The sequence below is a fragment of the Rutidosis leptorrhynchoides genome, chromosome 4 (genome assembly GCF_046630445.1).
Source record: "Rutidosis leptorrhynchoides isolate AG116_Rl617_1_P2 chromosome 4, CSIRO_AGI_Rlap_v1, whole genome shotgun sequence".
NCBI lineage: Eukaryota > Viridiplantae > Streptophyta > Magnoliopsida > Asterales > Asteraceae > Rutidosis > Rutidosis leptorrhynchoides.
Genome location: NC_092336.1, coordinates 155562383 through 155634471, shown reverse-complemented (window position 1 = coordinate 155634471; position 72089 = coordinate 155562383).

Genomic DNA, 72089 nt, shown 5'->3' with positions numbered 1-72089 from the left:
ATATATATATATATATATATATATATATATATATATATATATATATATATATATATATATATATATATATATATATATATATATATATATATATATATATATATATATATATATATATATATATATATATATATATATATATATATAAACTTTTTCGACTACGATTGCGTGTATTAATATATATACACAAATGATATAGGTTCGTGAATCCAAGGCCAACCCTGCATTATTCAGTTTGTCAATGTCGTCATATGTATTTTTACTACAAAATACAGTATGGTGAGTTTCATTTGCTCCCTTTTTAAATACTTTTGCAATATATATTTTTGGGCTGAGAATATATGCACTGCTTTTTTTAAAATGTTTGACGAAATAGACACAAGTACTTAAAACTACATTGTATGGTTGGATTATTATGCCGAATATCACCCCTTCAAGTCTGGTAACCTAAGAATTAGGGAAATGGCCCCTAATTGACGCGAATCCTAAAGATAGATCTATGGGCCTAACAAACCCCATTCTGGAATTTGGAATGCTTTAGTACTTCGATTTAAATGGTGATTGCGATTGCCATTATTTATGGCATACTTGCGAGTATGCGGGGATATTCTATATGCATTATGTTAATGTCGGTTACCAGGTGTTCATCATACAAATGGATTTTTATACACTTGCGAGTGTAATGTTATTTATGAAAAATGAAATCTTGTGGTCTATTAAAATGATGGAAATGAATGTTTATAATAAACTAATGAACTCCCCAACCTTTTGGTTGACACTTGAAAGCATGTTTATTCTCAGGTATGAAAGAAATCTTCCGCTGTGCATTTTCTCCTTTTAGAGATATTACTTGGAGTCATTCGTGGCGTATTTCAAAAGACGTTGCATTCAAGTCATTGAGTTCATCAAGAATATTATTAAGTCATTTATAATTGAATATATTATGAAATGGTATGTATGCCGTCAACTTTCGATGTAATGAAAGTTTGTCTTTTAAAAACGAATGCAATGTTTGTAAAATGTATCATATAGAGGTCTAGTACCTCGCGATGTAACCAAATGTAATGTATTCGTCCTGATAGATTAGGACGGGTCATCTCATGTGGTATCAGAGCGGTGGTCTTAGCGAACCAGGTCTTGCATTAGTGTGTCTAACTGATAGTTGCTTAGATGCATTAGTGAGTCTGGACTTCGACCGTGTCTGCATGTCAAAATTTTTGCTTATCATTTCGTATCGAAAATTATTTGCTTATTATCCTTAAAGTCTAGACACGTCTTACTGCATTTAATGCATCGATAGTGTATAGACAAAATTCATATCTTAGCGTATCTGTTACTGTAGACTTTTCCTGACAGCTTCCGTAGATTCCTCCGTAACTTATGGGATTTTTGTATTATATATGCATATGTAAATTATGTATTGCATGGTATTAATCTACATCCTATAATCTATTTCTTATCGAAAATCCTTCATCTGATCGTACGAGATGAATCCCTCAACCAGTTCGAATTCCTCGGATTCTGACAGCTATTCCGATATAGAGTTTCACCTAAGCTCCGAAAGCAGTGTTACCAGAATGAATCAACCAATCATCCATCCACAATTCATCTGATGGGTTCGTAGTCGACTTAATCGATGGAGATGAGAGGAAGGCGATCCTTTCCACTCACCAACCTGCACTCTTGGCAAAGAACCTGAAGCACTTACCGGCGAACCCATCCAAAACACCATTTTCACACTCATTTCCAGAGTATCTCGCCACGATTATATTCTATCTAAAATTCTAAACCTTATTCATCCGCTCGTTCCGACCGACAATCATCCCAGAGTAATAATAGAAGTCAACGAACATCGCGATCGAGTAATAAATTTAGAGAATATGGTGCAAAACTTAGCAGCTTCAACAACACCATCAACAACACCGGTACCACCAACAACCCAAGTTTCAACATCACACGTCTCAACATCACAATCCATACCTCGAACTTAATTATAGTTCTACGAATCGTTCTACATCATTTATCTTCGTTCTACATGATGATTATATAATTTCTAATGTTTTAGAGATTATATATTATAGTTTTAACGATAAATCAAATGAGATTAATATCATATTAACTCATTTATATATGTATATATGTTTTCATAAAGATTGTAATTGAAAATTCTTTTGTACAAATTGTTAATGGTGAAAATATTTTAACGGGTAGGTAATACTCAAGGAATATTTAGATTTCACATTAATAAGTTACACTGTACATTCTTCGAATCTGATTCAACAATCATTTATTATCCTACTTACATCCACAGATATACGAATCCGTTCATCACAGAGTAATCATTTTATTCAATTTCATATTTGAATTTTGACTTATCAGAATACAACAAGTGGCATAATGAAGAAAACATTGGACAAAATAAAAATTGTTAGAAACAAACAAATTAACTACGAGAAAAATTTTGTTAAGAATCCACGTTAACTGTTCCTAGCTAACTGTTCCTAGCTAACTGATTACATTTTATATATCGTAAATTTAATTCTCGAAATTTTATTTATCGTCATTTAATTTCTGTTATTTATTTTACGCACTTTAAATATCGGGACACGTATACAAGGTTTTGACATATCATATCGACGCATCTATATATATTATTTGAAATAACCATAGACACTCTATATGCAGTAATGATCGAGTTCTCTATACAGGGTTGAGGTTGATTCTAAAATAATATATATACCTTGAGTTGTGATCGAGTCTGAGACATGTATATAACGGGTCACGATACATATTAATTAATTCGAATATAATATATTAAACTATATATGAATTATTGAACTGCTAACTGTGGACTATCAACTGAGGACTACCAACATTGGACAATTAAAATGAATTAAAATATTGATTATAACATATGAAACTAAGCATTTTTTCAAGTTTGCCACTTGATTTCATCTTAAACCTTATTTATATCTTGACGATTACAATCTGCGTTCAAACCTGTCATAATTCTTGAAAACACCTCAATCGAGATGATGAACCAACCTTACTTCATCTACAAGAACAAAGATTTAAGCAATAATCATGCACCTGTAAAACTCTCGAAACCTGAGTAAATGTATAACACGTATCTGTGTTAGCTCCTCTAACGTTGTTATTACCGAAAATAAATTTACAATCCCTATTCAAATTAGCCAATTTTGTCACAGCTCCAACAAATCAACTTCAGGTTTCATTCGGATTAGCCTTATTATAACTTTGATATATATGTTTGCCTTTCGTCATCATTACTGAAGAACCGATTATATCCCACCACGTTAACAATAAACTTACCAACAACCTTGTTGACCTATGACTTTCCGAAAAATCAATATATTCATTCCTTAAAACCCTATCATACAATCACCCACATATTATAACGAAAAATTGACATGCCAATTACTGAGAATTAGCAATCAGTATTTTGAATCTCGCAGTGTTTCTACATCAACAGTTATATGTATACATATAACATATATCTCTTAGAATTTTGATCTTCCACTCCGAAATTCTGAAAAGCACCCAGTTTATGAAATGTCCCGTTCTTATTAATTAAAAACGTTCCATATTAATTGATTTCGTTGCGAGGTTTTGACCTCTATATGAGACGTTTTTCAAAGACTGCATTCATTTTAAAACAAACCACAACCTTTATTTCATCAATAAAGGTTTAAAAAGCTTTACGTAGATTATCAAATAATGATAATCTAAAATATCCTGTTTACACACGACCATTACATAATGGTTTACAATACAAATATGTTACAACAAAATAAGTTTCTTGAATGCAGTTTTTACACAATATCATACAAGCATGGACTCCAAATCTCGTCCTTATTTAAGTATGCGACAGCGGAAGCTCTTAATAATCACCTGAGAATAAACATGCTTAAAACGTCAACAAAAATGTTGGTGAGTTATAGGTTTAACCTATATATATCAAATCATAATAATAGACCACAAGATTTCATATTTCAATACACATCCCATACATAGAGATAAAAGTCATTCATATGGTGAACACCTGGTAACCGACATTAACAAGATGCATATATAAGAATATCCCCATCATTCCGGGACACCCTTCGGATATGATATAAATTTTGAAGTACTAAAGCATCCGATACTTTGGATGGGGTTTGTTAGGCCCAATAGATCTATCTTTAGGATTCGCGTCAATTAGGGTGTCTGTTCCCTAATTCTTAGATTACCAGACTTAATAAAAAGGGGCATATTCAATTTCGATAATTCAACCATAGAATGTAGTTTCACGTACTTGTGTCTATTTTGTAAATCATTTATAAAACCTGCATGTATTCTCATCCCAAAAATATTAGATTTTAAAAGTGGGACTATAACTCACTTTCACAGATTTTTACTTCGTCGGGAAGTAAGACTTGGCCACTGGTTGATTCACGAACCTATAACAATATATACATATATATCAAAGTATGTTCAAAATATATTTACAACACTTTTAATATATTTTGATGTTTTAAGTTTATTAAGTCAGCTGTCCTCGTTAGTAACCTACAACTAGTTGTCTACAGTTAGATGTACAGAAATAAATCGATAAATATTATCTTGAATCAATCCACGACCCAGTGTATACGTATCTCAGTATTGATCACAACTCAAACTATATATATTTTGGAATCAACCTCAACCCTGTATAGCTAACTCCAACATTCACATATAGAGTGTCTATGGTTGTTCCGAAATATATATAGATGTGTCGACATGATAGGTCGAAACATTGTATACGTGTCTATGGTATCTCAAGATTATATAATATACAATACAAGTTGATTAAGTTATGGTTGGAATAGATTTGTTACCAATTTTCACGTAGCTAAAATGAGAAAAATTATCCAATCTTGTTTTACCCATAACTTCTTCATTTTAAATCCGTTTTGAGTGAATCAAATTGCTATGGTTTCATATTGAACTCTATTTTATGAATCTAAACAGAAAAAGTATAGGTTTATAGTCGGAAAAATAAGTTACAAGTCATTTTTGTAAAGGTAGTCATTTCAGTCGAAAGAACGACGTCTAGATGACCATTTTAGAAAACATACTTCCACTTTGAGTTTAACCATAATTTTTGGATATAGTTTCATGTTCATAATAAAAATCATTTTCTCAGAATAACAACTTTTAAATCAAAGTTTATCATAGTTTTTAATTAACTAACCCAAAACAGCCCGCGGTGTTACTACGACGGCGTAAATCCGGTTTTACGGTGTTTTTCGTGTTTCCAGGTTTTAAATCATTAAGTTAGCATATCATATAGATATAGAACATGTGTTTAGTCGATTTTAAAAGTCAAGTTAGAAGGATTAACTTTTGTTTGCGAACAAGTTTAGAATTAACTAAACTATGTTCTAGTGATTACAAGTTTAAACCTTCGAATAAGATAGCTTTATATGTATGAATCGAATGATGTTATGAACATCATTACTACCTTAAGTTCCTTGGATAAACTTACTGGAAAAGAGAAAAATGGATCTAGCTTCAACAGATCCTTGGATGGCTCGAAGTTCTTGAAGCAGAATCATGACACGAAAACAAGTTCAAGTAAGATCATCACTTGAAATAAGATTGTTATAGTTATAGAAATTGAACCAAAGTTTGAATATGATTATTACCTTGTATTAGAATGATAACCTACTGTAAGAAACAAAGATTTCTTGAGGTTGGATGATCACCTTACAAGATTGAAAGTAAGCTAGCAAACTTGAAAGTATTCTTGATTTTATGTAACTAGAACTTGTAGAATTTATGAAGAACACTTAGAACTTGAAGATAGAACTTGAGAGAGATCAATTAGATAAATAAAATTGAAGAATGAAAGTGTTTTTAGGTGTTTTTGGTCGTTGGTGTATGGATTAGATATAAAGGATATGTAATTTTGTTTTCATGTAAATAAGTCATGAATGATTACTCATATTTTTGTAATTTTATGAGATATTTCATGCTAGTTGCCAAATGATGGTTCCCACATGTGTTAGATGACTCACATGGGCTGCTAAGAGCTGATCATTGGAGTGTATATACCAATAGTACATACATCTAAAAGCCGTGTATTGTACGAGTACGAATACGGGTGCATACGAGTAGAATTGTTGATGAAACTGAACGAGGATGTAATTGTAAGCATTTTTGTTAAGTAGAAGTATTTTGATAAGTGTATTGAAGTCTTTCAAAAGTGTATAAATACATATTAAAACACTACATGTATATACATTTTAACTGAGTCGTTAAGTCATCGTTAGTCGTTACATGTAAGTGTTGTTTTGAAACCTTTAGGTTAACGATCTTGTTAAATGTTGTTAACCCAATGTTTATAATATCAAATGAGATTTTAAATTATTATATTATCATGATATTATCATGTATGAATATCTCTTAATATGATATATATATACATTAAATGTCTTTACAATGATAATCATTACATATATGTCTCGTTTAAAAATCATTATGTTAGTAGTCTTGTTTTTACATATGTAGTTCATTGTTAATATACTTAATGATATGTTTACTTATCATAGTATCATGTTAACTATATATATATATCCATATATATGTCATCATATAGTTTTTACAAGTTTTAACGTTCGTGAATCACCGGTCAACTTGGGTGGTCAATTATCTATATGAAACATATTTCAATTAATCAAGTCTTAACAAGTTTGATTGCTTAACATGTTGGAAACATTTAATCATGAAAATATCAATCTCAATTAATATATATAAACATGGAAAAGTTCGGGTCACTACAGTACCTACCCGTTAAATAATTTCGTCCCGAAATTTTAAGCTGTTGAAGGTGTTGACGAATCTTCTGGAAATAGATGCGGGTATTTCTTCTTCATCTGATCTTCACGCTCCCAGGTGAACTCGGTTCCTCTACGAGCATTCCATCGAACCTTAACAATTGGTATCTTGTTTTGCTTAAGTCTTTTAACCTCACGATCCATTATTTCGACGGGTTCTTCGATGAATTGAGGTTTTTCGTTGATTTGGATTTCATCTAACGAAATAGTGAGATCTTCTTTAGCAAAACATTTCTTCAAATTCGAGACGTGGAAAGTGTTATGTACAGCCGCGAGTTGTTGAGGTAACTCAAGTCGGTAAGCTACTGGTCCGACACAATCAATAATCTTGAATGGTCCAATAAACCTTGGATTTAATTTCCCTCGTTTACCAAATTGAACAACACCTTTCCAAGGTGCAACTTTAAGCATGACCATCTCTCCAATTTCAAATTCTATATCTTTTCTTTTAATGTCAGCGTAGCTCTTTTGTCGACTTTGGACGGTTTTCAACCGTTGTTGAATTTGGATGATCTTCTCGGTAGTTTGTTGTATAATCTCCGGACCCGTAATCTGTCTATCCCCCACTTCACTCCAACAAATCAGAGACCTGCACTTTCTACCATAAAGTGCTTCAAACGGTGCCATCTCAATGCTTGAATGGTAGCTGTTGTTGTAAGAAAATTATGCTAACGGTAGATGTCGATCCCAACTGTTTCCGAAATCAATAACACATGCTCGAAGCATGTCTTCAAGCGTTTGTATTGTCCTTTCGCTCTGCCCATCAGTTTGTGGATGATAGGCAGTACTCATGTCTAGACGAGTTCCTAATGCTTGCTGTAATATCTGCCAGAATCTTGAAATAAATCTTCCATCCCTATCAGAGATAATAGAGATTGGTATTCCATGTCTGGAGACGACTTCCTTCAAATACAGTCGTGCTAACTTCTCCATCTTGTCATCTTCTCTTATTGGCAGGAAGTGTGCTGATTTGGTGAGACGATCAACTATTACCCAAATAGTATCAAAACCACTTGTAGTCCTTGGCAATTTAGTGATGAAATCCATGGTAATGTTTTCCCATTTCCATTCCGGGATTTCGGGTTGTTGAAGTAGACCTGATGGTTTCTGATGCTCAGCTTTGACCTTAGAACACGTCAAACATTCTCCTACGTATTTAGCAACATCGGCTTTCATACCCGGCCACCAAAAATGTTTCTTGAGATCCTTGTACATCTTCCCCGTTCCAGGATGTATTGAGTATCTGATTTTATGAGCTTCTCTAAGTACCATTTCTCTCATATCTCCAAATTTTGGTACCCAAATCCTTTCAGCCCTATACCGGGTTCCGTCTTCCCGAATATTAAGATGCTTCTCCGATCCTTTGGGTATTTCATCCTTTAAATTTCCCTCTTTTAAAACTCCTTGTTGCGCCTCCTTTATTTGAGTAGTAAGGTTATTATGAATCATTATATTCATAGATTTTACTCGAATGGGTTCTCTGTCCTTCCTGCTCAAGGCATCGGCTACCACATTTGCCTTCCCCGGGTGGTAACGAATCTCAAAGTCGTAATCATTCAATAATTCAATCCACCTACGCTGCCTCATATTCAGTTGTTTCTGATTAAATATGTGTTGAAGACTTTTGTGGTCGGTATATATAATACTTTTGACCCCATATAAGTAGTGCCTCCAAGTCTTTAATGCAAAAACAACCGCGCCTAATTCCAAATCATGCGTCGTATAATTTTGTTCATGAATCTTCAATTGTCTAGACGCATAAGCAATCACCTTCGTTCGTTGCATTAATACACAACCGAGACCTTGCTTTGATGCGTCACAATAAATCACAAAATCATCATTCCCTTCAGGCAATGACAATATAGGTGCCGTAGTTAGCTTTTTCTTCAATAACTGAAACGCTTTCTCTTGTTCATCATTCCATTCAAATTTCTTCCCTTTATGCGTTAATGCAGTCAAGGGTTTTGCTATTCTGGAAAAGTCTTGGATGAACCTTCTGTAGTAACCAGCTAGTCCTAAAAACTGGCGTATGTGTTTCGGAGTTTTTGGGGTTTCCCACTTTTCAACAGTTTCTATCTTTGCCGGATCCACCTTAATACCTTCTTTGTTCACTATGTGACCGAGGAATTGAACTTCTTCCAACCAAAATGCACACTTTGAAAACTTAGCGTACAATTCTTCCTTCCTCAATACTTCTAACACCTTTCTCAAATGTTCACCGTGTTCTTGGTCATTCTTTGAGTAAATAAGTATGTCATCAATGAAAACAATGACAAACTTGTTAAGGTATGGTCCACACACTCGGTTCATAAGGTGTGACGCCCCGTACTAAATCATCATGTACGGACCATCAACAACAGGATCATTACAAGGTTAAGTACTATATGCGTTTTCAAAACAGAGTTTACATTTATAAATAAAAGTGACGTCATAACATACGTCAATTGTTTTACAAATCAAAAGTATGCTTCGCTAAGTAGAAGCATTAAATAAGTGTACGTGACCATAATGGTCGTTACATAACATAAGTTCATAAGTAAAAAGTTTGAATGCAACATAAGTAGTCATGCGATAACAACTCTAGGCAGCGGGTTCTACAGCACGACTAGTAAGATAGCGGAAGCGACTTCAAGCACCTGAGAAATACATGCTTAAAAACGTCAACACAAAGGTTGGTGAGCTATATTTTAAGTATAACAGTATGTAAGGTAGGCCACGAGATTTCAGTGCTACAAAGAGCGTTTCAAAACAGTAAGATAAAGTATATGTTAACCGTGGGCACTTGGTAACTAACTTAACGTTTAAAATACCCCCTGAAAGTACACTTGGCGAGTGCGTATGTTTACGAAGTATTAAACACTCGTTGACTGCTAGCGCGACTAGCCCGAGTGGGGATGTCAAACCCTATGGATCCATATCTAAGATTCGCGTTCACCGGTTCATAAACCAATGATTAAACGTTACCGAGCTAAAGGGAATGTTTCTGCCGTTATATAACCCACACATATATAAAGTTTAAGTACTCGTGCCTAGTATGTAAAACATAAAATCCGCATGTATTCTCAGTTCCCAAAATAAGTTAAAGTAAAAAGGGAATGCTATAACTCACAATGATATGTAGCGGTAAAGTAGTAGTCGGGAAAGGTGTGCAAGTAAATGGTCCGAAGTCCTCAACCTAAGTCAAATAGTACTAAATCAGTAAATCGTCTTAATAGGTTTAAAAGTATGTATTTAAGGTCTTAAGGGTCATCATCATTCATCATCAAACACAAGGCGTAAAGTAAGTTTCGTTTATGAAATTAGTTTTCAACAAAGTCTGACTTCAGTCAGTCACCACGGCCTCTACCCTTACTGAATTAAGGTGATACCAGTGGACATGGATCCGTCTATGAGTCCCTTAAGTGTGGTAAAATTTACAGAAGCAAACTCGTATTGGTTTGACCGTGGCGACGGTCTAAGTGCGAGTAGGTCAGAAATTTCTGCACAACGTTAAAGGACAAAGTAACGATCGGAGGGCCATAAATCCTAAACCGTAACTCGGATTAAGACGAGTCCTATATGAAAAGTTATCTACACAAACTGAGCTATCTGAAAATCAAGGTTACAGTAGCCCAGGTATACTGGTCTGTTACAGAAACCAGAAAAACAGAAACTGTACACAGAAAACAGAAAAGTAAATGGACATAGTGACGCTCGGAGGGCCGTAGACTCTAAACCGTAACTCGGATTAAGACGAGTCTTATATGAAAAGTTATCTACTCGAAAAGTTCTATCTAAAAATCAAGGTTAGAACAGCCCAGGTCTACTGGTCTGTTCCAGAAGCATCAGGTCAGTAGGTTTTGGACAGAACAGTGAGTTTAAAAGGGTTCCGGTGGTCTTGGTGCTTGATGTTCATCATGGTTCTCCTCCTTGTTGCATATAGCTTCAAGTGTACAACTCATTGATGTATCTACATCATCTTAACTTAGTCTTGACCATCATAACCCTAGTGCAAGTCTAAGACATGAAGCACAACTCACTTAAGAGTTGTATGAAGTTTGATGAACCAAAGTTGCATCAAAGTCTTAGATCTAACACATACATGGACTTTAAAGCTAATGACAAGTTACAAACTTGAAAGTAAACTAACTAATCAAGATCATAAGTAGTAGAACATAGTTCTTAGTTTGATCTTGAAGATCCAAGACTCAAAAGTCTAGATTCAAAGTTATATTTAAAGAAACTAGTTTGTGTGTTCTTGAACTTTCAAAGTTAACTTAATTTGTTCAAGAGATATGAGATCAAGACTAACTTGTAGTACTTGACCATATAAACTAACTACATGAAATTAAAGTGTATAAAATAAAGAAACAAGTTAATTAAACAAGTAATTAGTTCAAGGGTTGCTCATACTTTAAAGATTCAACCAAAGTTGATCTTTAAGTAAAGTAAACTTTAAGTTTACTTCCATGACTTACAAGTATGATTTCAACAACAATGAACTTATATCTTTTGAAACAATATATGTAGAATATAAACTAGTAAGTTTAGTTCTTGTGTGTTCTTGAAAGCACAAGATATTATGAAGAATTCAAACTAGTAAGTTTGATTCTTGAAAGCTAGTAATTAAGTAACAAGAAACTACAAAGTAAGTAACAACAACATGATTTAAATCAAAGACAAGTAACATTTAAATAAAAGAATGATGATGATGAAGATGTAGAATTCAGTTTTTAGAAGTAAAAAGAGAAGAGAATTAATTGTTTCAAGTCAATTACAAGATGAGAGAAAGAGAGAAAATGAAGCAAGTAAAGTGTGTGTTTGAATGGGAGGGAATACAAGTGAAGTAGTAAACAAGAAAATGAAACAAAACACTCCTAAAGGGAGCTTAGGGGCTGCAGTTTTTCAGCAGAAAATGGGGGGAAGGGAGAAGTTTTGTGGTCACTAGAATGTAAAGCTTCATAAAGGTGGTTAATGAATGGTCATGCATGGGGATAACAAGCTAACTAGATTCTTTCAAGTATTAAACTAAGTAGTCTCCATCTAATTGATACTTACAAGTGTAGGACATGGGCTAACTAAGTCCATTAATAATGTAGGGTGGGCTTGGAAGTCCAATAACATGAGTCCATTACACTAACAAAGCCCAAGTTCAAATAAATCACAAGTTAAACCAATTAAAGCCCAAGTAACTAACTAATAGCCTTAGTTAATTAAAATGATTAATAAAATTAATCATGAATGTAAATAATATCTAAAAATATTATTCGTGAAAGTTCCGGGTGTCACAAAGACGTTTCGGGCAATTAAAGTCAAGTTCGGGCAATCATGGCAACATGTAAATGTAATAACGTACATTCGTTTAATCACACGTATTAATAATAATAATTATTAATAAATAAATGTTGGAAATTCCAGGGTCGTTACATTACCCACCTGTTAAAGTGTCATAACCCGTCCTTAACCATAAGAACGTGTTAGATAACGTATGATTTCATTGCGAGGTATTGACCTCTATATGCGACATTTTTTTAAAAAGGAAAACTGCATATATTATACATTACAAACCAAACCATTATTTTTGTTACAAGCTTTAGACAATAAAAAGATGATTATCGTTTAGCGATAATCTTCGACTTACAAACTTTACAAATGATAATAACAACACGATTTCTAGCATATTTTACAACACACGTCATCGGATATGCAGTTTTATTTTTGACACAAATATGAGTACGCATGATCCTGCTTAGATTCAACATAATGCAGCGGAAGCTTTAATTATCACCTGAGAATAAACATGTTTAAAAACGTCAACATAAAGTTGGTGAGATATAGGTTTAGTGCGCAGCAATATATATATATAGACCACAAGATTTCGTATATAAACATTTCAATAAAAATATTCTAAGTGGTTGAGCACTTGGTAACCATACTTAACATTTTCACGTCGCATATTCCCTTTAATATGAAATCTTACTACACCGTACCAAGTGTAGTCACAAAACGAAGTACTGTGCAACCGTTGAATACTGGTCGTCCAGTCCGATTGGGGTTGTCAGGCCCGATAGATCTATCAACAGGATTCGCGTTTACAATACCGCTGTAAATATTAGTTACCAAGCTACAGGGAAGTATGCCAGTGGTACAACTCAACGTAGAACATATTTTTCAGTTACTTGTGTCCATATCGTAAAACATAAAATACATGTATTCTCATCCCGAAATATTTAGAGTTTAAAAGTGGGACTATATACTCACTCTTGTCTTGATGATATATATATTTTGACTCGATCTTCCGGTTGATATCACGAACCTATCCATATATAATATATCAATATGTTTTCATTTTAAAACAAACGTTATATATATATATACTTGTTATACTTTTAATATTTTGAATATTTCCTTAGTCCGTAGTTAGCATTCCGATGTTAGTAATTCAATTTTTAATGGTTCATTTTTAGATGTTTAATATACCCGCAATAAACAAAACCCCCAACGAAATAAATAAAACCCCATCGTATATGTATTGGTCGAGATTAATCTTGACCCATGGTACCGGTGTTGTCAAATGACGTGTTGCGTACAATCATGGGATCTTATGATTAATCTTCTCGTGTTGTTTACGGGTGATCCTGAACCATATAAAATTGAATTATAAGTACATATATATAAAATATCATGTTATCTTAGCAATATGTGATTTATATCATTTTTTTCCAATTGATCCCGTAGTTGAAATGATCTAGGATAACCAATTTTGTTTTGGTCATAGTTTCTTCGTTACAAATCCGTTTTCGTTGATTCAAATTGCCATCTTCTTGGATCGAGTTCTTCTTTAAGACTATGAACTGTAAATACCTTGGTTTGTATTCAAAATCATACGGCATAAGTGAAACATTAGTGAAACATATGAAGTTAAACATTTTTGTTACAACAAAATCATTTAATGACCATTTTTCTAAAAATACTTATACTTTGAAAAACCAAGTTTTACCTTGTTAAATTAGCATATACATAAGTTATATTACAGGTCTTGAAGTATTTTAAAAGTTAAGTTAGAAAGATCTATTTAGTTTGCAAACAAGTTTGAAAGCATTCAAACTATGTTCTTGTTGTTAAACTTTTGTACCACAAAATAAGATAGCTATATATATATGAATCGAATAAGGTTATGAACATAGATTCTACCTCAAGTTCCTTGGATAAGTTTGCTGTAAAAGAGTAGTAAGAAGCTAGAATCAAAAGGGTGATAGAAGTGGATGAAAGATTGGAAGTAAGTTGGTGTTCTTGGAGGGTTTTCTTGAAGTGTTTTTGTATGGTTTTCTTATGGTGTTTTAGTATGGTTTTTGAAGCTAGATCTTCAAGGTAAGTTGCTGAATTGTTATGGAGTTTAAGACTCTTGAATGTGTGTGTGTTTTTAGCTAGAGAATGGAAGTAAAAATGAACTAAAATGATGATACATATATACTCCTAAAAATGTGATCTTTAAGGATTACATGACAAAATTCTAGTTTGTATTTTTGTAATTAGTCTTGCAATGATTCAAAAGTAATTACCTAGCTCTAAGGGCATGAATAATGGCTGGTTAGGTGGTGATTTTGATGTGTATTTACTATTAGTAAATACGTATAGGAGCTAGGTATGATACGAGTACAAATACTCTAAATATACGTATAGAAATTTTGTGAAAAATGGAATGAGGATTCAAATATAGCTATCTTTTGTGAATACACTCATATGATTTTATGTATTTAAGTTCTTAAAAGTGATTAAATACATTACTTATACAATATATGTATAAACATTATAGTCTTAAGTATTTAAGTCAAATAACGTTACGTATTGTTATCGTTTTGAAAACTTAAGTTAGTAGTTTCAAAATACACATATAACTTGTTGTTATTAATACGAAATGAGATATTAAAACATTCATTAATCATGTTAAATATGTATATATATATATATACACAAACGTATAATTATCATATATTGTATAGTTCGTGATATCATCGGTCAAACTAGACGGTCAAACGTTGTGTAAAACTCTTTTCGGAAATATAAATCTCGACAATTTGGATTGCTTATCATGTTGGCAAGGTTTAATTTATGTAAATATTAATCTTATAAGTATAGTATGATCGAAAAAGTGCGGGTCGTTACATTACCTCCCCGTTAAATAAATTTCGTCCCGAAATTTTAAAATTGTACCTATTTTGCGTCATCGAGAAACAAGTGTGGATACTTTTGCTTCATCTGATCCTCTCGTTCCCAAGTAAACTCGGGACCTCTTCTAGCATTCCAACGAACCTTAACAATCGGTATATTGCTCTGTTTGAGCTTTTTAACTTCACGGTCCATGATTTCGATTGGTTCTTCGACGAATTGTAGTTTCTCGTCGACATGGATTTCTTCAAGAGGAATGGTAAGGTCTTCCTTTGCAAGACACTTCTTAAGGTTCGAGATGTGAAAGGTATTATGTACTCCGGCGAGTTGTTGCGGTAACTCGAGCCGATAAGCTACCGGTCCAATGCGTTCGATGATCTTGAACGGGCCTACGTACCTTGGGTTCAGTTTACCCCTTTTGCCGAAACGTATTACACCTTTCCAAGGTGACACCTTTAGCATAACCATGTCCCCGACCTGAAACTCTAATGGTTTCCTTCGAACATCGGCGTAGCTCTTTTGGCGACTACGGGCTGTTTTCAATCTCTCCTTGATTTGTACTATCTTCTCGGTCGTTTCATGTATGATCTCGGGACCAGTTAAATGTCGATCTCCTACTTCATTCCAACAGATAGGAGATCTACACTTCCTTCCGTACAATGCTTCGAATGGCGCAGCTCCAATGCTCGCATGATAACTATTATTATACGAGAATTCTGCTAACGGTAGATATTTATCCCATCCGTTTCCAAAATCGATCACACATGCCCTGAGCATGTCTTTGAGAGTCTGAATCGTTCTTTCACTCTGTCCATCGGTTTGTGGATGATATGCGGTACTCATATCCAACCGAGTTCCTAGTGCCTCCTGTAGTGATTGCCAAAATTTTGAAGTAAATCTACTATCACGATCGGATATAATGGAAATAGGTATTCCATGCCTTGAAACTATTTCCTTTATATATAATCGTAATAATTTCTCCATTCTATCTGTTTCCTTTATAGGCAAGAAATGTGCAGATTTGGTAAGACGATCAACAATTACCCAAATGGTGTCGTATCCCCAGGCAGTCTTTGGTAACTTCGTGATGAAATCCATGGTGATACCATCCCATTTCCATTCTGGAATTTCTGGTTGTTGAAGTAACCCTGACGGCTTTTGGTGTTCTGCTTTGACTTTGGAACAAGTTAAACATTCCCCAACATATGTTGCAACGTCTGTCTTCAAATTAGGCCACCAATAATGCGTCTTAAGATCTTGGTACATCTTTCCAACTCCAGGATGTATCGAATATCTTGTCTTATGTGCCTCGTTCAATATCAACTTCCTTAATCCACCCAACTTCGGTACCCAAATACGATTTGCAAAATATCGAATTCCATCTTCCCGCATAACGAGTTGCTTCTCATACTTCTTCATTATTTCATTTCCTATATTTTCTTTAGTAAGTGCTTCTCGTTGAACTTCTTTGATTTGTGAGTTGAGATTCATGCGAATTTTTATGTTCATCGCTCGTACTCGAATTGGTTCTCGTTCCTTTCTGCTTAGAGCGTCGGCCACCACGTTCGCTTTCCCGGGATGATAACGAATTTCACAATCATAGTCATTTATTAACTCAACCCACCTACGTTGCCTCATGTTCAGCTGTTTTTGATCGAAAATATGTTGAAGGCTTTTATGATCAGTAAACACAGTGAATTTAACCCCATACAAGTAGTGTCTCCACATCTTCAATGCAAACACGACTGCTCCTAATTCTAGATCATGCGTCGTATAATTTCGCTCGTGAATCTTCAATTGTCGGGATGCGAATGCAATAACTTTCTTCCGTTGCATAAGAACACAACCAAAACCTTGTCGCGAAGCGTCACAATATATTTCGAAATCATCGTTCCCTTCTGGTAACGATAATATAGGTGCCGTAGTTAACTTCTTCTTCAGTATTTGAAATGCGTTCTCCTGCTCCGAGGTCCATTCGTATTTCTTCCCTTTTTGCGTTAATGCTGTCAACGGCTTAGCTATTCGAGAAAAATCTTGAATAAACCTTCTATAATAACCGGCTAAACCCAAAAATTGGCGTATCTGCATTGGTGTCTTAGGAGTCTCCCATTTTTCAATGGCTTCAATTTTTGCTGGATCAACCTGAATTCCTTTGCTACTAACAACGTGGCCAAGAAATTGTACTTCTTTCAACCAGAAAGCACACTTAGAAAATTTAGCATAAAGTTGTTCTTTTCTCAACAACTCCAGTATCAACCTTAAATGCTCTTCATGCTCTTGCTCACTCTTGGAATAGATAAGAATATCATCAATGAAAACGATAACAAACTTATCTAAATACGGACTACAAACTCGATTCATGAGGTCCATGAATACAGCTGGCGCATTCGTCAATCCAAACGGCATAACCAAAAATTCGTAATGACCATAACGTGTCCGAAAAGCAGTTTTCGGAATGTCCTCTTCTTTGACGCGTAGTTGATGATAGCCCGATCTTAAGTCGATTTTCGAATAAACACATGATCCTTGCAATTGATCAAATAAGTCATCAATTCTCGGTAGTGGATACCGATTCTTGATAGTTAACTTATTTAATTCACGATAGTCTATACACATCCTAAAAGATCCATCTTTCTTCTTAACAAACAAAATTGGAGCTCCCCACGGTGAAGTACTCGGTCGTATGAATCCACGGTCCAGTAATTCTTTTAACTGACTTTGAAGTTCTTTTAACTCGGACGGTGCAAGTCTATATGGAGCACGAGCCACTGGTGCAGCTCCTGGTACTAAATCTATTTGAAATTCTACCGATCTAAATGGAGGTAATCCCGGCAATTCTTCCGGAAAAACTTCAGGAAAATCTCTTGCCACAGGCACGTCGTTGATATACTTTTCTTTCTTTTCGACTTTATTAACATGTGCTAAAATAGCGTAACATCCCTTTTCTAAACACTTCTTGGCTTTCAAACAGCTAATGAGTTTTAGCTTTGAATTACCCTTCTCTCCATAAATCATCACCGGTATTTTATCCTTACCAGGAATACGAATTGCCTTCTTGGCACAAACAACTTCCGCTCCTATTTTGGACATCCAGTCCATGCCGACTATTACATCAAAACCTCCTAATTCTACGGGTATTAAGTCGATTTTAAACGTTTCTCCGGCTAGATTTATTTCACAATCACGACAAATTTTATCGGCTTTAATTAGCTTACCATTAGCTAACTCAATCAAGTACTTAGCATCTAGAGGTAATGATGAACAATTCAATTTAGTGTAAAAATTTATACACACGTAACTTCTATCGGCGCCAGTATCAAATAAAATAGATGCTGATAAGTTATTAATGGTAAACGTACCCGTAACAAGCTCCGGGTCTTCTCGTGCCTCTCTAGCATTAATAACAAATGCTCTTCCACATGCAGGTCCGCCATTCTTCTCTTGATTCGGGCACTGACTCTTATAGTGACCTTGTTTTCCACACCCAAAACAAGTAACGTTAGCCAAAGCAGTTCTATTTGCGTTGGTGGCAGGAGTCTTGTTACCATTTGTAACGAGAGCCTTACAATCTTCAGCAAGATGACCCTGTCGATTGCATTTGGTGCACAACACACTACAGTAACCAAAGTGATGTTTGTGACAACGGTTGCATAAAGGACTTTGTCCTTTATAACCAAAGCTTAAACCACTACCCGCACCTTGCGTGTTTTCTTGTTTCTTAAAGGATTGTTGTTGGTTACCTCGATCATAATTTCCATTCCACTTTCTTTTGTTACCTGATACCTTCACATCAGTATTGGATACTTTCTTATCCATGATGACCTGATCCATTAGCTCGTTTGCCATGGTTATAGCTTCATGAATTGTCTTAGGTTTCGATGCTGTAACATTTGCCTTGACCTTTTTGGGCAAACCAGCTTTGTACATTTCAATCTTCCGTTCTTCGGTTGGAACCAATTCAGGACATAGCAAAACTAATTCCATGAATCGCTGGTTGTAGTTGGTGATTTCAGTACCAACCACCTTCAAACTTCGTAACTCATCTTCTAACTTAATAACCTCATTCCTTGGACAATACTCGGTGATTATCATTGTTTTGAATTCTTCCCATGGAGTATCATAAGCTACATCTCCTCCTACCGCCTTCACATAATTCTTCCACCATGTGAGTGCACTATCTTGTAAAGTGCACGATGCAAACTTGGTCATGTCTTTTTCATCACAACCACTGATTTTAAACACCGTCTCCATCTTTTCTATCCATCGGGTTAAACCGATCGGCCCTTCCGTTCCACTGAATGATGAAGGCTTGCAAGCTTGAAACGTCTTGTAGGAGCATCCTACACGAGGATTTGGATTAACTGCAGCAGCTCTTGCAGCCTCAACCCATAACATTCTGTCGTTCACTCGCTGGTTGATGAGTTCCTCGAGTTCTTGTTCCGTCATTCGATTCAATCGCGCCATTTCCTAATGAAAGAAAATAATTATTCACATGGATTATTATAGATGTAGTGTGTATTTATAGTACATTATAGCTTATTAATAATATGAACTAGGTATTATTATAAAAGCCTTTTCTTCTTATTAGCGTTTTATAATTATATCTTGGGTAGTACCTACCCGTTAATGTTCATACTTAATAGCTTAGTACAGAATCAATTACTACAATCTAAATAATACTTAACCATGGAAAATTATTGCATTTCATACTTCAATATTTTACATATGCTTATCTTACATCGAACATTAAGCAAACCACACTATTAATATTATACAAAACATTATTCGGTTCCATGGTTTGACACAGCAGCGCATCGTTTGATCTATTTTCTAGGACGTTTAGACACAAAGATTTGCTTAACGCTTATCCTAACTGTCTGCCTATATTTTGGCTGTGGGACTGAAGAACTGGATGCCGGGACAGAACGAATAGGAATAGCGGGGATAGGGGTGGTAGTATTGAGTGGAATTGGTGCCACATCATTCTCATTAAACTCGGGATTTGGATTTTCTAATTCATTAGCCTTTCGTTTCTTTCCTAGTTCGAACTCGTCTTTTGTAATTTCCTGTATTTCTTCCTCGGGTTCACTTTCCTCCTCGGGTTCACTTTCCTCCTCGGGTTCACTTTCCTCCTCGGGTTCACTTTCCGGGTTCTTTATAGTTGGTTCATCCGGAATTTGTGAGTCTTCCCCAAGGATATCATTTTCGTCATCGGACAGGTTAATGACTGGAACGCCATCTGAAGATTCTGATTCGGAGTCGTTGATTGTGATAACAATTTTTGAGCTCGACATCTATCACACAACAACTAACCCATTAGTACTTATATAATATTTACATATAAATTTTAACCAACAGTGATAAGCAATGGTTTTTTTTTTAAATCAGACCCGGTCAAAGTCCAGACTTACTAATGTATCCTAACGGCTTCTCGGTTAGACACACTAATGCAGACCTGGTTCGCTAAGACCAACGCTCTGATACCACATGTCATAACCCGTCCTTAACCATAAGAACGTGTTAGATAACGTATGATTTCATTGCGAGGTATTGACCTCTATATGCGACATTTTTTTAAAAAGGAAAACTGCATATATTATACATTACAAACCAAACCATTATTTTTGTTACAAGCTTTAGACAATAAAAAGATGATTATCGTTTAGCGATAATCTTCGACTTACAAACTTTACAAATGATAATAACAACACGATTTCTAGCATATTTTACAACACACGTCATCGGATATGCAGTTTTATTTTTGACACAAATATGAGTACGCATGATCCTGCTTAGATTCAACATAATGCAGCGGAAGCTTTAATTATCACCTGAGAATAAACATGTTTAAAAACGTCAACATAAAGTTGGTGAGATATAGGTTTAGTGCGCAGCAATATATATATATAGACCACAAGATTTCGTATATAAACATTTCAATAAAAATATTCTAAGTGGTTGAGCACTTGGTAACCATACTTAACATTTTCACGTCGCATATTCCCTTTAATATGAAATCTTACTACACCGTACCAAGTGTAGTCACAAAACGAAGTACTGTGCAACCGTTGAATACTGGTCGTCCAGTCCGATTGGGGTTGTCAGGCCCGATAGATCTATCAACAGGATTCGCGTTTACAATACCGCTGTAAATATTAGTTACCAAGCTACAGGGAAGTATGCCAGTGGTACAACTCAACGTAGAACATATTTTTCAGTTACTTGTGTCCATATCGTAAAACATAAAATACATGTATTCTCATCCCGAAATATTTAGAGTTTAAAAGTGGGACTATATACTCACTCTTGTCTTGATGATATATATATTTTGACTCGGTCTTCCGGTTGATATCACGAACCTATCCATATATAATATATCAATATGTTTTCATTTTAAAACAAACGTTATATATATATATACTTGTTATACTTTTAATATTTTGAATATTTCCTTAGTCCGTAGTTAGCATTCCGATGTTAGTAATTCAATTTTTAATGGTTCATTTTTAGATGTTTAATATACCCGCAATAAACAAAACCCCCAACGAAATAAATAAAACCCCATCGTATATGTATTGGTCGAGATTAATCTTGACCCATGGTACCGGTGTTGTCAAATGACGTGTTGCGTACAATCATGGGATCTTATGATTAATCTTCTCGTGTTGTTTACGGGTGATCCTGAACCATATAAAATTGAATTATAAGTACATATATATAAAATATCATGTTATCTTAGCAATATGTGATTTATATCATTTTTTTCCAATTGATCCCGTAGTTGAAATGATCTAGGATAACCAATTTTGTTTTGGTCATAGTTTCTTCGTTACAAATCCGTTTTCGTTGATTCAAATTGCCATCTTCTTGGATCGAGTTCTTCTTTAAGACTATGAACTGTAAATACCTTGGTTTGTATTCAAAATCATACGGCATAAGTGAAACATTAGTGAAACATATGAAGTTAAACATTTTTGTTACAACAAAATCATTTAATGACCATTTTTCTAAAAATACTTATACTTTGAAAAACCAAGTTTTACCTTGTTAAATTAGCATATACATAAGTTATATTACAGGTCTTGAAGTATTTTAAAAGTTAAGTTAGAAGGATCTATTTAGTTTGCAAACAAGTTTGAAAGCATTCAAACTATGTTCTTGTTGTTAAACTTTTGTACCACAAAATAAGATAGCTATATATATATGAATCGAATAAGGTTATGAACATAGATTCTACCTCAAGTTCCTTGGATAAGTTTGCTGTAAAAGAGTAGTAAGAAGCTAGAATCAAAAGGGTGATAGAAGTGGATGAAAGATTGGAAGTAAGTTGGTGTTCTTGGAGGGTTTTCTTGAAGTGTTTTTGTATGGTTTTCTTATGGTGTTTTAGTATGGTTTTTGAAGCTAGATCTTCAAGGTAAGTTGCTGAATTGTTATGGAGTTTAAGACTCTTGAATGTGTGTGTGTTTTTAGCTAGAGAATGGAAGTAAAAATGAACTAAAATGATGATACATATATACTCCTAAAAATGTGATCTTTAAGGATTACATGACAAAATTCTAGTTTGTATTTTTGTAATTAGTCTTACAATGATTCAAAAGTAATTACCTAGCTCTAAGGGCATGAATAATGGCTGGTTAGGTGGTGATTTTGATGTGTATTTACTATTAGTAAATACGTATAGGAGCTAGGTATGATACGAGTACAAATACTCTAAATATACGTATAGAAATTTTGTGAAAAATGGAATGAGGATTCAAATATAGCTATCTTTTGTGAATACACTCATATGATTTTATGTATTTAAGTTCTTAAAAGTGATTAAATACATTACTTATACAATATATGTATAAACATTATAGTCTTAAGTATTTAAGTCAAATAACGTTACGTATTGTTATCGTTTTGAAAACTTAAGTTAGTAGTTTCAAAATACACATATAACTTGTTGTTATTAATACGAAATGAGATATTAAAACATTCATTAATCATGTTAAATATGTATATATATATATATATACACAAACGTATAATTATCATATATTGTATAGTTCGTGATATCATCGGTCAAACTAGACGGTCAAACGTTGTGTAAAACTCTTTTCGGAAATATAAATCTCGACAATTTGGATTGCTTATCATGTTGGCAAGGTTTAATTTATGTAAATATTAATCTTATAAGTATAGTATGATCGAAAAAGTGCGGGTCGTTACATAAAGAAAATTTCGTCCCGAAATTTAAGCTGAGGTAGATGGAGGAGTCGGGAAAAGGTGAGGATACTTTCGCATCATTTGATCCTCTCGTTCCCAAGTAAACTCAGGTCCTCGTTTGGCATTCCATCGTACCCGTACAATCGGAATCTTGTTGCGTTTCAAAGTTTTGATCTCACGATCCATAATTTCAACAGGTTCCTCCACAAAGTGGAGTTTGTCGTCAATAGTAAGTTCTTCCAATGGTATGATAAGTTCGGGTGCAGCAAGACACTTCTTCAAGTTCGATACATGGAAGGTAGGATGAACTGAGCTCAATTGTGCTGGTAGATCCAAACGGTATGCAACTGGTCCAACACGTTCCAAGATCTCGAAAGGACCAATGTATCGTGGGTTCAACTTTCCACGTTTTCCAAAACGGATCACACCTTTCCAAGGTGCAACCTTCAACATTACACGATCACCAACATTAAATTCAAAGTCCTTACGTTTATGATCGGCATAACTCTTTTGGCGGTCACGGGCAGTCTTAAGTCTAGCTTGAATCTGAGCAATTTTCTCCGTCGTTTCGTGGACTACCTCGGGTCCGGTGATTTGCTTTTCGCCTACTTCGGCCCGACAAATAGGAGATCGACACTTACAGCCATACAATGCTTCAAAAGGTGCAGCATTAATGCTAGAGTGATAACTGTTGTTATACGAGAATTCGGCGAGTGGCAAATGTCTTTCCACTTTGCCCGCAATTCCAAAATCAATGACACATGCACGCAACATGTCCTCCAAGGTCTGAATCGTTCGTTCACTTTGCCCGTCAGTCTGAGGATGATAAGCAGTACTCATGTCAAGACGAGTTCCCATGGCTTCTTGCAAAGAACGCCAAAATCTGGAAGCAAAACGGGGATCGCGATCGGAGATGATTGATAAAGGTACACCATGACGAGATACAACCTCTTTGATGTACAGCTGAGCAAGTCTTTCCATTGTATCAGTTTCCTTCATCGCCAGGAAGTGTGCAGATTTGGTAAGGCGGTCAACAATAACCCAAATAGTATCGTATCCGCCCACCGTCTTCGGCAGCTTAGTAATGAAATCCATTGTGATCCTTTCCCACTTCCATTGTGGGATTTCCGGATGTTGAAGTAACCCAGAAGGCCTCTGATGTTCGGCCTTAACTTTCGAACAAGTCAAACACTTCCCAACATAAGTTGCAACGTCCTTCTTAAGATTCGGCCACCAATACTGTTCTTTAAGGTCGTGGTACATTTTACCCGCTCCAGGATGAATCGAATATCTCGACTTGTGTGCTTCATCAAGTATCAGGTTCCGTAGATCTCCATAAAGAGGTACCCAAATTCTTCCGGCATAACATCGGAGTCCAGACTCTCTAACCTCGAATCGAAAGACAAGTATGTTCAAATGTTCGTGAGATATGTTCTCCTCCTTGAGAGCCTCAACTTGGGCTACTCTGATCTGGCTGTTGAGGTTCGAATGAATGGTGATGCTCAGAGCCCTAACACGAAGAGGTGCCATCCTCTCCTTTCGGCTTAAAGCGTCAGCTACAACATTGGCCTTGCCAGGGTGATAACGGAGTTCACAATCGTAGTCGTTGAGCGTCTCGATCCATCGACGCTGTCTCATATTCAGTTGCTTCTGATCGAAGATGTGCTGGAGACTCTTGTGATCGGTGAAGATAGTGCTCTTAGTTCCATACAAATAATGTCTCCACAATTTGAGCGCAAAGACCACGGCTCCAAGTTCAAGATCATGTGTAGTGTAGTTCCGCTCGTGAATCTTCAATTGGCTGGAGGCATAGGCAATAACCTTTGATCGTTGTATCGGTACACAACCAAAACCACTCTTCGATGCATCACAATAAATAACAAAGTCGTCACTGCCTTCAGGAAGTGATAGGATAGGTGCGGAGGTTAACTTCTTCTTCAAAGTTTGAAATGCTGATTCATGTGCGGGTTCCCAAGTGAACTTCTTGCCCTTGTGAGTCAGCGCAGTCAAAGGATGCGCAATCAGAGAAAATCTTTCTATGAATCTTCGGTAATAACCGGCGAGACCTAGGAATTGGCGAATATGCGTTGGAGTAGTGGGGGTCTCCCACTTGCTGATGGCTTCAATCTTGGCGGGATCAACTTTGATACCCTGGTCGCTCACAACATGACCCAAAAACTGTACTTCCTTCAACCAAAATTCACACTTGGAGAATTTGGCGTAAAGTTGCTCTTGTCTTAAGAGTTCAAGCACTAATCGGAGGTGTTTCTCATGTTCTTCTTTGCTCTTAGAGTAGATGAGGATATCATCTATGAAGACGATAACAAACTTGTCCAAGTAAGGCTTGCAGACACGATTCATGAGGTCCATGAACACGGCAGGTGCATTTGTCAAACCGAATGGCATCACGAGGAACTCATAATGACCATAACGGGTTCTGAATGCAGTCTTCATCACGTCACTTTCCTTCACCCTCAACTGGTGATAACCGGATCGCAAATCGATCTTTGAGTAGACACTCGATCCTTGTAGTTGGTCAAAAAGATCGTCAATTCACGGAAGAGGATATCGATTCTTGATAGTCAATTTGTTGAGTTCACGGTAGTCGATACACATACGGAAGGATCCATCCTTCTTCTTCACAAACAACACAGGTGCGCCCCAAGGCGAGAAGCTTGGTAGAATAAATCCTCGGTCTAACAGCTCTTGTAGTTGACTCTGTAATTCTTGCATCTCGGAAGGTGCGAGTCTATAAGGTGCGCGAGCTACAGGTGCAGCTCCTGGCACTAAATCAATCTGAAATTCTACGGCTCTCGGCGGTGGTAATCCAGGCAATTCCTCTGGGAAGACATCGGAAAATTCGTTCACAATTCGAACGCCGTTCACGCTCTTTACCTCAGTTTCTACTGCTTTCACATGTGCTAGGACAGCAAAACGTCCCTTCTTCATAATCTTTTGCGCTTTCACGCAACTAATGAGGTTCAACTTCGAGGTACATCTCTCTCCATAGATAACCAGTGGTTTGCCATCTCCTTGTGGTATGCGAAGTGCTTTATCTCCACAAATAACATCGGCCTTTATCTTGCTCAACCAATCCATACCGACGATCACGTCAAAACTTCCCAGTTTGATAGGTATCAAATCAATTTCGAAATCTGCACCAGCTATGTTGCTAATAGCTCCACGACTAATATGGTCAAACTTTTCAAGTTTTCCATTGGCGACCTCGACAAGCATACTTTCTTTTAACGGGACTAATGACCAATTAATCTTATCGCAAAAATGTCTACATACATAACTTCTATCCGCACCAGTATCAAACAAGACAGAAGCTAAAAGATTGTTGATTTTGAATATACCTGTCACCAAGTCGGGGTTATCGCATGCATCCCTTGCATTAACATTAAAAGCTCTAGCACGCGGTGGTCCGCCATCCTTTCGTTTGTTAGGACACTCATTTCTGAAATGGCCCTTCTTTCCACATTCATAACACTTCTTGGGCCCATTGTTGTTGTGGTTTGGCTTCACATTCAAAGTGGTAACCTTGCAATCCTTGCCAACATGTCCAGATCGTTGGCACTTCTCACAGATAACATTGCAATACCCAGTGTGGTGCTTGTAGCACCTATTGCATTGTGGTAAGGTTCCTTTGTAGTTCGGATTGGTGCGGTTGTTGTTGTTGGGGTTGGTGTTGTTGTTGTGTATGTTGTTGTTTTGCCTGAACCCTTCATGTCGTTTTGCCGGGTTTTGATCATAGTTCCTACCCCTGTTGTTGTTGTGGTTGTTGTCCCATTTCCTCTTTTCACCACTAACAGTTTCAAACTTAGCCTTCTCCGGCTCGTCCAGGATGATTTGATTCAAGAGAGTATGCGCCATGCGCATTGCTTCGGGAACACTTGGTGGCTTGGATGAGGTAACATTACCCTTGATGGACTTAGGAAGTCCCGAGAAGTATTTCTCCAAACGCTTAAATTCGGGGGTGACCATGGTTGGACACATAAGAGCCAATTCCAAAAACCTACGGTTGTAGCTGTTAAGGTCGTTCCCTACGGTCTTCAATTGCATAAATTCGATTTCCATCTTTTGAATCTCGGTTCTCGGACAGTATTCCTCGATCATAGCACATTTAAATTCTTCCCAAGGCGTAGCATACGCCTCATCAATTCCTTTCGCTTGGGCCATGGTATTCCACCATGTGAGCGCGCCATCAGACAGCGTGCAAGATGCAAATTTCGTTTTGTTAGCCTCAGAACAATTGCTAACCCTGAATACCGATTCCAACTTTTCGAACCATCTGGTGAGACCGACGGGTCCCTCAGTGCCACTGAAGTAGTGTGGCTTGCAGTTTTGGAATTCCTTGTAAGTACACCCATCTCGGACGACAGGTGGATTGACAGGCGGTGGTGGTGGAACTTGGGGTTGTCTTTCAGCTAGTGCAGCAGCGACTCGCTCGTTAATCATTTCCTCAATTTGTGCCGCGGTGGGGATAGATCTCCCGTTGGCCATGATGTTCTATACAAACATTTTGACTCAAGTCAAAATCCATTATGCAAATAATAATAATATAGTATATAACAACCAACATGAAAACAGCACAACACATGTTGATTAAGTAATGCAAGCATATATAAGTACCACAAAACCATGATATGATACGTAAATAGAACACTTGCGCACAAAGTAACAACACAAATTCCATTCATTAATGATAATAAGTTCATACATTACAATAAGTTCGTACATTACATAAGTGAAATATGAAATTACAAAAAGAGATTACAATACAGAATCTAGTACAAAGTCCTACGGCGATGGTGGGTACAAGATGTCCAAAACATGAGCCAACTGCTCCTCGAGCTCAGTAACTCGAGTCTGGAGAATCTCAATCTCCCGCCTCATTTCCTCATTAGAGGAAGGTGATGGGGCAGGTGGTGCTGGCGGTGCAGGTGGAGCCGGTGGTGCTGAAGTGGATGGTCCGGCTCTGGGTGGAGACGGTAATATCTGTGGGTCGGCGGGGTACGGCACCAGCCGTTTACGAGCAGTGATCCTACGACGCCGACCATAAGCGTCAGTGACAGTACGACCAGGAATTATGCCAGCGAAGCGATACCGCTTCTTCGGCGGGGTAGAAGGTGCCTGAATCGGTCGGTCAGCGGGATCCTCCTCATCACTGGAGTCGTCAGATGAGGTGTCGTCTGAAGAAGCATCGGTGGAAGAACCGTCGTCTGAATCATGCGGTGGTGGCGCGGGTGGCTCAACGTATCCGAAAGCGGCCAACATCTGTCGGTGTCGGCCTGGCGTAATCACGGCTAAGCGGCCGTCGGCAGTGCGTCGGCAAGGCGTGCGCATGTGGTTACGAAAAGGCCCTTCCCCGAACTCTGCGGGGATCTCAACACCACCAATGCGGGGCTGTGACCTCGAGGGTCCGGGAGCAGAAACTGGGGCAGGTGCACTAGTACCATCTCCGGAAGTGGAAGCGCCGGGATCACTAGTGGGTGTCGGGGCCGGTGTATCGGCAGTAGCAGCAGCAGGTGTAGCAATAGGTAGGGCGACGGGGTCTGAGTCTGTACTGCCCGAAATGCCAGCAGGTGGAACATCCGACATCTGAACAAGGAAAAATAAATTTTCCATGTCAGTATGTCATAAAGCAAGCAAATAATAGGCCAACAGTTTAAATCATGTATAACAATAAGTAGCATGGCAATATCAGTAATCGTACGAAACTAGCATGCAATCGAAAGCAAGTAATAGCATGCAGTAGTGAAATCACGTAGTAGCATACGGCATATAGCAGTAACAGTAAGCAGCATCATGCAGTAAGTTCAGCGGAAACAAGTAAACTAGCAAGTTGTAGATTAGTCCTATTAGTGAATCCTACTCGGGTCGGTCTTAGACTCACTAATGCAACCTAATTCCCTACGACCAATGCTCTGATACCAAATGTGACGCCCCGTACTAAATCATCATGTACGGACCATCAACAACAGGATCATTACAAGGTTAAGTACTATATGCGTTTTCAAAACAGAGTTTACATTTATAAATAAAAGTGACGTCATAACATACGTCAATTGTTTTACAAATCAAAAGTATGCTTCGCTAAGTAGAAGCATTAAATAAGTGTACGTGACCATAATGGTCGTTACATAACATAAGTTCATAAGTAAAAAGTTTGAATGCAACATAAGTAGTCATGCGATAACAACTCTAGGCAGCGGGTTCTACAGCACGACTAGTAAGATAGCGGAAGCGACTTCAAGCACCTGAGAAATACATGCTTAAAAACGTCAACACAAAGGTTGGTGAGCTATATTTTAAGTATAACAGTATGTAAGGTAGGCCACGAGATTTCAGTGCTACAAAGAGCGTTTCAAAACAGTAAGATAAAGTATATGTTAACCGTGGGCACTTGGTAACTAACTTAACGTTTAAAATACCCCCTGAAAGTACACTTGGCGAGTGCGTATGTTTACGAAGTATTAAACACTCGTTGACTGCTAGCGCGACTAGCCCGAGTGGGGATGTCAAACCCTATGGATCCATATCTAAGATTCGCGTTCACCGGTTCATAAACCAATGATTAAACGTTACCGAGCTAAAGGGAATGTTTCTGCCGTTATATAACCCACACATATATAAAGTTTAAGTACTCGTGCCTAGTATGTAAAACATAAAATCCGCATGTATTCTCAGTTCCCAAAATAAGTTAAAGTAAAAAGGGAATGCTATAACTCACAATGATATGTAGCGGTAAAGTAGTAGTCGGGAAAGGTGTGCAAGTAAATGGTCCGAAGTCCTCAACCTAAGTCAAATAGTACTAAATCATTAAATCGTCTTAATAGGTTTAAAAGTATGTATTTAAGGTCTTAAGGGTCATCATCATTCATCATCAAACACAAGGCGTAAAGTAAGTTTCGTTTATGAAAGTAGTTTTCAACAAAGTCTGACTTCAGTCAGTCACCACGGCCTCTACCCTTACTGAATTAAGGTGAGACCAGTGGACATGGATCCGTCTATGAGTCCCTTAAGTGTGGTAAAATTTACAGAAGCAAACTCGTATCGGTTTGACCGTGGCGACGGTCTAAGTGCGAGTAGGTCAGAAATTTCTGCACAACGTTAAAGGACAAAGTAACGATCGGAGGGCCATAAATCCTAAACCGTAACTCGGATTAAGACGAGTCCTATATGAAAAGTTATCTACACAAACTGAGCTATCTGAAAATCAAGGTTACAGTAGCCCAGGTATACTGGTCTGTTACAGAAACCAGAAAAACAGAAACTGTACACAGAAAACAGAAAAGTAAATGGACATAGTGACGCTCGGAGGGCCGTAGACTCTAAACCGTAACTCGGATTAAGACGAGTCTTATATGAAAAGTTATCTACTCGAAAAGTTCTATCTAAAAATCAAGGTTAGAACAGCCCAGGTCTACTGGTCTGTTCCAGAAGCATCAGGTCAGTAGGTTTTGGACAGAACAGTGAGTTTAAAAGGGTTCCGGTGGTCTTGGTGCTTGATGTTCATCATGGTTCTCCTCCTTGTTGCATATAGCTTCAAGTGTACAACTCATTGATGTATCTACATCATCTTAACTTAGTCTTGACCATCATAACCCTAGTGCAAGTCTAAGACATGAAGCACAACTCACTTAAGAGTTGTATGAAGTTTGATGAACCAAAGTTGCATCAAAGTCTTAGATCTAACACATACATGGACTTTAAAGCTAATAACAAGTTACAAACTTGAAAGTAAACTAACTAATCAAGATCATAAGTAGTAGAACATAGTTCTTAGTTTGATCTTGAAGATCCAAGACTCAAAAGTCTAGATTCAAAGTTATATTTAAAGAAACTAGTTTGTGTGTTCTTGAACTTTCAAAGTTAACTTAATTTGTTCAAGAGATATGAGATCAAGACTAACTTGTAGTACTTGACCATATAAACTAACTACATGAAATTAAAGTGTATAAAATAAAGAAACAAGTTAATTAAACAAGTAATTAGTTCAAGGGTTGCTCATACTTTAAAGATTCAACCAAAGTTGATCTTTAAGTAAAGTAAACTTTAAGTTTACTTCCATGACTTACAAGTATGATTTCAACAACAATGAACTTATATCTTTTGAAACAATATATGTAGAATATAAACTAGTAAGTTTAGTTCTTGTGTGTTCTTGAAAGCACAAGATATTATGAAGAATTCAAACTAGTAAGTTTGATTCTTGAAAGCTAGTAATTAAGTAACAAGAAACTACAAAGTAAGTAACAACAACATGATTTAAATCAAAGACAAGTAACATTTAAATAAAAGAATGATGATGATGAAGATGTAGAATTCAGTTTTTAGAAGTAAAAAGAGAAGAGAATTAATTGTTTCAAGTCACTTACAAGATGAGAGAAAGAGAGAAAATGAAGCAAGTAAAGTGTGTGTTTGAATGGGAGGGAATACAAGTGAAGTAGTAAACAAGAAAATGAAACAAAACACTCCTAAAGGGAGCTTAGGGGCTGCAGTTTTTCAGCAGAAAATGGGGGGAAGGGAGAAGTTTTGTGGTCACTAGAATGTAAAGCTTCATAAAGGTGGTTAATGAATGGTCATGCATGGGGATAACAAGCTAACTAGATTCTTTCAAGTATTAAACTAAGTAGTCTCCATCTAATTGATACTTACAAGTGTAGGACATGGGCTAACTAAGTCCATTAATAATGTAGGGTGGGCTTGGAAGTCCAATAACATGAGTCCATTACACTAACAAAGCCCAAGTTCAAATAAATCACAAGTTAAACCAATTAAAGCCCAAGTAACTAACTAATAGCCTTAGTTAATTAAAATGATTAATAAAATTAATCATGAATGTAAATAATATCTAAAAATATTATTCGTGAAAGTTCCGGGTGTCACAAAGACGTTTCGGGCAATTAAAGTCAAGTTCGGGCAATCATGGCAACATGTAAATGTAATAACGTACATTCGTTTAATCACACGTATTAATAATAATAATTATTAATAAATAAATGTTGGAAATTCCAGGGTCGTTACATAAGGTCCATGAACACAGCTGGTGCATTAGTTAAACCAAACAGCATGACCATAAACTCGTAATGACCGTAACGTGTTCTGAAAGCAGTCTTTGGAATATCATCTTCTTTCACCCGCATTTGATGATACCCGAAACGTAAGTCAATCTTTGAATAAACAGACGAGCCTTGTAGTTGATCAAATAAGTCGTCGATTCTCGGTAGTGGGTAGCGGTTCTTGATGGTAAGTTTGTTCAACTCTCGGTAGTCGATACACAACCTAATGTACCATCTTTCTTCTTGATAAACAAAACAGGAGCTCCCCACGGTGATGTGCTTGGTCGAATGAAACCATGCTCTAAAAGTTCTTGTAATTGGCTTTGCAGTTCTTTCATCTCGCTGGGTGCGAGTCTGTAAGGAGCACGAGCTATTGGTGCAGCTCCTGGTACAAGATCTATTTGAAATTCAACAGATCGATGTGGGGGTAATCCCGGTAATTCTTTCGGAAATACATCGGGAAATTCTTTTGCAATGGGAACATCATTGATGCTCTTTTCTTCAGTTTGTACTTTCTCGACGTGTGCTAGAACAGCATAGCGACCTTTTCTTATTATTTTTTGTGCCTTCAAATTACTAATAAGATGTAGCTTCGTGTTGCCCTTTTCTCCGTACACCATTAAGGGTTTTCCTTTTTCTCGTATAATGCGAATTGCATTTTTGTAACAAACGATCTCTGCTTTCACTTCTTTCAACCAGTCCATACCGATTATCACATCAAAACTCCCTAACTCTACTGGTATCAAATCAATCTTAAATGTTTCGTAACAAGCTCCGGGTCTTCCTGTGCCTCTGCCGCATTAATATTGAAAACTCTTCCGCGGCCTTGTCCATTTGTGTTCTCCTGGTTCGGGCAATTTCTAATAATGTGGCCCGGTTTTCCACATTTATAACAAACTACATTGGCATAACTTGCTCCGACACTACTTGCTCCGCCATTACTCGTTCCGACACCATTTGTTCCTTTCGTTCTATTAACCCCTGGTCCGTAGACCTCACACTTCGCCGCGCTATGACCATTTCTTTTACAATTGTTGCAAAATTTGGTGCAGAACCCCGAGTGATACTTTTCACACCTTTGGCATAGCTGCTTCTGATTGTTGTTGTTATTGTTGCGGTTATTATTGTTGTTGGGATGATTGTTGTAGTTGTTGTTGTTGTTGTTGTTGTTGTTGGGCCGTTTGTTGTAGTTGCGATTGATGTTGCGATTGTTGGGATAATTGTTGCGATTATTGTTGTAATTGCTGTTGTTGTTGTATTGGTGATTCTTATCACCGTTTTCCTCCCACTTTCTTTTGACTTGCTTCACATTGGCCTCTTCAGCAGTCTGTTCTTTAATTCTTTCTTCAATCTGGTTCACTAGTTTGTGAGCCATTCTACATGCCTGTTGTATGGAGGCGGGCTCGTGTGAACTTATATCTTCTTGGATTCTTTCCGGTAATCCTTTCACAAACGCGTCGATCTTCTCTTCCTCATCTTCGAATGCTCCCGGACACAATAGGCACAATTCTGTGAATCGTCTTTCGTACGTGGTAATATCAAATCCTTGGGTTCGTAACCCTCTAAGTTCTGTCTTGAGCTTATTGACCTCGGTTCTGGGACGGTACTTCTCGTTCATCAAGTGCTTGAATGCTGACCACGGTAGTGCGTACGCATCGTCTTGTCCCACTTGCTCTAGATAGGTATTCCACCATATTAAAGCAGAACCTGTGAAGGTATGCGTAGCGTACTTCACTTTGTCCTCTTTAGTACACTTACTTATAGCAAACACCGATTTGACCTTCTCGGTCCACCGTTTCAATCTGATCGGTCCTTCGGTTCCATCAAATTCCAAAGGTTTGCAGGCAGTGAATTCTTTATAGGTGCATCCTACACGATTTCTTGTACTGCTAGATCCAAGGTTATTGTTGGTATGTAGCGTAGCCTGTACTGCGGCTATGTTTGAAGCTAGAAAAGTACGGAATTCCTCTTCATTCATATTCACGGTGTGTCGAGTAGTCGGTGCCATTTCCTTCAAAATAGTCAAATGGAACAAGTTAATCATACAGAATATTAAGAGTAGTTAATAGTATTTCGTAGCATAATATGAACTCATTTATAAAAGCTTTTTCTTCATATTAGCGTTTTATAAGTTTAAATTCGGGTAGTACCTACCCGTTAAGTTCATACTTAGTAGCTAATATACAATTCAACTACTACAATTCTATATGAAAAAATGATTATAATAATATTTCGCGTTCAAACTTTTACACAATATTTTACAAACTTACAATACCGCTTATTTTACATATAGCATGAAATATAGCACACAATAAATTTGATACAAGATGGTTGTGAAGATAATTCTAGCTAGTACATAAGTCGTTCAGCAAAGGCAATAAAGACACGTAATTCATACGTCCAGAAACAAGTCATGCATTCTGGTTTTACTAGGATTACTTCCCATCCTTGGTCTTGTGGAACATAACCGTTATGGCCATTGATAAGACAGCGTGTTGTAATGTCGTCAAAGGGACGAGGGTTACGTAATGTCCAACAGTCCCGTAACAATCTAAAAATCTCATTTCTTACCCCAATTACCGACTCCGTCACTTGTGGGAACGTTTTGTTTAATAGTTGTAGCCCGATGTTCTTGTTCTCACTTTGGTGAGAAGCGAACATTACTAATCCGTAAGCATAACATGCTTCTTTATGTTGCATGTTAGCCGCTTTTTCTAAATCACGAAGTCCAATATTCGGATATATTGAGTCAAAATAATTTCTTAACCCATTGCGTAAAATAGCATTTGGGTTCCCCGCAATATATGCGTCAAAGTAAACACATCGTAACTTATGGATTTCCCAATGTGATATCCCCCATCTTTCGAACGAAAGCCTTTTATAAACCAAGGCATTCTTAGAACGTTCTTCGAATGTCTTACAAACTGATCTCGCCTTAAATAGTTGTGCCGAAGAATTCTGACCGACTCTAGACAAGATTTCATCAATCATGTCTCCGGGTAGGTCTCTTAAAATATTGGGTTGTCTATCCATTTTGTGTTTTTATACTGTAAAATAGACAAGAGTTAGATTCATAAAAAAATACTTATTAATACAAGCAATTTTTACATATATCATAAAGCATAAGCACACTATATTACATATATTACACCACACGAATACAACTATCTTATTCCGACTCGCTTGTTTCTTCTTCTTTGGTTTTGGTTCGTTTTGCCAAGTTTCTAGGGATATATGATGTTCCCCTAATACGAGCCGTCGTTTTCCACATTGGTTTAGAAAAACCTGGTGGTTTAGAGGTTCCCGGGTCATTGTTACAACTTAAGGACTTCGGGGGTTGACAATACATATAAAGTTCATCGGGGTGGAATTAGATTTTTCTATTTTTATGCCCTTTCCCTTATTATTTTCTTTTGCCTTTTTAAATTCAGTTGGGGTAATTTCTATAACATCATCAGAATTCTCGTCGGAATCCGATTCATCGGAGAATTGGTAATCCTCCCAATATTTTGCTTCCTTGGCGGAAACACCATTGACCATAATTAACCTTGGTCGGTTGGTTGAGGATTTTCTTTTACTTAACCATTTTATTATTTCCCCCACCGGTTCTATTTCTTCATCCGATTCCGATTCTTCTTCCGGTTCCGATTCTTCTTCCGGTTCCGACTCTTCTTCCGGTTCCTCTTCGGGAACTTGTGAATCAGTCCACGAATCATTCCAATTTACATTTGACTCTTCATTATTATTAGGTGAGTCAATGGGACTTGTTCTAGAGGTAGACATCTATCACATAATATCAAACGCGTTAAGAGATTAATATATCACATAATATTCACATGTTAAAAATATATAGTTTCCAACAAAATTTGTTAAGCAATCATTTTTCAAGTAAACACGGTCGAAGTCCAGACTCACTAATGCATCCTAACAAACTCGATAAGACACACTAATGCAAAATTCTGGTTCTCTAAGACCAACGCTCGGATACCAACTGAAATGTCCCGTTCTTATTGATTAAAAACGTTCCATATTAATTGATTTCGTTGCGAGGTTTTGACCTCTATATGAGACGTTTTTCAAAGACTGCATTCATTTTAAAACAAACCATAACCTTTATTTCATCAATAAAGGTTTAAAAAGCTTTACGTAGATTATCAAATAATGATAATCTAAAATATCATGTTTACACACGACCATTACATAATGGTTTATAATACAAATATGTTACAACAAAATAAGTTTCTTGAATGCAGTTTTTACACAATATCATACAAGCATGGACTCCAAATCTCGTCCTTATTTAAGTATGCGACAGCGGAAGCTCTTAATAATCACCTGAAAATAAACATGCTTAAAACGTCAACAAAAATGTTGGTGAGTTATAGGTTTAACCTATATATATCAAATCATAATAATAGACCACAAGATTTCATATTTCAATACACATCCCATACATAAAGATAAAAGTCATTCATATGGTGAACACCTGGTAACCGACATTAACAAGATGCATATATAAGAATATCCCCATCATTCCAGGACACCCTTCGGATATGATATAAATTTCGAAGTACTAAAGCATCCGGTACTTTGGATGGAGTTTGTTAGGCCCAATAGATCTATCTTTAGGATTCGCGTCAATTAGGGTGTCTGTTCCCGAATTCTTAGATTACCAGACTTAATAAAAAGGGGCATATTCGATTTCGATAATTCAACCATAGAATGTAGTTTCACGTACTTGTGTCTATTTTGTAAATCATTTATAAAACCTGCATGTATTCTCATCCCAAAAATATTAGATTTTAAAAGTGGGACTATAACTCACTTTCACAGATTTTTACTTCGACGGGAAGTAAGACTTGGCCACTGGTTGATTCATGAACCTATAACAATATATACATATATATCAAAGTATGTTCAAAATATATTTACAACACTTTTAATATATTTTGATGTTTTAAGTTTATTAAGTCAGCTGTCCTTGTTAGTAACCTACAACTAGTTGTCCACAGTTAGATGTACAGAAATAAATCGATAAATATTATCTTGAATCAATCCACGACCCAGTGTATACGTATCTCAGTATTCATCACAACTCAAACTATATATATTTTGGAATCAACCTCAACCCTGTATAGCTAACTCCAACATTCACATATAGAGTGTCTATGGTTGTTCCGAAATATATATAGATGTGTCGACATGATAGGTCGAAACATTGTATACGTGTCTATGGTATCTCAAGATTACATAATATACAATACAAGTTGATTAAGTTATGGTTGGAATAGATTTGTTACTAATTTTCACGTAGCTAAAATGAGAAAAATTATCCAATCTTGTTTTACCCATAACTTCTTCATTTTAAATCCGTTTTGAGTGAATAATTGCTATGGTTTCACATTGAACTCTATTTTTTGAATCTAAACAGAAAAAGTATAGGTTTATAGTCAGAAAAATAAGTTAAAAGTCATTTTTGTAAAGGTAGTCATTTCAGTCGAAAGAACGACGTCTAGATGACCATTTTAGAAAACATACTTCCACTTTGAGTTTAACCAAAATTTTTGGATATAGTTTCATGTTCATAATAAAAATCATTTTCTCAGAATAACAACTTTTAAATCAAAGTTTATCATAGTTTTTAATTAACTAACCCAAAACAGCCCGCGGTGTTACTACGACGGCGTAAATCCGGTTTTACGGTGTTTTTCGTGTTTCCAGGTTTTAAATCATTAAGTTAGTATATCATATAGATATAGAACATGTGTTTAGTCGATTTTAAAAGTTAAGTTAGAAGGATTAACTTTTGTTTGCGAACAAGTTTAGAATTAACTAAACTATGTTCTAGTGATTACAAGTTTAAACCTTCGAATAAGATAGCTTTATATGTATGAATCGAATGATGTTATGAACATCATTACTACCTTAAGTTCCTTGGATAAACCTACTGGAAAAGAGAAAAATGGATTTAGCTTCAACGGATCCTTGGATGGCTCGAAGTTCTTGAAGCAGAATCATGACACGAAAACAAGTTCAAGTAAGATCATCACTTGAAATAAGATTGTTATAGTTATAGAAATTGAACCAAAGTTTGAACGGATCCTTGTTATTGTAGGTGTTTTTGGTCGTTGGTGTATGGATTAGATATAAATGATATGTAATTTTGTTTTCATGTAAATAAGTCATGAATGATTACTCATATTTTTGTAATTTTATGAGATATTTCATGCTAGTTGCCAAATGATGGTTCTCACATGTGTTAGGTGACTCACATGGGCTGCTAAGAGCTGATCATTGGAGTGTATATACCAATAGTACATACATCTAAAAGCTGTGTATTGTACGAGTACGAATACGGGTGCATACGAGTAGAATTGTTGATGAAACTGAACGAGGATGTAATTGTAAGTATTTTTGTTAAGTAGAAGTATTTTGATAAGTGTATTGAAGTCTTTCAAAAGTGTATAAATACATATTAAAACACTACATGTATATACATTTTAACTGAGTCGTTAAGTCATCGTTAGTCGTTACATGTAAGTGTTGTTTTGAAACCTTTAGGTTAACGATCTTGTTAAATGTTGTTAACCCAATGTTTATAATATCAAATGAGATTTTAAATTATTATATTATCATGATATTATCATGTATGAATATCTCTTAATATGATATATATATATATACATTAAATGTCTTTACAATGATAATCGTTACATATATGTCTCGTTTAAAAATCATTAAGTTAGTAGTCTTGTTTTTACATATGTAGTTCATTGTTAATATACTTAATGATATGTTTACTTATCATAGTATCATGTTAACTATATATATATCCATATATATGTCATCATATAGTTTTTACAAGTTTTAACGTTCGTGAATCACCGGTCAACTTGGGTGGTCAATTGTCTATATGAAACAAATTTCAATTAATCAAGTCTTAACAAGTTTGATTGCTTAACATGTTGGAAACATTTAATCATGTAAATATCAATCTCAATTAATATATATAAACATGGAAAAGTTCGGGTCACTACAGTTTACGAATCAATTTTCTGAGTTTTGAAAAAACTGATGAAGCAGTGAAAACTGAAGACTGCCTCAATAGTCAAAAGTTTGATGATAAAGAGTAGTGTATTGGCAAAGCTCAGAAAAAGAGAAGATTTGGTACTGGAAAACGGATTGAGCAAACTATGAAGGAGGCTGTGGATAAATCACAAATATTAAACCTACCTTCAAAGAATCCAAATGATTCAGTATCTTCTAAAGTCATTAACGAATACCTTGCTCCTGACTCTAAACCTTTGTGGACAATATTCTTCATCATCTTCAAAATATTAAAAATTCTAAGATATCATCGTATCTTTCATTATAAATATCCTCCATATTTCTGAAGATATTTTCATAACCATTCTTATCTGAAATCATTTATTCCCTCGCGTTATCTGTATCACATCATAAAGGAAACGGTTTTAGTTTCTAAATTTTGAAACCTTCGAGTATAAAATATGAATGTTTTTGAAGTAGTGTTGGAAATTGATGCATGAGTTAGTATAATATAATGACACTTGATCAACGTGATTATATTACAGTAAGTCATGCTGAGTTTCTAATGGAACGTGATGATTCACAGACCCTAACGTCATCATGTGCCATGTTACATGACTCTTACATTTTATCTAATCTATAAACATATCAAGAACATATTTTCTTGATAGTTCTATCTTTTCTCTTGAATTATGGTAATTTAACCAATCAAGATCGTGCTATTACAATCTCCCTCTTAGAGCATTAGTCATGTTCATTCGAAACTTCATACCTACGAATTCTGGACCATTATTCATTTGACTTAAAGTCGGGAAGAGAAAACAAAAGTATGGAACTCCAAAATATAAAGGAAACGAAGAGGGTGGACTTATAGTGAAATATCCGACAAGGCAATCGAGACAAATTATCGCATTTAACCGAAGAAAATCCTAATTTCCTTAATTACCGAAGAATCAAATCTAATTACGAAGATTTTCTCTAAATCCCTTGAATTCTGGAATTCAACCTGACAACGTCAAAAGTTAAGACAAATCTTTACTTCTTTATTTCACTCTTTTGTGATAACTTCACTCGTACTCTTCACAAAATCAAATTGTTTTGTCTATATTACTTGATGATGATAAAATTCTAATTTTCAACTCATATGAGTCATAAAAACATATTTATTGTTAGCAATGACCATCCCAATCAAATTTCGGGGACGAAATTTCTTTAACGGGTAGGTACAGTGACGACCCGGAAATTTTTGACCAAATTTAAACTTAATTCTTTTATGATTCCAACACGATAAGCAAAGTCCATTAAGCTGAGTCTCAAGAATTTGAATTGATTTCAGGAAACAATTTGACTTTTGATCTTTCCCGACGATTCACGAACAACTAGTATAAATAAAAATATAAATATATGAACATTTTAAAATAAATAAAAATACACTTAAACAAATGGAATTAAAAACTGTAAAATAATAAACAGAATAATTAGATATTATTATAATGATTAATATATATATATATATATATATATATATATATATATATATATATATATATATATATATATATATATATATATATTTATTTATTTATAATTATGATTATATGGTAATGTATATATAAAATGTATACATAATAAATATTCAACATATGTTATCATATAATATGTAATATTAATAATTAAATGTAATTACAAGCATATTGTTATAATTATTACTAATATCAATATCAGTATCATTAATATTGTTAAGGAAACATGTAACTTATTATATCTTCATTATTATCAGATAGTATTTAATACTCAATATTATATTATATATTGTATAGTTATATTACATAATCTAAAATATGTAATACTAATATATTAAATATAGTTGTTATAATATTGTTATTACTTTTAATATTAATATCAATACTAGTGTTATTAATATTATTATTTTATATAGGTATGAAATTATGTACCTCTAATTTGTTATTTTTATTAATAATATTAATACTCTCATTACTATTATTAGAATAAATATTTAATATAAATATCAATGTTATTATTATGTAAAATACATAAATAAGAAATTTGATACAATTGTTTTATTATATTATTATTGCTATCATTATCATATTTAGTAATAAGATTACAATTTTAATTATTATTAATGATTATTTATTATTATTATTATTATCATCTTTACAAATATTATTATTATTGATAGTTATTATTATGAGAAAATAATACAAACTATTGTTTTATCATTAATAATATTAGTACTTTTATTATTAGTAGTATTTCTATTATTATTAATCAGTATTATTAGTATAATTAATTAGTATTATTATTATAAATAATATACTTAATAATAAGAATAATTAATTGTTAATATAATTAATTAGTATTAATATTAATTATTTCTTTTTAGAAATCGTATAATCTGATAGCCATAGCTATCATACTGTGTGAAACTTTGTTTATAATCTTTAAATTGTACGAATCAAGATTTTATCTCTATAACGATCCAAAATTTGTTAGGAGTCCCAATCTCCTTTTAATTTTTTTTTTATCATTTTTTCGGTACCTGCTTGAATTTTCTGTCGAACTATAATTAATATAAAACTCGATCAAATTCATTGTTATATGGTACCAGTCGATATTCACTATCAACTACCAACCACAGAAACCCTTCACAGCTTTTAATTTTATTTAATTTTTAAAAAAAATATATGAAGAACACAAGAACTGCTCTGTTCATCCACTTTTTAGCCATATCACAAATTCGCATCAAATTCAAAAATGTAATAATGTAGTTTTGTTAGAAATCTTTTACTCAATCTTTCTGCAAAATTCCACATTTCAATTCCTCAAATTGAGCTCTAATTTTGGAGTCAAAGTTTGTTTATCAAAAAGTCAAACTTTAGGTTCTTCATGAAATTTGATTTTAATTTAATGTTTCTGTTTCAATTAAGGATTCACAAAGCTTTTATGAATCATTTGAAACCAAGTTTGTGTTATAACAATCATCTAAAAACGTACGTGATATTGAAAACATTAATTTTTTTTAAAAAGGCTGCGACAGCAGCCAAGCTGCTTTGAACGTTTTTGTTATATATATATATATATATATATATATATATATATATATATATATATATATATATATATATATATATATATATATATATATATTTTTTTTTTTTTTTTTGATTTCAACTAAAAATAAACAAGTGATAATGATTTATGATTATCTGGAAATATTTAAAATTCTGAGGATTGATAGCTACCTGGTCGACGAGCAAATTGAGAAGAAGAAGAAGAAGAAGAAGAAGAAGGAGTAGTAAACAGATAGGATTATCGATATATAAATATAGGACGGGTTTAAAACAGAAAAGCTGGTATGGCTCGATGGTTAAGAGTGTTTGCGGGGTAGCGAGGGGTCACGGTTCAATCCCGGTTCAGAGTATTTTTTTTTTAAAAACTGGTTCCTTGAAGGTAGTTCTTTTTCTTTTATACTTTATTTTATTATTTTGAATATTATTATTAAAGTTATTAAAATTACAATTATTATTATTAACATTTTCATTATTATTATTATTATTATTATTATTATTATTATTATTATTATTATTATTATTATTATTATTATTATTATTGTTATTAGTATTGTTATTATTAGTTATTATTATTATTATTATTATTACAAGTATTATAGTTATTATGATTATTAATGCTAAAATAGGTAATAAGTATCATTCATTATTGTTATTATGATTAAACTTATAATTAATATTCACTAAGCAAATCTTAATCCTAATATAATCTAGTTCTAAGACTTTAAGCTAATCCAAATCCTTGATCACCAAGTCACCTCCTAGTAATCCTAATGTGATCATGACTCTTGCTAATACTCTATAAAAAGACCTCATGAGCTCTCACAATTGCATTGCATCATAAAAAAAATACAATCTTTCCTCTCCTACTCTTGTTATTGTTCGACAGATTTCTGCAGCCCTCATCCCCACCACAATCGACATCCATCACCTTCAAGACAGCCTCCAAACCGTCACCCATCACAGCCTCTGGTTCGCCACCTCCTGCTGTGTTTTTGCAGCTCATTCGCCACCTTCTACTGTCCAAAACAGCCGCCCAAAAACATCCCTGCAGTCGTTACTTTTTGCTGTCTTTCCTGCTGCAAATTCGTGATCAAAACAGTCCCCAAGATCGACTTGTTGGTGCTTGTTTTCCTGATGTTCCTGTGCAACGAAAACAATCCCAAAACCCATCTGTTTGGATCAATTTTGCTGCTATAAATCCGTTTCTGTTTTGGGTCTCCATCGCCACCTTTTTCTTGGTCTTAAACTCCTAAGGTATATCTAAACCCTAATGTTAATCATACTTATAAATTTGTTTTAGTTATTATGTTTTAATTATAAATGATGCATGAATAATTATAAAGTTGTGAACTAGTTAATATGTTTAAGTATGAATATGAATTATGATCATAAATTCTGAATATGAAGTATTAATAATTTATTAATTATGTTAGATAAAGTATTATGAATATTAATGAGATAATGATGATTAAAAGATTTAGTACGAATAAAAGTTTATGGTTAATAAAAACTAGATTATGAAGTTAAAAGATTTTGAACATGAATAAAGATTAGGGTTAATGGTAGATGTAACAACCCAACCCGTTAACCAACCAATAACGCGGAATAAAAAAAAAATTCTTTGTGCAGCAAATGGCGCGGCGCGTCATGACCCCGCGCGGCGCGCAAAAGGGCCTGGACAGGCTGCTGTCCCAAAAAGTCCCAAATGCGAAAATGTTTGACCACTTCCCGACACATTTAGACTAAACGGTTTTCAGAACATATTATAATAGTTAAAACTAACACGTTCCATCAATAAAAAGGGTTTTACGACACCGGGCCCACATATGTCGAGATTACCCTTTAAGTACCAATTTCAAGTTTTCGACCACATGACTTTTAACACAAAATAAAGCCGAGCATGGCGATTGGGGATACGCTACCTAATCCTAATCAATCCAAAAGTAAGCCTTCTAAAGCAACTACGCGAGTCCACTAGTCCCACGCTTACCCGAGCCACCGCATCCATGCAAATCTATAAAAAGGTAAACAACGAGAGGGTAAGCTAACGCTTAGTGAGTGAGAATATACTACATACATATATATGCATAAAATGGACACGCCACACAAAACCAAATACCGCATATCAGAGCATCCAAGCATAAAGGCAAGCTAGTCTAAGCATACCGTAAGATCACTAAGCAACGAGCTAAAGATACATCAACAAAATATAAGTTCATCAACAACGACGTGAACAATGCCAATAAGCTACACCCGGAGGGTTAGCTACATCACGACAATACAACATTATATGTATACAATATATATATATATATATATATATATATATATATATATATATATATATATATATATATATATATATATATATATATATATCGAATAACATAAATTGCTGACGCTTACAACAAAATAACCATGGTTAACCAAATCTTCGCAAGGGAATGACTTCGGGAAACAAGTCATCGATGTTCATAACAACCATTAGTGCACTTAACAATTCGTACACTAACCCCACGGGTGGCATCTTAACACTTCGATACTTCACCCCGGGTGGCGTCTTAACACGTCGACACTTCACCCCGAGTGGTGTCTTAACACTTCGACACTTCACTCTTCATTTTACTTGAGGTGGCATCTTAACACGTCGATACTTCACCTCGAGTGGCGCCTTAACACATCGGCACTTCACCCGTTATTCTCTTGGAGTGGCATCTTAGCACATCGATACTTCACTCCGGGTGGTGTATTGACTCATCGACACTTCACCCCGGGTGGCGTCTTAACACATCGACACTTCACCCATCATATTACTTTGAGTGGTGTCTTAGCACATCGACACTTCACTCGTCACGTGAAATGTGGTGTCTTAGCACATCGACACTTCACATCTCACGCTACAACAAATAAATACATTATATATCTACGCATATAATTATTCCACTCACTATATTAACCCTTCTTCATTGGGGTTATATAAGTCCACATCACACGCCCATGTGATAACGTACACACAAAGTGTGCACATCGCCAAAGTGGTCAACCAAAACGCACAACCGTGCAAATTGAGCCTATACACAAGTCCAACAATTCCACATATACGAGAAGCGAGCTCTATAAGCGAGAACCCCTTCACCCGACCCGCACCCATCCTACACATACATATGCATATATGATATTAACACTCACCTTGTCGCCTTGAAGAATGCTACCGAATAATCTGCAATCGCCGATGGAATGTACCTAATCCATTTATCACATAACAAGTAACACAATTAGGGTGGATATACAAATCAACCCAAATTGACAACTAGTGCAATTTCGACCCAAATGCACTTCCAAGCACAAACCGCGTCCAAACTAACCAATAATCACTAACACAAGTGAGAATGGTCCTAATATGCCAATCAAACCTAATCATAGGTGTTAAACACCTATCTTGCCCAAAATGACACTTAAACCCTAATTTGACCCATAAGAAGTCAATATCACGCCATTAGCAAGTTTTGACACCAAAACATATTTAACTCGGTTCTATGCTTCAACTTTATCCATTTTAAGTTTATAAACCTTATTAAATCGGCAATTGAGTCATAATCATCAACAAACCCTAATTTTGACTTTAGTCAAAATTAGTCAACCATAAGAACCCTAATGGTTTCCAAAACACCAATAATCACTAACACTAGTGATTATACACCATTTACAAGTCTTAAACATGGTTAAATCATTAACCAACCCAAAACCCGCCAAATATCAAAATAGCAAGTTTCCATAAACCCTCTTCATCAACCAAATGGGTTTTACAACTAACAATCTCAAACCCTAACTTGAATATCAAATCTAACAAATGAAATTCGGAGTTAGAACTTACCAATACTACCAAAACATAGCTAGGAGCGAGATGAACAACTTTAAAACCCGAGCTTTGGCGAGAATTCGACTCCTTCTTCTCCAAATCATGCTCTCTCACTCTAGAACTCTTCCTCTCTCTCTAGATGTGGATGAGAGTGTTTGTGTGGGTGAGAAATGAGCTCCAATGGAGTTCTAGATCAGTTTTGGTGACCCTAAACCGACCCCAATTGAAAAGACCAAAGTACCCCTCATTTAAACCTTTTAAAAAAGCTGAAAATTGCTTCTGACGCGATCGGAGCTCCGCTCCATAAGTGGAGCGCCGCTCCAACCTTCAGGTCAGTTTTCAAAAACTTGTTTTGGCCATAACTTTTTGACCGTAGCTCCGTTTTCGATGAATCAAATATCGTTGGAAACGTAATAAGATTTTCTTTCCAATGGTAAGGCTTTTAACACAAACTTTATTTGGGATTGAAAAGATACGTACACACTTTGTCACTTCAGACAACGTCCAGTTTCCTTCGATGTTCGAGCAAGCAACACGTACGTGCTTCGTACACTTCATACACGCATCGTACACCATAAATACATTATGTACAATAAATATTTGGGTCTTACAACTCTCCCCCACTTAAACTCGATCACGTCCTCGTGATCTTCTCCACTTAACCAATCCGGACATACTCAACGGTCCTCAATTATAAGTCCCAATCCGAACTTTCCTGGACAATTCTTCCCAATGAATCACCTTTAACATCTAAAATTATCACCCGCGATTTATCAAAACCACAAACCGAGCACTAAAACCTGCTCAATTCCCATATCGGGCAAAACTCAACCAATCTCGTACCGAGATATCAATTCCTTAGCGTACCTTTACCAAGGACAACGCTAAAAGCGACCAAGTCTCAACCTAAAGTCAACAATCTGAACGTTGAAGATCGAACCACATGAATCCTTACGGATTACACTTACCTCTAAAAATCCTTTGTAGTGAGCAATATAACCAATACGCCACTATCCTAACATCATAAGCAACGGCTAAAACCAAAAGCGCCCAAAATGACTATGGCAACGCTAATCCTAAGGTGTACAAAATCGACTATTGTCACACCCGTAACAACATGTGAGCGAAACACGGCTATCACATCACTAATCACACAACATGGTCCTCACGACCCCACCATCGGTGTATAAAACAACCGATAGATCACTCAACACTGGATGAAGTCAGCGGACCCCGTCAACAGTCATGCTTCACCGATATATCACTACTCCCATGATGAAGTCAGCGGACCCCGAAGGTCATGCTTCACCAATCAACTATACCATGATGAAGTCAGCGGACCCCGAAGGTCATGCTTCACTAATCAACAATACCATGATGAAGTCAGCGGACCCCGAAGGTCATGCTTCACCAATCAACAATACCATGATGAAGTCAGCGGACCCCGAAGGTCATGCTTCACCAATCAACGCCTTTTTTGGCCTCGAACAACGAGTAGCGTAACATCGCGCTCTGCTACGCCATAGTGAATCCTAACGGATACCACTAACCATTCACACAATCGAGCAAGAACCACCTATATCGAACATAGGCACAAAACAAAAATTCTCTAAAAGAGAATCCGACACACACATCCCTTAACCGAGGGATTTCACCTTGCTCGCCAAACACGTCCATTATCTCTCAACGAGATTTACCACATTACCACCTCGGTGATAATTTCCAAATCCAAAATCATAAGTACAATTTAACCAAAATTGTACTCTGCCACAAATCGACCAAAACTAGGTCCCAACACAAGTTTCGGATCTACCATAAGCATTATCCGAATTCTCACCCTAAGGATCTCCTCGTGCGGGAGTGTAACTCCCCCACTTGGAACTACGTTCCATATCCACCACTTGTACAATGCTACCAAAGGTAGACTTTACCAACAATTGAGTTCACACGACCCATCACCATATCTTACTCTAATCTTGAGCACCTGAAGGATTTCAATCAATCCTTAAACACTTCGAACGAAAAGTGTAACACAGTTACACAAACCATACCCCCGCAATCATCCAATTGCTTTAGTTTGTCAAATTCCACCTAGTCACTCATGTACCTAAGGGTTTCTCCTCGGTACCCTAAGTACAATGTAACCGCAACACAATCGGAGTCGAACACCACGCTAGTAGGTATAAAAGAGGCACCTAATGTCGCGTCACGTAGACTCCTTTACCAACATACATCTAGATCAACACTCGATTTCTCGGGTTTCATCCCACCCGTCGAACCTCATGGTTCATCAACTTCAACACAAAAGAGAACACGCTCTAACATCCGAACACCAAAACTCATTTCCATGGCTTAGTAGAAACATTTCTCAAATACTAAGGAATGCTTGGTTACGCCAAGTCTTACGCCCTTCGCCCAACAATCAAAACGTCACCATAGGGTACTTCCATTAGGAACGTCACCCATGACGATAACATGCACAACACGATGCATTTAACATACTCCAACTCAAACGGCACATAATAAATAATCAAAGGACATATTTATTAAAATGAAACGTACCTTAACGTCTCCTTGCCGCCCCCGTCCCCGCTAACTCGGGACATTCGGACTTACGATGTCCTTCTTCTTGGCAATTGAAACATACTGTGCCATCACCCTTTGGCACCGGACATTCCCAAGACTTGTGACCCCTCACGCCACAATTGTAACACCTAGACGCATTAGAATCCGATATACCCGTCCGTGTACTACCCGTGCTTACACTCGGACCCTTAGTCCTCTTACTTGGAGCACCAAAAGAAACAACCCTTCTCTCACTTGAAGGTTCACCAACCTTCGATCGCGAATACGACTCAAAACCTCTAGCCTCAGTGAATAACTCCGCAAACGATTTCACCTGAACTCTGCTAATCTTACTCTTCAAGTCATCATTCAAGGTTCGATAGAAATCTTGCATCAACAAATGAGCATTCCCCAAATACTCCGGTCAAAAACGAGCCTTCGTCAAAAAGGTCGTCTTGAGAGTATTCAAGTCCATAGAACCTTGTTGCAAATTTCGCAACTCATTACGCATTTCTGACAAATCGGCTAAAATTCGGAACTCCTCGAAGAATTCCTTCTTAAATTCGTCCCACGACAAAGTCATAAATGTTTCGCCACCGACAAGATCAATCTTACCATCCAACCAATCCTTCGCCCTACCTCGCAACAAACTAGTAGCGAGTCTTTTCCTCTTCTCAGGAGGGCATTCAATAGTACGAAAACACCCTTCGACATCCGAGATCCAAGTTGTGCTCACCAAAGGATCCGGTTTCCCGTCATACATTGGGGGTTTAGTCCTTATGAAGCTCTTAAGACAACGCTCCATTTCACCACTACTTTGAAGTTCAGAATACTTCCAGTCCATTTCTTCTCGAAACGCACTCATTTGCTCCGCAACGGCAGCCGCAACTCTAGCGTTAAACTCCACGTCATTCGTCTCGATCCCATTTCCCGTCGCCATTCTAGGGAATGCAAAGCGATTAGATCACGAAGGTATAAAACCACACACACAACACCGCCCCATCTTGCTAAACACTCGTCGTACATCACTTGTTAGACACAATTTGCACCCGTAATAAGGTTTGCAAGTCCTTATTATGCACACACACCGTATCAACTCGTTAGTACAACGACCGCCTCGCTCGATGATATAAACAAACACAAACAAAATTCTACGCGATATAAACACACGCGAGAATTATTATCACATCACAATAGCATATTAATAATATCCGCATTACTAATATAAACGTTAGTCAACCTATAAACAAGGCACTAGCTAAACCCATTCCGACCCATAATCCTACAAGTCCCGCAATAAATTTAGCACACACAAAAGTCTAAGTTTAGGCACCTATCTCAAGTCACCTAAATTCCTTAGACCATGCTCTGATACCACTTGTAACAACCCAACCCGTTAACCAACCAATAACGCGGAATAAAAAAATTTTCTTTGAAAAGGGCCTGGACAGGCTGCTGTCCCAAAAAGTCCCAAATGCGAAAATGTTTGACCACTTCCCGACACATTTAGACTAAACGGTTTTCATAACATATTATAATAGTTAAAACTAACACGTTCCATCAATAAAAAGGGTTTTACGACACCGGGCCCACATATGCCCAAATTACCCTTTAAGTACCAATTTCAAGTTTTCGACCACACGACTTTTAACACAAAATAAAGCCGAGCATGGCGATTGGGGATACGCTACCCAATCCTAATCAATCCAAAAGCAAGCCTTCTAAAGCAACTACGCGAGTCCACTAGTCCCACGCTTACCTGAGCCACCGCATCCATGCAAATCTATAAAAAGGTAAACAACGAGAGGGTAAGCTAACGCTTAGTGAGTGAGAATATACTACATACATATATATGCATAAAATGGACACGCCACACAAAACCAAATACCGCATACCGGAGCATCCAAGCATAAAGGCAAGCTAGTCTAAGCATACCGTAAGATCACTAAGCAACGAGCTAAAGATACATCAACAAAATATAAGTTCACCAACAACGATGTGAACAATGCCAATAAGCTACACCAGGAGGGTTAGCTACATCACGACAATACAACATTATATGTATACAATATATATATATATATATATATATATATATATATATATATATATATATATATATATATATATATATATATATATATATATTGATAATGCTAAAAACGAACATATATTTCATAGCATTATTCCTCAAGAAAGACAAGCTTTTAGTTGCAATTGTTCTATTTAAAAGTGATATTCGTTTAAATAATAAAAGGTGAAGACAAAGGACAGATTCGACGAATTGAAGACGCAAACGAACAAAAAGCTCAAAAGTACAAAATACAATCAAAGAGGTTCCAATTATTGATAAGAAACGTCTCGAAATTACAAGAGTACAAGATTCAAAACGCAAAGTACAAGATATTAAATTGTACGCAAGGACGTTCGAAAATCCGGAACCGGGACTAGAGTCAACTCTCAACGCTCGACGCAAAGGACTAAAAATTACAAGTCAACTATGCACATAAATATAATATAATATTTAAATAATTCTTCTAATTATTTATATATTATAATAAATAATAAAAATCCGTCGGCAAGAAAGACTCCAAAGTTTGTGAGCTGTAATTTCAAACTCCGCGACTCGCGGAGTTTGAAGGCAAAAATTCCTGCGAGTCGCGGAGTATACCTGAACCCAATTCCCTATAAAGCCAACCGAATTCTGATCATTTTTACACATCCAATATATCCATCCATCTATCTAAACGTATATATTTATATTTATATTTTAATTTTAATTTTAATTTTAATTTTAATTTTAATTTTAATTTTAATTTTAATTTTAATCCTAATAATAAGGGTATGTTAGCAAATGTTGTAAGGGTGTAAGTCGAAATTCTGTCCGTGTAACGCTACGCTATTTTTAATCATTGTAAGTTATGTTCAACCTTTTTAATTTAATGTCTCGTAGCTAAGTTATTATTATGCTTATTTAATCTGAAGTAATCATGATGTTGGGCTAATTATTAAAATTGGGTAATTGGGCTTTGTACCATAATTGGGGTTTAGACAAAAGAACGACACTTGTGGAAATTAGACTATGGGCTATTAATGGGCTTTATATTTGTTTAACTAAATGATAGTTTGTTAATGTTAATATAAAGATTTACAATTGGGCGTCCCTATAAATTACCATATACACTCAATCGGACACGATGGGCGGGGTATTTATATGTACAAATAATCGTTCATTTAACCGGACACGGGAATGGATTAATAGCCACTAGAATAATTAAAACAGGGGTGAAATTATGTACAAGGACACTTGGTATAATTGATAACAAAATATTAAAACCTTGGGTTACACTCAGTCGACATCCTGGTGTAATTATTAAACAAAGTATTAAAATCTTGTTACAGTTTAAGTCCCCAATTAGTTGGAATATTTAACTTCGGGTATAAGGATAATTTGACGAGGACACTCGCACTTTATATTTATGACTGACGGACTGTTATGGACAAAAACCAGACGGACATATTAAATAATCCAGGACAAAGGACAATTAACCCATGGGCATAAAACTAAAATCAACACGTCAAACATCATGATTACGGAAGTTTAAATAAGCATAATTCTTTTATTTCATATTTAATTTCCTTTATTTTATATTTAATTGCACTTCTAATTATAGCACTTTTATTTAATGTTATTATATTTAATTGCACTTTTAATTATCGTACTTTTTAATTATCGCAAGTTTATTTCATCGCACTTTTATTATTCGCAATTTCATTATCGTTATTTACTTTACGCTTTAAATTAAGTCTTGTATTTATTTATTATTTTACATTTGGTTTTAACTGCTACTAAAGTTATAAAATCGACAAACCGGTCATTAAACGGTAAAAATCCCCCTTTATAATAATAATATTACTTATATATATATTTGTATTTTTATAAAAGTAAACTAATATAGCGTTAAGCTTTGTTTAAAGATTTTCCCTGTGGAACGAACCGGACTTACTAAAAACTACACTACTGTACGATTAGGTACACTGCCTATAAGTGTTGTAGCAAGGTTTAAGTATATCCATTCTCTAAATAAATAAATATCTTGTGTAAAATTGTATCGTATTTAATAGTATTTTCTTGTAAAAATTAATAGTATTTTATATACACCTCGCGAAACATCAAGTTATTTTTGGCGCCGCTGCCGGGGAACTCTTAAACGCCGGAAGCGCAACGCTAAAATAAAAAAAAAAAAATTTAGTTTACTTTTATTAAAATTCGTTTTTATAAAAATACATTTTAAATATTCGAAAATATAAAAAGAAAAACAAAAATATAAGTATTTTTAAGATTTTGTTAAATATTTAAGTTTTAAAAAAAGTTTCTTTATTTTTACATAAGTTTTATTTAAGTATTTTGTTTTTATTTAAAACATATAAAAAAAACCGAAAAAAAAATAAAAATTTAATATATATAAATCTATTTTTAAGATATTTTTAAATTTATAAACTAGTTCTATTTTTATTTAAGTTTTTAAATATAAGTTTTTATTATATAAATATTTTGATATAAACATAAAATATTAAACAGAAAATATAAAAAAAAAACGTCAAGTTTTAAACTGTTTCAGAGTTGAAAACTGGAACCCCGCGACTCGCGGGGTTTGCAGCTTCGATAACCGCGACTCGCGGAGCCGTCTGACACAGGCACACAGCAACCCTAATTTGGCATTTATTACGGAATTTTAATTATTATTATTAATTAATTATTATTTAGGGTTAATTAATTTATTATTTAGTTTAAAGATTTAATTAATTTGTAATAATTATTTTTAATTAGTTTTATTATATGTAAAATAAATAGTTTTAATAAATAAATAATATAAAAATAATATTTTTATAAAAATTGTACTTTTTACAACTTTTTGTATATTTTTATATTTTGTCCCTTTTTAATTGTTTTAGCGTAATATTTGTATTTTTAGCTCATATTTAGTTTTAAACTTAGTTTTTGCCATAGTTATTTTTACTTCTAGATTTTTAGGCTTTGCCGTAGAATTCCTTAAGTGGTTTTTCTTTAGACTAAGATTTAGGTGCTTTGGAATTTTGCGACGCCTTTTTAAGTTTTAGTTTCTTTTTAAGTTATTTCCATTTTGGATTTAGTTTTTCCTGTAAGCTTTAATATTTTTAGACGACTTTTACCTATGTATCAATTATCATTCCAATTAGTAATCTCAATTTGCGATTATAATTTTAAGTTAGTTGTAGTAATAAGGTTAGGTTAGTCAAGTGTTTTTAAGTTTTATAAGTTTCTTTTATTTTTCCGTCACCTTTTATTTTTCAACCATTTTTCTTGATCAAGTATTTTTCGACCTTTTTCGACGAGCTCTTTTTCTTTCTTATTTCTCGCTATTCTAGTTTTAAGACATAGATTTTTATTCTACTTCTTATCAAAATTTCTTAAAATTATGAAAATTTATTTTAAGTGGTTAAATTAATAGACATCAAAATTTTCTGGTTCGTAGTAATAGTTGAATTTGTACGTGGACCGGGTTATTGGAGCCAAACAGTCCTCAATTATATTGAGACCAAACGAATCCTGCCCCTCTGCTGCATCTTTTGGCTATTCGAAACGTGGGCAAAATCAGAAAAGTCTATTGATTGGATAACTTATTATAATTTTTCTTTCCTTTTAAAAACTAATAGGATATTCAGTGAATGCACCGAGCAAGACGTTCACCACCTTTTGTACGTTCACCACCTGTAACTAGATTAAGACATTTAGTAAATATTACTGCCGTTGATTTTTCTTTAGAATCGTCATCCAGTTCAAATTTCCGATAATCCATTTTTTGAACCCGACCTCACAATTGAGAATCTGGAGAATATTCAGGAACGATTCATAGTTCCTGAACCACTAAACTTTCCTCCAGAACCACCAATCATTCAAACAGCGATTGTTGAGGAACGAACCATTAAATCAGAATCCTCTAGTGATTCCGATTCAACAAATTCAATTATGGAGAATCTGGAACCTTTAAGTATGGAAGATCGAATGAGAGCTAAACGCACTGGCCAAGGTCACGCAATTACTCATCCAGGCATTAGTGCGCCAGATTATGAAATCAAAGGACAAATTCTACACATGGTGACTAATCAATGCCAATTTAGTGGTGCGCCGAAGGAAGATCCAAATGAACATCTACGTACCTTTAATAGGATCTGCACACTATTTAAAATCCGAGAAGTTGAGGATGAACAGATATATCTCATGTTATTTCCCTGGACTTTAAAGGTAGAAGCCAAAGATTGGTTGGAGTCGTTACCTGAAGGGGCGATTGATACATGGGACGTTTTAGTTGAAAAATTTCTTAAACAATTCTTTCCTGCATCTAAAGCCGTAAGACTTCAAGGAGAAATTGTTACGTTTACACAGAAGCCAAATGAAACTCTATATGAGGCGTGGACTAGATTTGGAAAGTTATTAAGAGGATGTCCGCAACATGGTTTAGACACCTGTCAAATAGTACAAATATTCTACCAAGGATGCGACATCACTACAAGGAAAGACATAGATATAGCAGCTGGTGGTTCTATTATGAAGAAAACCGAAACTGATGCTTACAAAATTATTGATAACACTGCTTCCCACTCACACGAGTGGTACCAAGAAAAAGATATCGTTAGATCATCTAAAGCAGCTAGAGCCGATTCTAGCCATGACTTAGATTCCATTTCCGCAAAGATAGATGCTGTCGAGAGACGAATGGAAAAGATGACTAAGGATATTCACTCAATACGAATTAGTTGTGAGCAGTGTGGAGGACCACATTTGACAAAAGATTGTCTCAGTATTGAATTAACAATGGAACAAAGAGAGAATATTTCATACATAAACCAAAGGCCTGGAAATAATTATCAGAATAATTATCAACCGCCAAGACCGATTTACAATTAAAACCAGAATTATAACAGAAATATTCCATACAACAACCAACAAGGTCCTAGCAATCAACAAGTATCCAATAATACTTACAATCAGCAAAGACCTAATTTTCAAAACAAACCACCACAACAAACCGATGATAAAAAGCCAAATTTAGAAGATATGATGACAAAGCTAGTTGAAACTCAAACGCAGTTTTTCACATCCCAGAAACAAACTAATGAACAAAATGCTCAAGCATTTAGAAATCAACAAGCTTTATTCAAAATCTGGAACAAGAAGTAAGTAACCTAGCAAGGTTAATAGGTGAAAGAAAACCGGGAAGTCTACCTAGTGATACAAATGCTAACCCCCGGAATGAAACAGCTAAAGCCATTACCACAAGAAGTGGTACAACACTTAAACCACCTGAAATACCTGTAACTTCTGATGAAGCTATTCCTACTCCACAAGAACCACAACCTGATCAAGATAAGGAAAAAGAACCGGTAGTTGAAAAGGTTAATGAAGATAACACAGTTAAGGCTAAACCTTATCTTAAACCATACCAACCACCACTTCCTTACCCGAATAAAATGAAGAAAGAGAAACTTGAAGCCGAGCAATCCAAATTCTTGGATATGTTTAAACAGATAAATGTAAATCTTCCTTTCATTGATGTGATTTCAGGAATGCCTAGATATGCTAAATTCTTGAAAGATCTAATCTCAAATAGAAAGAAAATGGAAGAACTCTCGGCTGTTACCATGAATGCTAATTGTTCAGCAGTGCTGTTGAATAAGATACCAGAAAAACTATCTGATCCAGGAAGTTTCACGATTCCATGTTTTCTGGGTAGTCTTAGTTCAATAGAAGCATTGGCAGACTTAGGTGCTAGTATAAATCTAATGCCATATTCACTATACGCTAAACTAGACCTTGGAGAATTGAAACCAACCAGAATAAGCATACAACTAGCCGATAGATTAAAAAAATATCCTAGAGGGATAATGGAGAACATGCTAGTTAAAGTTGGTACTTTAGTATTTCCAGTAGATTTTGTTGTTCTGGACATGGAAGAAGATTCTCAAGTTCCTCTCATATTAGGAAGACCATTCTTAAACACGGCTAAAGCAATGATAGACGTGTTCGGTAAGAAATTGACCCTAAGTATAGAGGATGAGAGTGTTACCTTTTCAGTTGATAGAGCAATGCAACAACCACAATCTGCAGATGATACATGTTATTATATTCAAACTATAGATGCACATGCAGAATTGTTAGAAGAATTTCTAGAATTACAAGGAACAGGAGAATGTTCTTTAGGAGAAGGTAATGAACCAATTGATGAAGCTGAAATGTTAGCTACACTTATAGCTAATGGATATGAACCAACAACAGAAGAAATCCAAATGCTAAAAGAAGAAGACATATATCGATACAAATCATCGATAGAAGAACCTCTGAAATTAGAGTTAAAGCCACTTCCAAACCATTTGGAATACGCTTATTTACATGGTGAATCTGAATTACCTGTAATAATATCGTCTTCTCTTACTGAAAATGAGAAATCACAACTCATTTCTGTGTTGAAAGCTCATAAACCAGCCATTGCATGGAAGATTCATGATATTAAAGGAATAAGTCCTTCGTATTGCACACATAAAATCCTTATGGAAGAAGGTCATAAAACGTATGTGCAACGCCAACAAAGACTAAATCCTAATATGCAAGATGTAGTTAAGAAAGAGTTATTAAACTGCTAGATGCAGGTCTAATTTATCCAATCTCTGATAGTCCATGGGTAAGCCCAGTTCAATGCGTGCCTAAGATGGGTGGCATGACTGTCATTACAAATGAGAAAAATGAGCTTATTCCTACTAGGACTGTAACAGGATGGCGTGTGTGTATTGATTATAGAAAATTAAATGACGCCACCAGAAAAGATCACTTTCCCTTACCTTTCATAGATCAAATGTTGGAAAGATTAGCCGGAAACATTTACTATTGTTTTCTTGATGGTTTTTCCGGATATTTTCAAATTCCAATAGCACCCGAGGACCAAGAGAAAACCACGTTCACGTGCCCTTATGGTACTTTTGCTTACAAACGCATGCCATTTGGACTTTGCAATGCCCCTGCAACCTTTCAAAGGTGTATGATGGCGATTTTTCATGACATGATAGAAGAATGTATGGAAGTTTTCATGGATGACTTTTCAGTCTTCGGTGATACATTTGAATCATGTCTAGTTAATCTGGAACGAATGCTTATTAGATGCGAACAATCAAATCTAGTTCTTAATTGGGAGAAATGCCATTTCATGGTTAAAGAAGGCATCGTTCTTGGACATAAAATTTCAAAAGAAGGAATTGAAGTGGATAGAGCTAAAGTAGATGTAATTGCTAAACTTCCACATCCCACCAATGTTAGAGGAGTTAGGAGTTTTCTAGGGCATGCCGGTTTTTACCGACGTTTCATAAAAGATTTTTCTAAAATTGCCACTCCTATGAATAAACTCCTAGAAAAGGATGCTCCATTCATCTTTTCAGATGAGTGTATCAAATCTTTTAATATTCTTAAAGAGAAACTCACTAATGCGCCGATCATGATAACACCAAATTGGAATCTACCATTTGAACTAATGTGCGATGCAAGTGATTTTGCAATGGGAGCCGTTTTAGGACAAAGGATTGAAAAACGATTTCAACCTATATATTATGCTAGTAAGACGTTACAAGAGTTTGATATTGAAAACCGAGATAAAAGAGGAGCAAAATTCTGCTCTTAGATACCTATTTTCAAAACAAGATGCTAAACCAAGATTAATCCGTTGGATCTTACTCTTACAAGAGTTTGATATTGAAAACCGAGATAAAAGAGGAGCAGAAAATCTCGCCGCTGATCATCTTTCTCGTCTTGAAAATCCCGAATTAGAAGTTCTAAATGAATCAGCCATACAAGATAACTTTCCTGATGAATATCTATTGAAGATAGATTATAATGAAATCCCATGGTTTGCAGACTATGCAAACTACTTAGTTTGTGGATTCCTTGAAAAAGGATTATCGTACCAAAGACGAAAGAAATTCTTCAGTGATATAAAACACTATTTTTGGGAAGATCCACATCTGTTTAAAATTTGTCCCGATGGAATAATACGCCGATGTGTATTTGGATATGAAGCTAGTAAAATATTAAACCATTGTCACACAGGACCAACAGGAGGGCATTATGGGCCTCAACTAACAGCAAGAAAAGTTTATGATGCTGGATTCTATTGGCCTACAATTTACAAAGACGCACACCTTCTTTGCAAATCCTGTGATGCTTGTCAATGGGCCGGAAAAATAAGTCAACGTGATGAAATGCCACAAAATGTCATCCAAGTATGTGAAGTATTTGACATTTGGGGTATTGACTTTATGGGTCCATTTCCAAAATCTCATAATAATCTATATATACTCGTAGCCATTGATTATGTATCTAAATGGGCGGAAGCACAAGCTCTCCCAACTAACGATGCACGAGTTGTAGTCAACTTTTTAAAACGTCTTTTTGCAAGGTTTGGAACACCGAAAGCTTTAATAAGTGATCGGGGTACTCATTTTTGTAATAATCAACTTGAGAAAGTTCTTAAAAGATATGGAGTAACTCATAAAATCTCCACCGCATATCATCCACAAACAAGTGGACAAGTTGAAAATACCAACCGAGTTTTAAAACGTATTCTAGAGAAAACCGTAGGATCAAATCCGAAGGAATGGTCCATTAAATTGGAGGATGCACTCTGAGCTTTTAGAACAGCCTACAAAACTCCAATTGGAACCACACCTTTTGGACTTGTTTATGGAAAAGCATGTCATCTTCCAGTAGAAATTGAACACAAAGCATTTTGGGCTTTGAAGACATGTAATCTTGATTTACATGAAGCTGGACGTCTACGATTAAGTCAACTAAACGAATTAGAAGAATTAAGACATGAAGCATACGAAAATTCGTTAATCTATAAAGAAAGAACGAAGAAATGGCATGATAAAAGAATCCGAAGTTCAAAAGAATTTAAGGAAGGAGACAGAGTTCTTCTTTTCAATTCATGATTCAAGCTATTTCCTGGAAAATTGAAATCAAGATGGTCTGGACCATTCATAGTCAAAAGAGTTTTCCCATACGGAACGATAGAATTAATAAATTCAAATGGGATTGAATTTAAAGTTAATGGTCACAGAGTTAAACACTACATAGATAGTCCGATGGAAGTCGACAACGAAGTTAATCACAATTTCGACACCACAGCTAACTAAGTGTGGGGAGAATCAAGTCTTTAAAGGATAATATGTATTTCTGTTAGAGTTAGATTTGTTGGGATTTAACAAGTTCCATTATTTCTAAAATCATTTAGTAAATAAGATAAAGCGGAAGCATGTAATTATCAAATTTTACTTGTTATCTTTAAACCAATTAAAGCTTAATCCCATCTTGGATCAAGTTATGAATATATGCTTACTAATTGTCAAGAAAAGAAAGAAGTTATACCTCCTCAAAACAAGTTTGAGGGCTGCTCAAGAAGTGCAGAAACTTTGATGAAGATGAAGGTGGAAAGAGCTCCTAACTTGAAACTTCAAGTGTGTAGAACCCCAAGCTCTTATGCTCCAACACCACCCTTAATCTTAGCTATACTTTGGAACCTTAATCACTTTTGAACAAGCTTGAAAACCTCTCATAAGTTGCTGGAAAATTTGGACAGCAACAACCCTCAAAGATGATGATGAAATGAGCTTCTAACTTGAAGCCTCAAGTGTAGTATACCCCAAACTTATAACCAACACCTAGTATTTTGGTTAGGATTTAATTAGGACACTTGATAAACAAGATTACAATGCAAAACCTCTCTCTTTTTCCTCTCAATTGCCACGGCCAGCAGGCCCTGTATTCAGCAGAAAAGAATGCAGTTTTCTTAAGTGTTTTGCTTGTAAACTTGTGTACTTGAGTCAAGGAAAATGCCTTGGTTAAAAGAGTTGAGCATGCTCTTGGAATATGTAGTTTTAAGTAACCAAGTAAGCATGGCAATCACACCTAGGAGTCCCAAAATCTGCATACTATATTCATTTTAAAATAACAAGTATAATAACAAGTATATTTATATAAAACTTGTGACATCTTATATAAAACTTGTTATTAAAGTTCAAGTTATAAAAAAAAGGTTACTTGTGCTTTATAAACCAATTTATAAAGTATAACAAAACATAATTATAAATAATCAAATCTTTAATATATAAATTGTCCAAACAATTCATCTCAAGTGATAATATTTTAGAAAACCGATTTTCTAAAATTCAAGTGTCGCGTATTTATTTAATGAACCAATCATTAAGATCAAATACGAATAAGGTGTCGGTAAGCTTGTTATTGGGTATGACCCGACTTGGATCAAAACATATTAGCCACGTTAATTTAATATGTCTCTCAGGCATATGAAATACTTTCAATCTCCCACTTGCATGAGAAACATAAGAAATTAATGCAAGTGATGGATACAGCCTAACACACCGTCCATCACCCCTAATATGTTATGACTTTGTGCCATTCAATAACATCATCCCTTTCGAGTTCCCATCTCGAATATGATTAGGTGAATCTTTCATTATTTCCTTTCGTCCTAGATGTCATGTTAAATCCAAGAGATACAGAGTGATCACTCTCTTATAGATTTAACTTTTCAGGCCTTAGACATCTGACTCTCAACGAATAAGAGGGACAAATTCTATCTTGACTACATACGTCCTAGATATACACTTTGTAATATGCCTGAGTTCTTCCTTATGTACTACCATGTTTCAGAATAGCGAAGGAAAGAATCAAGGCACAGTACTTGGTGAATATCCGAACCCAATATGTATCTCAGGTCAGAGGATACAATGATATTCGCCTTTACTCAAGATTACATGTGATCAACCACAAAGGCTCTATACAGTAATTCTTGAGAGCGGGTCTTCCAATATTTGTTTCTCACAAATATCTATGAACCTTGGTTGCAACCTTGCCCCACATTCAACCTATGAATGTATACCAATCCAAGTTCATAATAGTCTAAACCTCACACTTGTTCCCACAAATGTGATCGACTACGGAAATTTAGAATAGTTGCTTATTCATGGATGAAATATGCAAAATAGGAACATAACTCAAATAAATTAACACCATAGTTATATTAATGAGTTTGAATAATTTCATTCCGATACAACACATAAAATAGATCATATCCAATCACCAGAATATCGAAGCCCTAATGCACAAACATGTCCCTCATGTTTTGGCCCATGTAAAAGTTTTGTGAGTGGATCCGCAACATTATGATCTGTATGAACTTTGCGAATACATATCTTTCCTTTTTCAACTTCATCCCTTATGTAGTTGAATCTCCGCTCAATGTGACGAGTCTTTTGATGGGCACGAGGTTCCTTGATTTGAGCAATCGCACCCTCGTTGTCACAAAAGATCTCAAGAGGGTCCTGAATGGAAGGGACCACTCCTAAGTCGTCGATGAATTTCTTCATCCATGCAGCTTCCTGAGCTGCCAGTGAGGCGGCAATGTACTCCGACTCTGTAGTGGATAACGCAACAACTTCCTGTTTCGAACTCTTCCAAGAGACCGCACCACCATTTAACATGAAGACATAACCGGATTGTGATCGAGAGTCATCTCGATCAGTTTGGAAACTCGCGTCCACGTAACCTTTTACAGCGAGTTCCTCCTCACCAGACCCATATATTAGAAACATATCCTTAGTCCTCCTAAGGTATTTCAATATACTTTTAACAGCAATCCAATGACTGTTTCCTGGGTTATTCTGGTATCTACTTGTCAAGCTTAGAGCGCATGACACATCCGGTCTAGTACATATCATTGCATACATGATAGACCCAATAGCAGATGCGTATGGGACTTTCTTCATTCTCTCTTGTTCATCTTTCGTGGTAGGACACTGAGATGAACTGAGAACGGTTCCCTTTTGAATAGGTACCAAACCTCTCTTAGAGTTTTCCATCTTGAACCTTTTCAAGATTTTATCAATGTATGTACTTTGACTTAAACCTATCAATCTCTTGGATCTATTCCTATAGATCCCTATCCCCAATATGTATTGTGCATCTCCAAGATCCTTAACGGAGAAGCAACTCTTTAGCCAAGTTTTGACTCCTTGCATTGTGGTAATATCATTCCCAAATAATAATATATCATCCACATATAGTACAAGGAACATGATAGTGCTCCCACTAGCTCTCTTATATACACAAGCTTCATCACCATTTTTAATGAAGCCAAATTTCTCGGCTTCCTCATTAAAACGATGATTCCACATTCTAGATGCTTGTTTCAATCCGTAGATTGACTTCTTTAACTTGCATACACTTTTAGGATATTTTGGATCAACAAAACCTTCAGGCTGGACCATATAGACATCTTCCATAAGATATCCATTTAGGAAAGTGGTTTTGACATCCATTTGCCATATTTCATAGTCGTAGTGAGCAGCAATGGCAAATAATATCCTAATAGACTTTAGCATTGCCACTGGCGAGAAAGCTTCATCATAATCAACCCCTTAAGTTTGAGTGAAACCTTTTGCTACAAGCCTAGCTTTATATGTATCCAAGTTTCCATGTATGTCAGTTTTCTTCTTGAAAAGCCATTTGCAATCAACTAGCTTAGAGCTAGGAGGTTGCTCAACAAGTTCCCACACTTGGTTTTCATACATGGATTGCATCTCGGCGTTCATGGCATCCTGCCATTTATCTTTATCAATCCTTGATAAAGCATCTTGGTAGTTTGTTGGTTCATCCAAATCAACCGTATAGCAACCATCTATGAGAAACCCATATCTCTCAGGAGGATTGCTAATCCTACCAGATCTACGAATGTCTTGTGTATTTTGATCATCCATTTGATCAGTATCAACATTTTCATGTTGAGTGCTAGTGTTAACCAATTGTGTATCATCTACTTGATCTTGAACCTCTTCAAGATCTATCTTCCTTTCACTATTTCCTTCCATTAGGAACTTAGTTTCAAGGAATTCTGCCTTCCGAGCAACAAATACATTCTGCTCGGATGGATCATAGAAATAATATCCCATATCATCCTTGGGATATCCTATGAAGATACACTTCGTGGATCGAGCATTCAACTTATTAGGGACGTAACGCTTAGGATAAGCTTCACATCCCCATACCTTTAAGTATGATAGAGATGGAGGTTTACCAAACCACATCTCGTGAGGAGTTCGTTCCACTTTCTTGGTTGGGGCCATATTTAAAATACGAGTCGCGGAGCTTAGACAATAACCCCAAAATGATAGAGGCAACGAGCTTCTTGCCATCATAGATCGAACCATATCCATTAGGGTTCGGTTCCTCCTTTCGGAAACTCCATTAAGTTGGGGTGTTCCGGGTGGAGTAAGTTGTGAGATAATCCCACAACTCCTAAGATGATCTTGGAAGGCATCGCTTAGGTATTCACCTCCTCTATCGGTACGTAGTACCTTAATTGTCCTATTGAGTTGATTTTGTACTTCGTTTTGATATTCTTTGAATGCTTCAAACGTTTCGTCCTTGTGTCTTAATAAATAGACATATCCGAAACGACTAAAGTCATCAATGAAAGTAACAAAGTATCTTTCACCATTCCTAGTTATGGGTTTAAAGGGTCCACATACATCCGAATGTATTAATCCCAATAAATCTTTAGCCCTTTCATAAGTCCCTTTGAAAGGTGCTTTAGTCATCTTGCCTTGTAAACAAGATTCACATACATCAAACGAATCCATTTCATTTGATTTCAAAAGTCCATCCTTTTGAAGTGTATGCATTCGGTTCTTGTTTATGTGACCAAGGCGACAATGCCATAAATAGGAATCACTCAAATCCCTTTTGAGTTTCTTGGTGCTTGTATGGTACATTGAGCTACTAGATGATGTGTCATCATGAACCAATTCATAAATTCCATTTGAAGGTGAAGCCTTGAAATAGAATACATTATCTAAATAAATATGGATATCATCATTAACAAAATTAAGATAAAAACCACATTGTTTCAAACGGGAAATGGAAATAATGTTTCGACATAAATCGGGTGCATACAAAACATCTTTCAAAATAAGTTCCAAACCACTTGGAAGCTTCAACACAAAGTCTCCTTGAGCCTTCACTTGCACTTTGGCTCCATTACCCATGTAGAGACTTGATGTTCCCGTTTGCTTGCTACTTCTTTTGAACCCCTGCAATGAATTGCAAATGTGAGTTCCACATCCAGTGTCTAATACCCATGTATTAGAAGAGGTAATACTAAGCTCTATATATACCATATATATATTACCTGAGGTTTGCCCTGCATCCCTCTTGTCCTTCAACTCCTTAAGATAGACCGGACAGTTTCGTTTCCAATGACCCATTTCACCGCAATCGAAACATGGGTCTTCCTTGGGGTTTGCCTTCTCGGCTACCTTTTGCTTCTTAGCCTTGTTCTTGGTTGGGGTAACCATCTTCCCCTTCCCTTTGCCTTGATGGGCGGGTCCTTTCCTCTTAGCCACCTTTGGCTTAGAGGTGTTACCTTTTGATCCACCTTGATCGATTGCTAACACGGGTAAAGCCCTTTTACCCATGCTAGTTTCCGCCGTTCTAAGCATACCGTGAAGCTCACCTATGCTCTTATCCATCCCATTCATATTGTAATTAATTACAAATTGATCAAACCTTTTTGATAGGGAGTTAAGGATAAGATCGGTGGCTAACTCATTAGATATGTTTAGGTTAAGACGGTTAGCACGATCGATAAGGCTTTTCATCTTAAGTACATAAGATGAAACCGATTGGGTATCGTCCATACGACAAGCATGTAGCGCCCGAACCGTTTCGAAGCGTTCGACATGCACTTGTTGGAGGAACATCTCCTTCAATTGCGTTATCATGTTGTATGCACTATGATGCTCGAAATCCTTTTGGAGTTCGGGTATCATAGTCCCAAGCATTAAGCATGAGACTTGAAGGGAGTCGTGGCAATACTTATCGTAAGAGGCCATTGCCTCCACATCATTCTCATCCGGTTGATCGGGAATGGGGTCCTCAAGCACATACATTTTATCCTCTTGTTTGAGGACAATCCGAAGATTGCGAAACCAATCCATAAAGTTTGTATGGTTGAGTTTGTCTTTCTCTAAGAGAGACCTTAATGATAGGTGGTTTAGGTTAAGTGGTGCGTTAGGAATGTTGTTGTTGTTATTGGCGGCCATCTACAAAATTAACAAAGTTCGTTTAAGTATCGATTTTAATTTAACATTCAATACCCTTTAAATCAAATTGAATTATTAAATTCTAGAATCCAACGGTAAACCAAATTTCGGTTAGGTGACCTTTATCCCGCAATTTGATTTAGCTAGGTAGTCAATAAATGACAATTGCAATCCATTTGCAACTTCTAGAGTATGGGATCATGCAATCCTTTTGCATGGCATATTTATCCCATCAACGCCTATTTGTTCCTCATGCTTCGGTGACCCTAAGTTCATGATTCCCAAATCAAGTCGTCCCACTTGTGTAAACATGTAAATTCAACATACAAGTGGTTAGGTGACCTTTATCCCACAAGTGTGCGAAATTTACCTTATTGATATTAGTCCGCTCATGACGGTTAGGTGACCTTTATCCCGTCAAGAGTTTCTTAATATGTCTAAGTGTTTTCACAAAAGGATGGCGTTAAACTTGTTAAGCTCGTTGGTTAAAGGGATTTTGAGTTTTCGTTATTTCTAGTTTAGGAAAACTTTTGCACCATACACCAACATGCATTTAGTGTATGGTTTATTTGAAAATCCATTTTCATGCTTTGTAATTAAGCCAATTACATGATATAAACCATTTTATATGTATGATCCTTATCATGTTCTTAATAACCATTTATTAAGGTTCTCGGTTGCCTTTTAAATTTAACCATTTAAATTGCCGTTTTGCATGTACTTAGCACGTCTAATTTAACCAATTAAAATGACGTTTTGTTAGTTGTTATCTTGTGATTAATTGTATCAACCAAACATACAAAACAATAATCATACAAACAACCACACATGCAAAATAAGTATATTCACAATCTAGCCATTTTGGTGGACATTTGTTTAGCCGAAAACAAATGTCACCGGGTAAGGGTTAATCATACAAAGTAGGAGATTTCAATCTCCCACTTAACCTTGCATCCATATGCTCCTTGTGTTCTTGAAGTCTTCATGATCTTGTTCTTCATTTTTACAAAATATGTATCCTAATACATTTTTATCTAGAAAATGAAATACAACCTATTCTATTTTACATACCAAATGTAAAACAAATTACATAGCCAAAATAATAATTATTACATGCCAATTGAATGAATAATATTACATACCAAATGAATATAACAAATCAACCAAATATAACATGCAATCAACACAAGGTCAAGGCTAGGATTGTGAACTTTAACATGCAACCAAAATTGACCAAAATGCAAGTTCCAAACCCTCTTGGAACCTCTTTCAAATTCGGCCAAGCATACAAACCCACCCAAACCCATTTGTTTTTGCAATCTACATTCATGCATGTTAGTAGATTGCAAATGTAGTGGGTTTTAAACAACAATTCGAAGCATATTTCAACAACTTCGGCTCTAGATACCATTGTTGGGATTTAACAAGTTCCATTATTTCTAAAATCATTTAGTAAATAAGATAAAGCGGAAACATGTAATTATCAAATTTTACTTGTTATCTTTAAACCAATTAAAGCTTAATCCCATCTTGGATCAAGTTATGAATATATGCTTACTAATTGTCAAGAAAAGAAAGAAGTTATACCTCCTCAAAACAAGTTTGAGGGCTGCTCAAGAAGTGCAGAAACTTTGATGAAGATGAAGGTGGAAAGAGCTCCTAACTTGAAACTTCAAGTGTGTAGAACCCCAAGCTCTTATGCTCCAACACCACCCTTAATCTTAGCTATACTTTGGAACCTTAATCACTTTTGAACAAGCTTGAAAACCTCTCATAAGTTGCTGGAAAATTTGGACAGCAACAACCCTCAAAGATGATGATGAAATGAGCTTCTAACTTGAAGCCTCAAGTGTAGTATACCCCAAACTTATAACCAACACCTAGTATTTTGGTTAGGATTTAATTAGGACACTTGATAAACAAGATTACAATGCAAAACCTCTCTCTTTTTCCTCTCAATTGCCACGGCCAGCAGGCCCTGTATTCAGCAGAAAAGAATGCAGTTTTCTTAAGTGTTTTGCTTGTAAACTTGTGTACTTGAGTCAAGGAAAATGCCTTGGTTAAAAGAGTTGAGCATGCTCTTGGAATATGTAGTTTTAAGTAACCAAGTAAGCATGGGAATCACACCTAGGAGTCCCAAAATCTGCATACTATATTCATTTTAAAATAACAAGTATAATAACAAGTATATTTATATAAAACTTGTGACATCTTATATAAAACTTGTTATTAAAGTTCAAGTTATAAAAAAAAGGTTACTTGTGCTTTATAAACCAATTTATAAAGTATAACAAAACATAATTATAAATAATCAAATCTTTAATATATAAATTGTCCAAACAATTCATCTCAAGTGATAATATTTTAGAAAACCGATTTTCTAAAATTCAAGTGTCGCGTATTTATTTAATGAACCAATCATTAAGATCAAATACGAATAAGGTGTCGGTAAGCTTGTTATTGGGTATGACCCGACTTGGATCAAAACATATTAGCCACGTTAATTTAATATGTCTCTCAGGCATATGAAATACTTTCAAGATTGTCTGTTTTCGTGTAGTTCTCGAAAATGGAACCCGAATGGTCTTTCCCTAGCAGACCCTAAAGAACTAGTCTTCTCCCCCCATTCTGAATTTTTATTTTTTTTAGGTTTTTCAAAATGAAGGCTGCCTGTGAACTAAACCATGGTCTAATGCTACACGCTTTGATCACTAAACGTAATAATAACACACTACCAAGTGAAATAGTATCAGTAATCAGAGAAAGATTGGACGGAGTTAGAAAAGAATCCAGATGCGAAGATAATAAGTTACAATTTGGTAAAGGAAAATCAAAATCCGCAGCGAAAAGAAGAGCACGACACCTAGAAAGATGTCACAAATGCGGAAAATGGTCACATGGAGGTAAATGTTCAAATAATCAAACCTATTCAAACACCGAATTTGTTAATTTATGCAGAGACGGACCGTTCATATGTTTAGAAGAAAAGACACTGAATGCTCGAGGTTACGCCTATGTAGCTATGGAAAACCAATTAAACCGACTATCTTATGAATGGGATAGATCATATAACTAAGAAATCTATTTCACAGGTATGTCTGTACAGTTTTTATTTTTTATTTATTTTTATTTTTAACCTTTTGATAATAAACGCTAATTTGTTCGCTATAAAGTATTAAATTGGTATTGAATAAAATTAGGTTTGGCAACCGAAATTATTGATATCATACAAAAATTTATTACATCACGGCGAAATTTAACATTTATTCTTAAGGTATAAATATCTTTAATCAATCAACCCAAAATATTTCAAAAATTCGTCATGAGTTAAATTAGGTCTTGGAACCAAAATTACTTTACCGAAAAGAGGGGCGCATATTTTTGATAATATTTGATTGATTAAAGTGGGATAAAAAGCCAAAAATATTTTTAATTTTATTTTTACCATGTTTTTAAAATTAATATATAAATCTTAAATTAATATTGTAAACTTTGTAAAAACAATATTTTTAAAATTGTAATTATTTGAAAAATTAATATAAGTTTGGTGTGAATTTATAATATGAATTTTTAAATTAAGTTTGGTGTGAATTTTTAATTTTTAAAATATGAATTTTTAATTTTATGCATTTCAAATTTTAAGTTTGGTGTGAATTTTTAATATTAATTTTGAATTTTATATTTAAGTTGTTTGAATTTAAAAACAAAAATTTACTTTATCTCATTAAGTTAAAAATATGATTTTTAAAATTCGTCGTAAGTTGAAGACTAGGTCTTTGAACCGAAATTGCTTTACCCGAGGGAGGGACGAGAACTTTTATTATCATTATTTTTAATCTTATTGAATTAAAGTATGCCAAAAACATTAAAAAACCCAAAAATCTTAACTTTTAAAACAATCGCTACAAAAAGATAAATTTTAAAATTTTGTCGAGGAACGGACTAGGACATCGATCCGAAACGACCTCGTCCTAAATAACAAGGGAAACAAAATTTTAAAATTAATTACTTAATTGTTTTAATTAGTATAAGATATATAAAAAAAATAAAAATAAAAAAAAAATAAAAAAATACCAAACTCAGCGACTCGCCGAGTTTGAAGCTTTAAACCCCGTGACTCGCGGAGGGACCGAAATACAGAAAAAAATATATCGCAAAGAACTGATCAGTCCACACCACAAAAACAGAAAACACAGCGAAAATAACCCTCAAAAACCCGGAAAAAAAAACACCCCCAAAATCACAATTTTTAACCGTTAATCATCAAATCTTTTACTAAAATCATGTTGAGAAGGATGCTATCAAGGAATTACTCAAGAAAAACGGTAAATTTCTACACCTAAACACCATTTAATCCGAAAATTAGTGTTCTTGAGCAATTTTTTTCCCAATTTGATTTTGATGCTTTTTAGTATAATTATGCTTAAATTGTTTATGTATTATGCTTGTATAACCTAGATTGATGCTATTTAACATGATTAGAAGCCTTAAACTTCAAATTTTGAGTAATCTAGGGTTTGTGTTCTTGAGCAATTTGGGGCTTTTTGATATAAACAGGTTATGGCCGATTCTTGTCATGAATTGTTGCTAAATTAAGTAGTGTAACATGTTTAGGTAGTTAAATGATCCAAACTTTGAGCCTAAACATGATTTTGAGAATTAAAGTGGACTTTTTCAAGTCTAAAATTCATGAACTTGATTTTTGAGAGATAATGCCATTTGAAACTTGTTTAATTGCTAGTAATGATTATTTTGACATGTTATTTGAGTTGAATGCTTATGCACTTGGCGAACATTTTCGTATATGCGTATTTGAAAAAGTGTAGATTTGATAAAAATGTGAAAATGAGCTTAAGTTTGATATAAATTGATCATGTCATTGTAATTATTTTGATTGATGATTTTGCTGACACTAATGCATATTTGGATGCACAAAAATTGTGTTTGATGTGTTTTGCAGACTGAAAGGGGTGAATCTTCATCCCAAGCTCGCAATGCTCTTGCTGAGAATGCGTAACAACAGGAGGTGGATAACTACTACAAGCAAGATATACCTCATCCAGTCATGACATTTTCTGATATGCACTTGGAAGAGTTGCACCCGAACCTGAGATTTGACAGACTTTGGATAGATTATCCAAAATACCAAAGGGGTTTGCATACTCTTCATTCTAAAGTTGTTGAGGTACCTAAGGTCATAGAATGGGGACCATTAGAAGCTGTAGAATTAGCCGGGCCAATTAGGGAATTACTTGCACAGAGGTATGGTAATTCTACTTTTAATGACTGGGTACGTTTATTCACCATGCGTAGACCTGTATATAAAGTATGGTGTGAAGAATTGTTGTGTAGTATAGAATTAAATGATCGGGTAGCTAGTTTAACCGATCGATCTTTTATTATATTTTTGTTATGAGGTTCGATGCGCCACATGTCTTTACTAGACATGGCTCAGGCTTTACGTATATATACGCCTGAGGAGTTAGCATCTGCCGATTGTAGAGGGTTGATACTAAATGGTAGAAATATAGATGAAAATTTTGATACACATGGTGTATGGAGTCAGATGACAAGCCATCACCGATTCAAAGGGGGAAATTACTCTTATTTGGATATAGATAGAGCTGAATTAAGAGTGATTCATAGGTTTTTAGCTAATTCGATTACACAAAGAGGTAAGAACAAGGAAAAGGTAAATGAACAGGATTTGTTTTACCATATGTGTATTCGAGACCCACAAAGCGTTGTAAGTATACCTTATTGTGTGGGTTATTATTTATCAGCTATGGTTAGGGGGATGAGACCGCATAGCATAATAGGAGGTGGTATTTTTATTACTTTGATTGCTGAATATCTCGGTGTGGATATAAGTCGGGGGGGATTATTAGTAGAAGAACCAGAACCCCGCGATACTATAGGTTTAAATGTATACCATGGGGCGAAAGTTTTGAAGAGGCGAAATAACGCCGCAGTACAATACCATGGTAGACATCCACAGGTTGAGAGAAACCAACAG